At 39.7% G+C, this 72089-nt stretch overlaps 2 protein-coding genes across 2 annotated transcripts in view; one reads left to right on the top strand and one right to left on the bottom strand.

Annotated features, from left to right (window-relative positions):
- Nucleotides 1–12600, bottom strand: part of LOC136301953 (DGAT1/2-independent enzyme synthesizing storage lipids-like) — a 21162-nt gene extending 8562 nt beyond the window's left edge. Inside the window, exons 1-4 of the mRNA XM_066205214.1 lie at nt 12521–12600; nt 6412–6742; nt 5271–5435; nt 2569–2762 (exon numbers count right to left, since the gene is read on the bottom strand). Coding sequence (XP_066061311.1) covers nt 2569–2762; nt 5271–5435; nt 6412–6739 — 687 coding nt within the window. The 5' untranslated portion in view covers nt 6740–6742; nt 12521–12600. The remainder of the gene's footprint in view (nt 1–2568; nt 2763–5270; nt 5436–6411; nt 6743–12520) is intronic.
- A 32120-nt stretch (nt 12601–44720) lies between these two features.
- On the top strand, nt 44721–66618 carry TGS1 (trimethylguanosine synthase 1). The gene is made up of 13 exons (XM_066181200.1): nt 44721–44868; nt 45577–45641; nt 46996–47168; nt 49058–49916; nt 50704–50821; nt 51812–51898; nt 52766–52937; nt 54397–54745; nt 55479–55652; nt 56603–56746; nt 57738–57956; nt 58991–59067; nt 66338–66618. Exons 1-13 carry the CDS (start codon nt 44771–44773, stop codon nt 66452–66454), a joined length of 2652 nt encoding a protein of 883 aa, XP_066037297.1. The 5' UTR covers nt 44721–44770; the 3' UTR covers nt 66455–66618.
- The last annotated feature ends 5471 nt before the right edge of the window (nt 66619–72089 follow it).

Raw genomic sequence — 72089 nt, 5'->3', positions numbered from 1 at the left:
CTTTTTGTTTGTTTGGGGGTTTTTTTTAAGTGTTTAGTTATCTAGGGTTTGTTTGATTCTAGATTTCCAGAAAAATATCAATGATGCCCAAAGTTCAGTGAAGCTTGCAAGCTAATTACAGCAATGCCCACCATACTGGGATCCAGTCAGACTTTGTGATCATAAAAAACCCACAAAGCTGAATAAGGGTAATTATAAGAGATATAAGAACCAACAGAACTGTAAAGGTGAGCCCAGGCTAGTAGCTGTCAAAGGATAATGCACACTCTCTCCCCTCCTGGTAACAGTCCTACATAGTGCCTGTTTACCAAACATCAAAGGACCACAAGACCCTTTCACACTGCAAGAACCTTACCTCAAAGAATACTCAATTAATTAAATAAAATTTTAAAGATCCCCATCAAAAACCAAATACAAATTCTGTCAAGAAAAGGAGGTAACAATTTGAGGTACTACTATTCAGTTATTTCCATGTGCTTCTATATTATGGAAAACTGGTAGAATTAGAATTACTGGCAAGGATTCTTGTGATGTGTTTTGATCAGGGTGACAATCTATGTAAAGGCACTCAGAGTTTTTAATTCAATTTTTATTTAAAAACCCACAACCTGTTACATTGCAGTACTGTAAGGTTCCAGGTGAAGGAGAACATTTGGCAAAAGTTTGTCCAGATGTTTGAAGTAGCTTGAAAGACAGAGATGAAAACAAAATCAATAGAAATCTCTCAAGTTTTTAAAGTGACAACTCTTTCTAACTGTTTCAGCATATTATTCAATTAATACATAAGAAGACTATTAGGGTACTCAAAATGCCCATATGAATTTGACTGAGTTTATCCCATTCACATTCTGATACTTCCCCAGTAGTGGTGGGCAGCAGGCCCACACAATATGTGAAGTATTATGACTACCATTTACCCTTTTGTGAAAAAGGACAGGAAAATGAACAGAAGCCATAAAGAAGAACATAAAACCTGATTTTTAAAAGGCTTCGTAAGACAAGATGTGGAAACAGGATTCCAGGTCTAAAATTACTTTATCCATTGGGTAAATGCCCCTAAGTTTATTCTAGTGTTTATTATCTCCCCACAATAATTTAAAGATAGAGTTATGAAGAAATATTAACATGAAGCACACAATTTGCACCTTCAGATCCTTGGTACTAGGGAGCCACAGCACAAGAGTTTGAGAAAGCAAAAAAAAAACCAAAGTTTGAGAAGCAACAAATTGGATGAGGTGCAAAATAGATATAACTGTACAAAAATCTGAAAGGGATGTTAAGAAATTAAAGTTTCATGGGAAGAACTCAATTCCCTGTGCAGCTTCTCCTATATAGACAGAAAACTTTATGTGGAAGGTCAAAGAGCACTGCAATTGGTGAGATATTCCTAAGAATGAGAGGGAAAAGTGATGGTTGTGCAGTTCATGAAAAAGCACCAGAAAGTGCATGGAAGAACAGAGAAAGCCTGGATTTGCACCTGTATTGTCAGACACAAAAAGCACTAGGTATGCTAAGCCTAAATTAAGGCAGAAAACTTGTGTTTAGAGGTGGTGATGATGAGGAGAAGTGTCAGTTAGGAAAAAGACAGGGTTGCTGCTCTTTCAGCTGCATGCCATCCCACATAAAATAATTTCCCAGAGACTGTATCAGAAAAGCAGCCTCCCAAGTAGATTTAGATATAAGTAGTCAGAGCTAGTGGTAGAAGGTTGTGTTTGTAGATCATCATCCATATGGAAACTGAAACCTCGGCCATGAGTACATTGGTGGAGTGCAAATCAAGAGAAGCACGTGTCTAGAGCACGCTGAGAATCTGACATCTACACTTAACATATGCTTTGTTTTTATGTAGAACTAATTCTTGTTTGGCACTGAATGACCATTTGACGCTGGAGAGGATTAGGTTCCAATTATGGTTTAGTTTCAGCCAGAAGGAATGCAGCTCCTGTGTTCTAACATGTTCCTTGATGTGAATGAAAGCATGGTGAGGGAAATGCAAAAACTGCTTCAAAAATGCACACAGGATTCAAACTCAGACACTGATGTAGACACATCTTGAGTTAATTGATGCAATCTTTCACAAACATGAAGAAAAGTAAAGATAAAGACAAAATCCTAGACCCTCCCAGAATAAATGAGAAGAAACATAAGGATAACACATCAAAGAAACATAAGAAAATGACCGGCTATGTGGAAGTAAGAAAAAGATGTATGTCTATAAGGATAAGAAAAAAAGAACAAAACCTTAGGGCAGTATGGAGAAGTACCACAGTGCAGATTCCTGAAATACAGTCAAGATGAAACACTGGATGCCTGCATGATGGAACTGTAGACATGGAACCACAGAGATCAATGCCTTAAAACAGTCAAGAAAAAGTTTGACAGTTCCACAAAACTCTTGCTGCTTGTGAATGAATGTGCTCAAGGAAAGCAGTGGGAAAAGGAAATGAAATCTTTACTTCCCAACCATTTCTCTTGGAAGATTTCCCAACAAGTGCTCCTAAGCTGCATTTTATAAGGAAGCAGATATGCAGAAAGGATGAACTGGGATTGGTAAAGTATGGCACTCACCACTTTTGCTTCTAGAGCAACCTGAGCAAAGCCTTTTCGATTTCCCCACATGAGCTGGTAACTTTCGTCACTGAACAGCGCTTCCCGAACTCCACCTGGTGAGATGGACACCAAGTATCCATTCTTCAGTGCAACAAGACACTCCTCCCTCGTACCCGGTATAACACCCGTCACTGCCAATAGTAATTTAAGTCCTGAAATAAATAAGTAGCAAATGTACTTTTAATATAACAATGTATCTCCCAAATACTGTTTGCATGTAGGAGCCAGACTACAGCTAAATTAAAATCTAGTAGCTATATATTTAGGCTAAGACAAATTTTTATGAAGGAAGTAAGACACCTACAGAATAAATGCTGGCAAAATGACAAATACGTGACAATATTTTTGCCCAAATAGTATGAAGATGAACCATCTTGTCAGGAATATGTCAATTAAAAAATGCTTCCACATACAATCTTCCATAATTATCAGCCATATTATGTCAACAAAACTTGTGGGTCATAGCTACAAATCTGAAAATAAGCATCTATTCCTCTCTCCGTTTTTTTTACGTATTTTAATACAAAAAAAAAAAAAAAAAAAAAAAAAAAAAAAAAAAAAAAAGAATCAGTACAATAAAGATGACTACAATAATAGATACCTGACAAGAAGCTATTTTTGGTCTTCTTTTAAACTGTGATGTTTAACATTTTAAACATTGAGGTTTTGAGCTGTTTAATTGAGTATTTTGTGCTTAAATTGCAAACTATGTGGATCAAATTGAACTGCTCTAAGACTCTCAAGATGCATGAATGACAGAAGCTAGCAGGGCAATTTCAGCACCATATGAATGAATCATGAATGAATTCACCACAGCGAATTTCCTTCCTCTGTTTCCATGACTGGGATTCCTCTAAAAGACAGATTGAGAACCATAGACATACTCTATGCTTTCTAATATTACCTTCATATTTTAAATATATCACTTTGGAACTCTGATAGAAAGCATTTCCAGAATCTTCAAATTCCCTGTTCAAACAGCATAGTTTGAAAAAAAAAAATTTTATATTAATAAATGGAAGCACCAACTCTGGACTGACAGAGGTCTGCAACAAAAACTTTGGAAGACAGTGGGCAACACAGTGCTGAATCCTGTAATTTAATTGTATTTAATCTTATTCAAGGTATCATGCTTGATAGATCTTTCTGTTAAAGACAGATGTTGACCTTGTTTAATCCCTTTTTGAAATCAAGACACATTTCTGTTTCATCCTAAAGTCAGGAATGCCATATCATTATTAAGCAAAGAGGTTCTTCATTTGCTTGGCTTTAAAACTTTTGACAAAAAAGTATGTATGTATTACATGAAAATATTATCACTTCTTATTCCCCTTTTCCAGGTTTCACAGATTTTTTTATCCCTCAGCCACGCAAGGCTTCTGTCTGATATCCTAACTCTTCAAAGGAAGCCATGCCACACCTCTGAATCATCCTTCTCCTTTTTTGTAACTTTATTACTTAGCAGCTATTCTGAGATGGAGAGAACTATTAACTCACAAGAAGAATTCTCCTGTAACTGTAATTAATCCTGGAAATAAACAGAACTGAGGTCCAGCATATGGTCATGAGCATTCTTTAAAAAAACAATCTGTGAAGTGTAATATGTCTTTGCAAAAAGCAAGCAAAGTAGAGCGAAAGAAGGTTAGGGAGGAATTTCACTTTTAGACACATCTTCTGATGCAATGGGGAGGTCTAATTTTAATTATTTGTAGTCTTTCTTACCAGATGCCTTTTTATAGCCTTTTTGAAGGTTGATACAGCATTTGCCACCTTTTGTTGCACTAGCATGAACGTAATGCGATCAATACGTTGTGTACACACCAGTTGTCCAGGAACTGCACAGCTGAGTGTTGCTTAGTCCTAACAAATGTGTATTTTATATTTGTAATAAAAATCTGTGCTAGGGACACTTCAATTTCAACAGTACCCTTTTATTTATCCCTTAAAAAAGGAGTCTCCTTTGCAACATTTTGCTAAACTTTCTCTTTTTTTGAGGGTTCTCTTAAAAGCCAATCATCTTTTGATGACTTCCTACTTCTGATATGCTCAGTACTACCCAGTATTTGCTAAGTATGCCTTGAGAAAACTATTGTCATCTTTCTAGGAGTGCCTGAATGTAGTTTTAGCATCAAATTTACTTGAGTTTATAATACTTGTTTTTAGAAAAACTTTGTTTTCCAAAGAATGTCTTTCTACTTCTAAATAGCTTCCTCTATTCTCTATATTAAAACAGCTTTCAATATTAGTGGCATAAAGGTGCCCTTAAATAATTCCCCTGCTATTCCTTCTGGACACTCTTCTTTAGGCCTTGTTTTTCTAAAATTGAATTATCTTTGCTTCTCTGTATCTTCTCCTGACCAGTCAGCACTGGGTCAATAGTAGAGTCCTATCCAGCATTTTGTCCTGAGGAGTGACATTTCATCCCAAAAGGATTATATGTCTATTTGTTGGCTTTGGAGGGTTTACCAATGTTTTCACTGAAAAGACAGGATATGCTACCCTGTTTGTCCTGTTACATCTACCAACTTTTAGTTTAAAAATCTAAAAGCAGTCTTTTAGTTTAAAAGCTCTCTTTCAAGCATAGTAAACGTAAAGTTCACCAAAACCAGGAGAAGTTAGGTGAACCCAGAAAGCTTAAATACAAGAGGACATATTCTTACCTGGTAAACGAAACACAAAATGATCAGCTACTGACAGGCAAAGTCTTTTCTTCCACAGAAACAGCCTAGACAAAAAGTAAAGGTAGTCTATAGGAATAGCTCCATGGTAATACACTAGAATGCCTGGTCCTTCTGGGAGGTTTTCCACACCATGAAGCTCATAACCTGTTTGGGATGGAAAGCAATACACTGACAATGATATCTGTAAAGCATCTGGCAGTTTAAAGAAAACTTTTTACTGTCCTTTGTTAAATGACCTTCAGAGACTTGTGAAAGCCTCTGTAGTAGCTTTCAAAATAGTTACGTTCTGGATGGAACTTTTGGTCAAAAGCACAAAGAAAGTCCCTCAAATACCACAGCACATCACTAGACTGATTTGTTCATCAGTTTAATCATGAGATCAGACTTGAACCCCACATTTTCCCCAGTGCGGGAAGTAAAGTATTTATTTCCCATTAGGAACTTTTTTGTAAATAGTACAATAATAATATTTTTAAAGAAATTAGTAACTAGTGTGAAAATGCTTCATTTTCAGAAACAAAGGCAAACAGTTTGGATACTTTCCTGAAATCTGGAAGTATGAATCTCCATTCTGTGTCAATGAGAATGAGGAGTTTGGGATTTTCCATAATAAAGTGTTCCTCTTTTAGAGAAGGTGAGATGTTTAAATTGAAACCATAATCTGTAAGAATCCCAAAGAGAGGTTCTCGCTACAAGAGTTAAGTATACTCAAAGTGGAAGGGAATTTCCTCACAGATATGCACTTGTATGAATCCTTGTCATGACCCTTCCTACATTTAGTTTGTTTCAGGTGGAGCCAGACGAGAAGACTAATATACATATACAAAGACTTGAGAAAGACCCAGATTTTGCCAACTAAGAGCTCTGTTCCACCTTGTCTGCTTTCATTTCCATCCCTACTACAGCTCCTGCCATGAGCCATTTGGATGGGATTAGAATAGGCAGAGTACAAGGAGGATGTGGAGAAAGTTTTATATTACAAAATGTTCAAAGACACCATACAAAGTATAATAAATGTAACTTATTTTCATCTAGTGGAAGAAAAAAAATAAAATTAAAACTTCTGTATATTTACCACTTACTGTAAATCAAAGCTTCAGACAAGTCATATCATACTCACCATGCCATATTCTTGCATATATATCCCAAAAGCTTGCTATTGTTTTTCTTACACTATTCCAAACATCACTCAAGGGATCTGCTTTTAACTCATTGTTCCTCTGATATATTAAAAGCAAAATATTACTAAGGTAAATGAAAAAGACGATTGTTAAAGGAACTATAAAAAAAACTAATATTCCACTAATTGTCAGTGAGCCAATAATCACATGAAAAAGGTATTTCTTCAGGAACTCCACAACAGTCCATTCTTCCAGTGCATAGAAAAGGCAGCTGAGGTTGGTCATTGGTATCTGTCCTGAAGCACAAGATTCTTTTCTACCTATCATGTCCTGCATGGAAAAGAAAGAGAGAAAAAACAAACAAACCAGCTGTAGTTTCTCAATTTAGGAAAAAAGGTTTCTGTAAATCCACCTGATACTTATTTTGGTATAGCACATGTTCAAACATTTTGTGTCTCTCTGTTATGCTAACATAGCTGCTGGCTAGATTATCCATGTATTTATGGAATAGGGGCTGAAGGACTGGAGTTCAACAACGCCTCAGGATCCCTGCAATGTGGTTGATCAGATGATTTCTCTCAAAAGAGGGTAAGTGGATAGTATTTTTAGCAGCATTAGCCAAGAGTGCTGCCAGAGGTGTGGGCTCTCCCTGTCCTCGGCAGAGAGCCCAGGGCTTCTTCTTCCTCTCATGCTGGCAGCAAGGGGATGAGACAGTGGAGTGAGAAGCAGAAGGGCCACTGAGCAAAAGCAAGGCAGCCATGGCTTTTTCACAAGGCCTAGGGCTGTCTGGGACAGCACTTGGTACTGCTGTTAGCCCTGGGAAAAGCAGCTTTCTACCCCTCATCCATACAACACACCTTTCCTTCAGATCTTCCAGCCCTAGCAAAGGCCAGGAGAGCTCCATGGCCCTACTGATATGTTTTCCACATGCAGTTCCCTAGTTCATCCATTCCTACAGCTGACCTGGCCTGCCTGACAGCAGGTAGTGGTTACACTGGAATGCAAGAGCACTCCAGCATTGTTGGCTGCTTTTAAGATTCTTGAGCATTAGCTAGAGATTTAAACATTGCAATCCTGTTCAGTAATCCATAACTGAATACAGATTTTCTGTGCCTCAATCAGGTTGCTACTTGTTTAACGGGTGGATTTTTCCGCTCCAGTACTAGAGCAAGTACCTACAAGAAACAAATCTAAGTGCCAAAGTCAGTGCCAGGATCATAAAATACAGCAAGCTCAGACTTCTCTGACTTTACATCTTCAGCTGTGTACTTATATGAGTAAAGTTGCTGTACACTTCTGTTTTCCTTATTTGAAGCTTTGGGCAGAATATAGGGGTGGACTGGTGCAAAGCACAGCTCCCTTCAGAATTATGGATGACAAGGAGTACAGCAAACAGCAAGAGTGGAAAGCAGCCATATGAACAAGCACTAGAGCCTAAAATGCATCAAGACAAGCAAGCCCCATGGCAAGCCCTGCAGAATGAGTAGCTGCAGTAGCTATAAATTTGTTCTCACACATGCCAATGAAATGTGTCCTTATCTCAAACCCTTTGAACTCCACACTGGCCACCAAAAAGGACTACTTGGTTTAACCCTAGTAGGCAGCTGAGCACCACGCAGCCACTCACACAGTCCCCACTGCCACGAGATGGGTGAGATAATCAGAAGATTAAATGTGCGAAAACTCTTGGTTTCAGACAAAGGCAGCTTCATAGGTAGAGCACAAGCCAGGAGGATAGTAAACAAAAAGGAAGCAAGCACTGTGTTAAAAGATGCTCAACATGGTACAAACAAATGAAATCAGTATGACGAAAAGTAACAAGTATTTATATACAATCGTTTATATCCTGATGACTGCTGCCTCACTAAGATATAGGAAGATCTGGACATTTTCTCTGAAGAGACATTTTATCAATAATATGAAAGAAAAAAAGGAAAAGTCTGTATGATTCAGACATTAAAATATATCTGTTTAAGTAGTGTTTAAGAAGGACAAAACTGATGGTGCAGTGCTACTCTATAGTAAGTTATTGTTTTTAAGGTTCTGATAAAAGCAAGGACTATAAATCCTCAATGTGTGCAAAGCATGCTGTGCTGACAGAACCCAGGAGAAGGCTGCAATAAGGGGGCTTGCCTCAGGCTACTGAATCAGAAATACTGAGCAGTACTTAGAATAACTTGCTCAGCCTGCAACATAGGGTGAAGGAAGTGAATGGATTTTGTATTGTTATTGGGGATTCAGATCTGGAACACAGACTACTACAGCTGATAGCAAAAGTGTCTTAAAATCACAGATAAAATGTCCATATCCATAGCAAGTGCATCAATAATAACCCCTATATGATATGGGGATCAATTTGAATATACAGATCACTGATTAGTAAGAGAAGGTATAATCTACTAACAAGATTGAAGATGATTCCAAAGCCCCCAGCCATGAGTAATTGCATACTCAACAGCCAGATAAAATTCTGGCAAGAGAACTGAAAAGCTGGTAACTTATGCCACTCATTCTAATTTTGTGGGAAACGGACCTTGTAAACAAATTCACCTCCATTCTTTGAAGAAATGATAGGTTAATAGCTTGTACAGGTTTCAATTACATATATTTTTAACAGAAGCTTCTTAAAGAGTCACTTTAAGCTGCACATGAGCTGCTATTTGAAAGTCATCCTTCCACCAGTCCTACAGTCTATGTTCTTACCCCCAGGATCTCATGGCTCCCTGCTAAAGGGATGCCAGTGAAAATTCTGGCACCAGCAAAATTGCTCTTAGGAACAGCCCAAACTTGGCATATGGGTATTATGCAAGTATGTTACCAATGCCACTTGATATTTTTATTAAAAAATAAATCTCTTTTAAATGGAGCACATATGAAATTAATGGTGTCATTGACTAGCATGGCAACAAAATATCCATCAGTGGTGGAATCTCTACCAAATGAGAACTGAATCTATGTCCTACATTATTCAGCATTTTCAGAATTTTCCTCTAATATTAATAGAATATTTACATTGATCAGTTTTAACAATGTAACTTTCCACTGATTCCTCTTCCTCCAACCCAATTTTTATGTAGCAGAAAATTACTTGCTGGCTGGAAAACCACTACCCTTAACTTTGTTAGCTCACAGACTGCAGTATAAATTAACATCTCGATGTATTAATTTCTGATTTAAGTTCAATATAGACACCAGAAAAAAAGAAAAAAAAAGATTTAGAAAGAAATTTAAATACACCAATGTGCAAAATTGTATTTTTTTAAACCTACAAAACAGATTTAACAGTACAGATTTGACCAAAGACATCTGAAAGCAGTTGAGTAGACACAGAATGAGTTCACCTTCTGCCAGTCAGCTGGCTGAGTGGGATACAAGCTTATTCAACATCATTCCAGCTGAATCCAAGGGTAGGAAAAGAATAAATAATTGACTGATTGAGGAAAAACTAGAAGCACCATGGCTTTTTCTGGAAATTGGGTACTCAATCTTGTTTCAGTTTCTGCTCTCACAGTTCAGTTGCACACTACCTCCAGTATTTCATAGGAAAAGAATGCATTCCAATCACTGAAACCCAGACCCTGGTATTTGGACTATATGATGTGAGTCCGACATGGTAAATGCATCCCTCTACTCTCAGTGTAACATCAAAGGGCTACAACAGGATAGGGCTCCTATTTTTCCATGTTCTGCTGGCTATGTCTCACCAGTCCCCTGCTGAAACCACAAATACAATTTTGAAGCATTCTTTCTATCAAACACCATATATGAAATTATTACAACTATATGACTGCCCATTGCAAGTCTGTTACTAACAGCCTCCTTGATTATGCACTAGGAGACAATGCAGGAGTGTTACCACAAAGTAAACACATTTACTTGTAATGCCTTTGATTTGCCCCAAATGTCAAATTTAAGAGAGAAATTTCTCTTCTGCTTTTATCAAATCTGAGCCAGGAGCAAGTCCAATGTACTTCAATACTGAATATCCTCTAAAAGGTTAAGAAGTGGGTATAGTGTCATATTATTTACCAAATAACCCAAACAAACATTTTTTAAATTGTCTACATTTTTCTCATCTTATCTAGTGATGGACTTGAAGCTATTGTTGTGAGTGATTTCATTGTTCTTATAGACAACAACATGTGTGTTGACATGCAAGGTATTTGTTTGGGCTCCACCTATAAAGCTTATTGAATTCCAGAGTAATCACTTTATCTACAGTGTAACATTACAGGTGATGTCAGAGAAAGACAGAACTACTGTCTCCCTACTTAGAGAGGAGCTCCCCTTTCAACAAAATCTCCTGTGGTACAAGTCATTCAGATCCTTAGGTCTTGCTGAAGCATCATGTGCTGATAAGGATAATCTTACCAACACTGTAATCCCAGGGAAGAACAAAGCTGTCACAAGAGATATTACATTAGAATTAAAACCCTGTAGCTGGCTTTCAATCATGACTGAAGAGTCATAATCTTGGTCCTGCTGATCACTAGTTTGCTCTTGGCACTAAGTTTAGCAGAGCATAGTGAGAAAATGCTTTACACAGGAGCAAGTGTAAAGTAACTGCAGACTCTTGGAGAGAGAATTTTTTGACACTTGCTTTCTTGTGGCAGGCTCCTACTCTTTGCTCAAACTCGGTCTGTTTCATGGGAGGAGTCATCTAAATGTTACATTTCTGCCTCTTGCTTTTCAACATAAATAAAATTTCAGTTTCATATTTCTGGGATGTTTTGTGGCAGTTCCATGGAAAATAACTATCTTGCTGGTCTCACCCTGCCACCACCCACTTTATTTCTCTCCATAAATCCACCCATCTTGTACTCTCCTGTGTTTGTAGAGCTTCCTTCACCTTCAGCACATCCAAAGTGGATAGACTGTCCAAAAATGGACAGTCTATCTCCCTCAGATGGAAACTGTTAGCAATTACACTGCTCAGTCCTCCAGGTTTTTGCAGCCATTCTAGCTTTTTCACACACTAAACCCAGCACACTATTTCCCATTTACAGCCTCAGCAAATATGAATAACTGAATTCCAACTCGGTTTGGTTGAGCATATGGATATTAGGCACTACCCCTAGCTGAGCATCCTTGCTCAGCTTGGTTGCCAGAAATGTGGCAGGTAAGAGCTAGAAGAACAATAGAATCATAGAATGTTTGGGTTGGGAAGGGACCTTAAAAAGCATCTGGTTCCAACCCCCCCTGCCATGGGCAGCGACATCTTCTACTAGCCCAGGCTGCTCAAAGCCCAATCCAACCTGACCTTCAACACTGCCAATGATGGGGCATCCACAACTGCTCTGAGCAACCAGTATCTCATCATTCTTACGGTAAATTTCTTCCTGATATTTAATCTAAACTGCCCTCTTTCAGCTCAAAGCCATTCCCTCTTGCCCTGCTGGTTACGTGCCTGTGTAAAAAGCCCCTCTCCAGCCCTCTTGTAGGTCCTTTTCACACACTAAAACGCTGAAATGATATCTCCCTGGGGCTTTCTCTTCATCAGGCTGAACAATCTCAACCTGTCTTTGCAAGAGAGTACTCTGATCATCTTTGTGATGCTCCCTTATACCTGTTCCAACAGGTCCGTGTCTTTATGTCATTACTATGCTGAGAACTCCAGAGCTGGATCAGCACTTCAGGTGATGCCTCGCACCCGAAGCAGAGTAGAGGAGCAGAATCACCTCCCTCACCCTGCTGGCCACACTTCTTGAGATCTAGCTCACTAGCTTTCCTTTTCCTGAGCACACGTGGTCGGGTGTATGAAGAGGGTATACAAGGAGCAGCATCTGGGTTCAGATCGGGTACCTGACCTGCTCAGGCACAAGTAAAATACAGCAAGTGCCCAACACCTACATTTGTCCCTTTTCTTCACCTGGGAATGTCATGTAACGTCTCCAAACGTCAACACCGCGAAGACTCGGGAGATTCCTCAATGTCGTGAGCTGAGGACCCCTAAGAGCAGATCGTTGCTGAAGCACGGGAGTGCTGGAACGCGGCCGGACCCTCCCCCGGCGCCGGCTCCACTTAGGGCGGCACAGCCTCCTCCCGCCGCCCTCCGTCCCGTCCCGTCCCGTCCGGTCCCGTCCCGTCCCGGGTCCCCGCCCCGCTCACCTGCCCGCGGCGGCGGCGCCGTCCCGGACCCCGCGGGTCGCCCGTCCCGGGATAAGCGCTCCGCCACCCCCGCACCCGGGCCGAGGAGGAGGAGCTGCGCCTGGCAGACGCACCGGGCTCCGCGCCCAGATCTCCACGGAATTCTTCAATGATAAAAATCCTGGGACGGGCGCCGGGAGCCCCGCCTGGGCGCGCTGGGATGGAGGAGCCCCTTCCCATCGCAGGGGACGCCCAGAGCCTTCTGCGCCTTTTCCTTCTTGGAAGAAAGGCTCCCTGGGACGGGCTTCCAGTCAGTTCATGTCTACACTGATCAGGAAAACTTTCCGGCAGTGTCACGGACTGCTAAACTGACAAAATGCACTGGTTTTGCAAAGGAAATAACCTCATTAAAAAGATGAAGAGGCTTGGGTGTCACACAAACTCGGGATATAATTAAAGCAGAACACATATAGAACATGTTAATATGGCTAAAATCAGCAGAGGAAACCTGAAATGTAATAAATACCCTTACATTGTACTGTTGTTCACTCTCTTCCTTATATGATGGAGGTCTTATTTAGACTGATACAACCAGTAAGTATCAATTTTGAAGTTCAGGAAATGGTTAATCCAACCTGTTTAAGGCAGGTGATTGAATTTCATTGATTTGATTTGATGCAGAACAAGAAATTTGCTCCCATGAAGTAAAATGCATGACTGCAGTACACTGCCTCCCACACACGCACTGCTGTAGCTGTGGTCTAGGGGAAGGGGACACAAACCTGCAAAAAAAGCATCCACCACTGATGCTTTTCTGTTGACTTCTGATTTTCATGGCACAAGACAGATTTCTTCAATAACAGGTTTTCTTGTGAGAGAATAAAAAACTTGATATTCCTTGCCTAGCATGAAACAGAAAATCCTTGGAAAAGTGGTTTTGCTAGTAGAGAGTTTGATAGAATGCAGATAGAAAGTATTTAAGAGGCAAAAGTACATTTAGATGACCAGTGCAGAGAGAAAAAATGTTGTATATAATACTTACCTGCTAACACCAAATGTAGCTGAAATTATTTTGCTTTGTTCACATGTGTTTTGTTTCCTTGTGTTTGCATGATGGTGTACTATCATCCAAAGAGTCTGTATGGAAATGCAAGAACTAAAATTACTATTGAAGGACAGCTAGAATGAAACAGCAACATGATAATATGGATATTGAAAAATACATTGGAATAAAAAGTACTGAATAACATTGTGTGGAAAAAAAATGCATTACTATCTTTGCTTTTCCTTCTCATGTTTTTTCTTGAGAGTCATCTTGAAGAAAAATGGTATGAGGCTTTTTCAGAGTATTTTTAGGAATCTGATATGGGCTTCTATCAGCAGATTTGCATAGGAAGGGAGATTTCTAATGACAGACAAAACTACTCTGAGGAACCCATATGAAATCAAAATTTAAGTATTTGGATCTCAGGGAGTAGGAAAACAAAATAAAAAGACACAAAATTTCCACAGCCTGGAAATTTTAGGTGAAATAATGGTCAAACATTCTAGAAAGTTTCCAAAATTCCTACAGGTGCCTTGTGTACAATGTGTACTATCATGACTATAAAGATTCTACAAGAAATAGAGCAAAAGGAACTGATTGGTATAATAAACTATGCCATGTGAATCAGAAGCATATGTTAAACTTCAGCTAAAAATAAAAGTAGCAACCAAGGTGAGATAAATATAAAAAATTATTAGGGCTGAAAAGGTACTTTGTTCTAATTTTGAATTAAGGTAATGAGATAGAGAATTGGCAGATTGATCATAAAGATGAAGGAGAAAAAATAATAAAACTGGAATGAAAAAATCAAGGTTCAGACATGGTAAGAATAGAACCAGTTTGTTCTCTCATTCTATGCAAGAACAATGTCTATCAGATTAAATTCCAATCCCAGTAGTAAGGAGTTTCTAGTAGCTTTGTGGAGTTTAGAATACCATGTGACCAAGAACTGCAAATTTAACACTCATATTTGAGAAATTAAGAATAATTAGGTGTCTCCTGCCTTCTGCACTACCCAGTGTGTTCCAGACCAATAAGTGTTAAGAAAACAAGAGTTCAAGATGTGGAGAAATGGTAAACTCTTTACCTTTTCTAATTGGTAATGTTGCCAGGCGGTCCTGCCAATGGCATGAAGCTATGGGAAGGGTAAATATAACCTTAGGGCTTATCTCACAAAGTTCCGGGTAGGATTACTGAAGTGTTACAGCTAACATTGAAGGCACAGCTGAGATCTTCTCTGAAATATTTTATTTCATTCTATTCTTTGTTTACATAGATCAATTTAGATTGAAACAAGGACAGAAAACAGTCCAAAGAATGAGGCAGAGGCATGTGGCCTTTTGTAACCCATCAAAATGAAATTTAAAATGGGATGTACCTGTTGCTGTTAAATAATTTCGAGAGTAAGAAGGTCTTGGTAAAAAAAAAAAAAAAAAAAAAAAAAAAAAAAAAAAAGTAACTCAGTTAAAAATCAGTCAAAGCACAGAATAAATGAGAATTAATGGCAGTATAACTTGGGCACATTTTATACTCCAGTAAGTTTTCCAGCAAGAAAAACTGAAGTTATGAATCTGTTTACAAGAGAAGTAAGAGTTTCTACTGCTATTTGAAAGTCGAAAATAAATAGGTTACAGAATTTGGCAGTCCTGAACCAGTGTTGCTTGCATGACACTGCAGATGAGTTGTGCTGGGAGATGGCTCCCCTTCATCAAGGATGATTCCAGTAGAACACAGAATGATTAATCCTGTCAGAAGCTGATCATAAGTGGTGTTCCCCAGGACTCAGTGTTTGGGCCTTTTTAATATCTTCACGGATGACATGGATGAGGGGATTGAGTGCACCTCTAGTTAGTTCACAAACAACACTAAGTTGGGCAGGAGTGTTGATCTGCTGGATAGTTGGAAGGCTCTGTAGAGAGATCTAGACTGGCTGGATTGATGGGCCTAGGACAATTTTATAAGGTTTGAGAAAGCCAAATGCTGGGTCCTGCCTTTGCATCACAACAACCCCACTGCAGCTCTACAGGCTGGGGGCAGAGTGGCTGGAAAGATGCCCAGTGCTAAAGGACCTGGGGGTGCTGGTCAGCAGCAGCTCAACATGAGCCGGGAGTGTGCCCAGGTGGCCAAGAAGGCCAGTGGCATCCTGGCCTGCACCAGCAATAGTGTGGCCAGCAGGAGCAGGGCAGTGATTCTCCCCTGTACACAGCACTGGTGAGGCCATGCCTTGAGTCCTGTGATCCCTCTTCTCTAAAGCAACAAGCAAGACAAGATGGTGTCAAGTTGCACCAGGGGAGGTTTAGATTGGATATTAGGAAACATTTCTTCACTGAAAAGGCATCGGAACAGGCTGTCCAGGGCAGTGGTGGAGTCACCATCCCTGGAGCAATGCTGGAGGTATTTAAAAGGCAAGTAAACATGGTGCATAGAGACAGGGTTCAGTGGTGGACATGATGGTCTTGGGTTAATGCTTGGACAAGATCATAAAGGTCTTTTCTGCCCTAAATTATTGTGATTCTATGTTTAACATAAAATGACAACTTGTGTTTGGAGGCTATAAAGTTTCTTACTAAAAGAAACTGATTATTAAAAATTTACCTCAGTCTTGCCTCCTGTCTCTTAATATTTGCTTGAGCATATATGCCAGAACCTAGACAGGATTAGCAATTGCTATTAACCCCATTCTGGAGCAAAGGCAGTCTCTATGGGTTCTTAGGACTGGATCCATTTCAGGCAGTAATGTTGCAGAGTGATGGGAAGAGATGACTGTCTTGGAGGCCTCAATAAACTGAACTTGAACACTTTTTTTTTCTTTTTTTTTCTTTTTTTAGTGTAGATCTTCTAATCATATCACTAAACTGATGCTAAAATGTGGGAATCAGGATAGTATCACAGATGTGGGATCATTTGCAGGCAAGCATGAAAGCTTTAGAGGTGGCTGCCAAGACAAAGAATAGTTTTCATCTTCTTGGAGAGATGTTTCACTGATGATGAAGAAAGTGAGCTTTTCCTTTAGATCCTGAAGGAAACATTCCCCAATAACATTCTTGGAAAGCTGTTATATAGATGGAATTTGCTTACTGTAGATGGTATAGGAAAATGTATTGCTTAGGCAATGCAATCAGGGGGTATTCAGACATTAAGTGTGAAAACTTGTTCTGCTTTTTTCCTATTTAAAATCAGCAGAATCAAACCAAATTCTGCCAAGGCTCAACCTTATCCTGTGCTTGCAAATATTGGTGCTGTCCTGGAGGAAAACACAAAGTCACTTGACATTAAAATTTAGAGGTCTAAAAACTAACTCAGTTCATTTCCCTGGAAGCAGAAGATGATAATCTGAGGAACAACACAGAATGATTACTCCTAGCTCCAGGAAGAGCTCCTTCATCCAGGATCTGTTTGAGCCATCCTTCTTACATATGCAAGATGAGAGCCAAGGCTACTTTGCTGCACAAGGCTTCCCAATTTCTTTTTTATATCCTCAATTTCATTCTTCTCTTCTACAGCTGTCAGTGTCAGCTGGCTCTAGATTCAGCATCTAACTGCTGGCAGCGACAGTGGTGTCAGCATGCAGGGCTGGAGACTTCCTAACCACTGCAGCTGGAGGTTGCCACTTGGCAGAAGGGTATCCCTTCACTGTACCACACATTTGCATCCTGCCTTCTTGTCATCCATGGTTCGCAGCACATCCTTTGCTGATAGCAGAGATGTGACAAATCATCAGGAATTTTTGGGTCTCATCCAATTTATAAGAAAAAGTGGCCTCTAGAGATATTGTTATCTCTCTTTTCTATATACTTTAATATTTTGAAAGTGTCCTCATTCTTTTCCAATATATGTGGACTCTACTGACATTCACATCATTCTCCTGCCTTCCCTTTCTTTCTTACCTAATTTCAGTCTGCATTATTCTTACTCCCTATTTCTTTCCCAGCACCAGCTCTTAGGCTGAAATTTCCTCCCCTTCTGTGTCTATTTTTCTATTCTCAGCATTAATCCATCTCACTTGAATGAGCCCTGCCTTGTCTCCATCACCTTGGTTCTGAGTTTCTTGCCCAGTTTATCACAGTGTCACCTATGGTTTAGGTGCACCTTTCCCAGCATCCTTTCATTGACCCCAAACTATTGAATCTCCACAGCCCCATTATCTGGAAATGCCATTGTCATTCCCATCTCTTTTACACATCATAGTTTGTTTGAAAGAAAGGTTGCTCCCCAGCTTCTTTACCACTCTCGTATCTGTAAAACCTCACTGATGTTTCACAATTCCCACCTTCCTTCGCACAGTCTTCACTACTCCTTTGCACTTTTCTTTCCTTCCAGTCTGCTGGAAATCAACAGTTGCCATAAAATTTCATTGTCTGGACTGATAGTCTTGTGCTGTTTATGTGCCTAGAGGCAAGAGAAATAGGATGAGTTTTCCTATTTAATTATCATTTCAGTCTAATTTAGTCCGATTAATGCTATATATTTAGAAAAATATAGCATAGAGAGGACAGAGTCTTGCAAATCATAGAGTCAGAAAGTTTTGGGTTGGAAGGGACCTTAAAGATCATCTGGTTACACCACCTCTGCCATTGAGATATTTAGGTATTAAAAGGTGACACTTTTCTGAATATAAACACACTACATTTTTAACGGTTCATAGTAAGTCAGCCTTGATTCAGGTCAGAAATGTATGTGGTGATTTCCCTCCATTCAGTCCAGCGTCACAGTGGACTCTTTAGTCTTTGAGTAAATGGCTCAAAGGCTAAATAAGCAGTTGGTAATGTAACCAAAAGCAACACATGGTCAAAGGATAGAAATACTTAAAATTTGTCTCTAGACCATAACAATTGTATCACACACAACCTGCTGTCATTGAGACTAGAGAAGAGGGAGGAAGAAACAATTTAGCCCAAATACAAACAGAGGTTCAGAAATGTTTTCAGTAGTTGCACGCTATTTCCGGGGTTGCACCACCCACGGTACCTGAGTAAAACCACGCACACATAGTTTCTCTGATACATCAGTGTCATTCTGAGCAGAATGAACCAAGACCAGTGTGGTGTGAACAGTCGAAACACTAGTGATGGCCATAACTATACATCTTTTAGCAGGACTGAAGTGTATTTAATGTACCTGCCCTGTGTTGTTGTTACTAAAAGAAAAAAATGCAAATAATACGGCTATTAACTATTGCATTCACCTGAATACATGGTTATTTTCTAAACTCATGTGCATATAGATGCAGTAGAGTATGGTCTTATCTCATTAGAGATCTCATTTTCCATTAGGTAGGATTGTAAGGCTCATCCCATTGCTGGACTCAGGTCTTCCCTTCAAAACAGTCTGATGGTCCCATTTCTCCCAACTGATTGTGCACCACTTCAAGCATTATAAACATTCTCCATCAAATCCCAAAATAAACACTGTAATAGAACTTAGGTCCAGATTGTCAAGAGGTAGGATGACTTTGCTCTAGTTATTACTTCAGTTAAGTACTGTAATAATAGCATCCTTTCTATTGCAAGCAGTTGAGTGGGTGTATATGTAGCAATTATCTGAGGGAGTAGAATTTGCACAGATGAAAATGAAGTAGATGAGCTGTAATATCAAGTTTGGGTGACATGCCTCCCTTTATACACATCCTTTCACCTTGCCCACGCAGGAGGTACCAAACAGGGTGGCCTTCTGAAGGGCTGGAAGGTCATAAAGCCTTACTGGAGCAAGGGTTTTGCTGAATGGATCTGTCTAGGGTGCTTTATGCTTCAGAAATTTAAGAGAAAAGCACTTGTTTTGGACATTTATGAAACAGTCACTTCAAATATTCTGCCTGCAATGAAAACTTTAAGAATGTTTTCTTCTGCATAATTAAGAAAATGTTATGTGAATTATAATCTTGACTAAACCACAGCAGATAGAAAATGCTAAAACCTATTTAATTTTTTTTTTGTTTGTTTTGGAGTTTTTGGGGGGAGTTTGGGGGTTTATTTTGTTTGTTTGTTTTTGAGAGAAACCACAGTTCTTCTCATGGGGGAATATAGTTAAAGACAAACGAGAAAATATTGTAACATCATTTCAGATTGTGGGTGTGTTTCATTCTTAAATAAAACCAGAAAACTCAGCCTGAAATGTGACAAATGTCACCTGCAGGCTGACAACGAGTCAGAAGCTGTAGTCAAGTTTCCTACTGAGGAAGTTTCTCTTATGGTAGAAAGTACAACAGATTATTGCCTCAATAACATGCTTGGTCCAGTGTCACTAAGGCATTTAAACCATATCTTCAGTGAACTGGAAAGGACTAGGTCACCTCAAGAGGGGATCAGATCAATCCTCTCATATATGGCAGTGCTGCCTGTGTCCATATCTTCACAGATGTATCAGTCTAAAAAAAAATCTAGCAATAGTTATTACCCACAACCCTCCAACGTGATAATATTATTATTATTTTGTCAGGAGTCTTCTGTAAAGCAAACAGGCATTTCAGGAGATAGAGGATTATCTGCTGGAAAGGACTAAATAACAATAAATTATAGCACTTTAATATTCCATTAAAATTGGTGGTAATCAGAGATACACATTTTTTTGGTCGTAATTTTAAATGTTCATTGCGTGACACAAGAAAAAATTTAGGAGCTCTTCAGGAGCATGTGAAAAACAGTAATCTTCACAATTAAACAATAATAAATCATGATTTCAAGTAATTTTGCAACGGCAATGCTATTAGCCGAAAGGAACCTAAAAAACGGAGAAAAAACTAAAGTTTATATTTTAGTAATACAAAGTGAATCAAAAGCATCCTACTTTCTTAATTAGACTGGCTTAAACCTTTTATCTCCCCTGTATGTTTTTCAGTCCTCTTTTCCTTCTAGAAAAAGTACCAGTGTGCTTCTTGAACCTCTTTTTTTTTCTGGATTTTCAATTTCTAGGTTTTCAGTGACCAGCCACACTTCGTACCAAATCGAACAAGGATTTTTCAATATGTCTATGACTAGTAATGAATTAAATAGCTGATTTACAACACAGTGACTTCATTCTATCTTAGATTTACTGGTATCTAAGGTTATATTGTGTCATGTTTTAACCCCAGATGGGAAATAAGCACCATGCTGCTGCTGTTCTCTCCACTCCCCAGCCTACAGCTAGGATGTAGAGGAGAATCAGAAAACATTAAAACCTCTTGAGATAAGAATAGTTGAACAATTTAAATAAAGTAAATAATAACAACAATAACATCCATGAAACGGGAGTTAGCAAGAAGAGATAGAGGAATAAAACCCAAGACAGACAAGTGATGCTCACTACAGTTGCTCACCAGCTGCTGACCGACGCCCAGCCCATCCCTAAGCTGGGACTGGCCCCTTCCAGCCAACTCCCCCCAGTTCATACCCTGAGCATGACACTACGAAATGGAACATTCCTTGGGCCAGTTCAAGTCAGCTGTCCCAGCCATCCTCCCTCCTATCTTCTTATGCACCTATTCACCAACAGAGAATGGGAAACTGGAAAGTCCTTGACTTAGGGTAAGGCCTGCTTAGCAACAACTAAACCATCAGTGTGTTATCAGTATCATTTGCATACTAACCCCAAAATACAAAACTGTACCAGCTACTAGGAAGAAAATGAACTTTATCTGAGCCAAAACCAGGACACATTTGTAACTGCAGTGGCCACTAATAAAAACTTGCTAAAAACCCCAAGTTTTTAACTTTGTTAAAAAATAAATTCAACATGTTTGTGAAATAGAGTCATCCAAGGAAAAATGTACCATCTTTTACATGTTTCAGAATAAAATCTGAATTTATTAGACCCACTGCAATGTGTTAAACCACTTTCACTTTACTTCACTCACTGTACCACAGACATATTTAGGAAGTCTGCCAATTCAACAGAGCAGGATCCTTGGTCCTCATCCACATTTGAACTCTTTTTATACTGCTCTAGCAGACTGAGAACATCTGAAAAATCTTCTTATTATTCATATATCTCTAGGGCTTCTTTACAGTCTTAAAATCTATAATAAGGTTTCTCTAAAAATATGGAGTTTATATTTTAAATGCCCTTCACGTAATGAAAATATAATTCCTTTTAGATGCAGTCAATTCTGAAAATATGTATTGTATTTTCATATATATTAACTCCCATGCCCAACATGTGAATGGGCCTTTGCTTGGCCACCTCAGATCAAATAATCTGAACCACAAAAATCCTTCTCCTAATTTCTTCTGAGGGTATTTTGTAATAAGTCCTGCTTTTTGTTGTTTGAACTAGTTTTCTTTGTTCTCTCTGGATAACTAGAGGTTTTTTTCCAGAGTTCATTAAGTGCTTCCCTGGAAGATATTTCTGGATATAGATTCTGAGCCACAGAACAGTCTATTCAAGTCATTGACCAGCAGGAGATAAGATGATGTTTCCAGTAAAGGATGCTGGCCTTGATCTGGACAAATCACTTTGATGTAGTCGTTTCTTTTGCCCCTTGTTACAGTAATATTGAGAGAAGCTAAAAAGTACTGGCCAAAGACATCCTCATCACTGACTGCTGGGCTGTGCCTATGAGAAAATTATGGAATCTTGGTCAATCCAATATGTTCTTGCATGTTGTGATTAAAATGACACTTGATAATTTAGCATTCATCTGAATGAAAAAGAAGAAAGAAAGTGGTGTTTGTACAATTTTCCCTATCTTTTTCAGTGAGAAATCCCAAGACCTTACCTTTTTCTTCCCAGCTTAGCACAGAACTCTGTGGTGCTCCTCTATTCCAAACCAGGGATGCCTGACATAAGGATTCATCTGCATTTGCAGAATGCTTTTTCTTTCCTTGTGAAACGAAGTTTTCCTTGTTCTTGCTAACTATAAAAATGGATTATGATATGTATTTGACAAAATACATCACATTCTCAGTGTAATGTGTTCTTGCTCCTTTCTGCTTGCTAATTTTTAATCATTCTGAACTCTCAATTACAATTGAAGGAGTCTACAATATTTTTGGGTCAGTCAAGAGCTGTATCATTTGGTAGCTAATCTGGTAATTAATTTAGACCACTGGTTGGAATTTCTATATTTCAATATTTCCATATCAAATTACACACAACTGTTTAATGGAATTGGCCAACTTTTCCCCATCTGCAAAAGACAAATTGTCTTTTAGTAAAGGCCTGATGTTGGCATTTGCAGCCTTCCTGCATTCACCTACTGAGCCCCTGGAAACTTACTCATCATTACATCTACTCAGGAAGGTGTTTTTCCAATGATAACAGTTTTCATGAGGTTGGAAGACATCAAGACCAGTGTGGCTGCTTCTTCAAATGTAGTATTCTTTTTTTAGTTGGGTATCTCTAAGACAATTTTTTCCCAGATGTTAAAATTTTATCAGATAAATGACCTGTGCTCCTTCCTAAACCTTGCAACTCTGAGACTGAGGTTTATGCTGCAGATACCAAGAAGGCCATCCATCTCTTTTTTCCCTCTGCAACACTATTTTTTCCCAGGCAGACTCTGTAACTACAGAGTAGATTGCATCAAGGCTTGTTATGACACTGCTAAGGTGGACGGAAATGCACTCTGCCATCACAGCCCACACCAGCAGTGCTCAAGCTGTATCTGTGGCCTCAGTGTTCCGAGAATATACTGCCATTCTCACATGGCCTATGTCTCATCTGTAATTTTCTGTGACTGCATCCATACTGCTTCTCACTACCTTGCCACTACAGAACCCTCCAAAAGGACTTACTCTAGGGATAAAGCCTTCCACATTCCTTATTTGCCTCCAGGATTATGAAACACATAACTCAGTAACTGTGAACAACTCCTGAAATTCTCCCATGAAGTTTTAATATGAACATAAACAGCCACATGAAATTAAAAGAGAGAGTGACTACTCCCAGCTGCAGTCCTTTAAAGTGCATTACCTTTATGGATATTTGCCTCTTGCCATTCCTCCCTTCTCTTTCAGAATCTGCTAAGAATCTGGATTCTGGGATTTTGGCATCCGGAGAGAGTCTGGTTGATGCCAGACACTTTCCATCCCACAAACTCATGCAGCAGGCATGGTGGGAGCAGGGTAGATCACAACTGATACACTTAAAGAGTGAAAACTCTTCAAGCTCTGCAGACAGGGCATGCCAGTGTGCAAACCTGGATCACACACCTTCACACTTCAGTTGCCTTGCTGCTCAGAATACCTAAGAGTTGGCACAGTCAGGCTGTTTTTTAATGCAGCAGCAGCTTTGATACAAGACAGACTCAGGATTGTCTCACATCAGAAATCATCTTAGCCTACTGACCTTTCACAGCCAAGGAAGTTTGTTAATCCCTAAGGAGTCAAATAATTAATTCTGGTGGGAGATTATAAAAATATCTCTATGTTTTAAAATGCTCTGTTATTATCTCTGATTGTTAGGTAAAAGGCAAGTGCACTCCCTCAGAATTTGGCTGCAGTATTACAGATTTAATCTTGAATTAATGTCCTCTTTCATCTGCTACCCCAGGCTTTGTGACTGCCTGTGTGCTACATGACTCAGTCCCCCAGCTGAGATCATTCTTGTTTCCAGCCATCAGAAGTACTGGTTGTCCACATAACTTCAAACCTAAAAACTGAAATTGTAAACAAAATACATTGCTACTGGTAAGATGTTCTTACTCCTGTTGTCCTCTGGTAGGAAGCTACTGAAACTTTTACCATTTTTATTTGCAAATATGTGGTTGAATTAATGAGTTAAACAGTACCTGAAAAAAATACATCCTTGTAAAGGTCCTCTTTAAAATAGAGGATATTTACTGAGCAGTGTGTGCAGTTAAGTGCAGCTGTAATTACGCTGATGTTTTCTGTAACATCATAAGCTATAGGTAAATTGTTGGATAGCCTACTCAGTTAACAGGGCTTTCAGAAGTTCTGTCTTCTAACAAAAAAGTCCAAAGACCCCTAACAAAGCACTTGTCTCCTACACCCTGTAGAGCTTTCAGTACAGTGTCTTTGAATCATTCACCCAACAAGGCAGGTCTGCTAAATGCTCAGCTGAAAGTAGTCAATAAGAAAAAAAAAACCAATACCTGTGTAGATTTTTCTTTCCTTGGTTTTCTTGCCTCAGTGGTGTGCCTCCATGCAATGATGCCTCAGAGAAAAAGCAGCTCCTGACTTTCACAAATATGGTCAGTATGAGAAACTCCTTAAAGTCAGGGAGTTCTTCGAAATTCAAGATCCCTTTTTATCCTGCTCAGAACTGACCAGGCTCATTAGAGTAAAAGTGAAAGAACAAACCACCAATTGATTTCACATCTGAGTCAAGACCATTTTTAAAACCAATAAAAGTGCCATTTACCTACACAATATAAGTTATAGAGCAGACATTAAAGTCCAACTTCATAAACAGTTTAATCAAAGCTAGAACAAATAATTAACTCTTGCATTAACAACACCCAGATGTGGAAATAATATTATTAATCATCCTGAGTAAACAAGTGCTTGTAAATAATCTTGCATAACAATTGACATTGTATAGAGCCTTTCTGCATCAAAATTTTTCTTTATGTGTTTTATGTCTAGATACAGACTGAAGTTTTGGGGGTTGTTCCTTTTCTAAGAAGAGTTTCATAAAAATCCCTATTTAAAAACAAGTTTTTAGAATAACAACGATGTTAAAGGGATTTTTAGTTCCTTTAGTGTCTTGATGCATCAGCACCCACTTGCACCAACTAATATGTGAACTTTGCAAAAGGAAAATTATGCCTTGTTCATCTACAAATGAGATCAGCTAATGTTGTAGTATTGAGCCTGAGATTGGCAACTTGTGATATTACATTAGCAAATCTTAACATCCTTTCTCTTTATCCCTTGTTTGTATAAATTACTTGTGCTTGGCACTAGATGCAGCCAAGGTAGCCTGATTGACAACTAGGGCTGGAAAAATCTAGTAAGGGGGTTGCTCCCAGCATAGAGATTTTGAGGGAAGTTAGAGGCGGTTTGAATAAAATTCATTATCATACTGGACATCTACTAGGTTAGAAAATTGTGTTCTATTGACATGCCACTATTACTGTGTAGAGTTCACAGGAGTCCCTTAGGCATTTCCAAAAGTTATGCATATGATAACTGCCACTTTTCCCTAACAGTTAGGAAAACAAATCTTAATTTTGGAGGGTAAAATGTCTTTTTCATCTCTGAAAATGTATACCTCATGGCCACAAAAGGATCATCAAGATTTTAAAAAAAATTAGCCAGGTGGTCTGAAACTTTGAAAAAGCCCTGCTGAGACTCATAGCATCCTGATATCAGAATATCCACCCTATTATTGTCCTCCCAAGTTATCACATCATATCCAAATTATGATCAGGTTGACATAAAATCCAGTGGAATTCTTGTCAAAAAAAAAAAAAAAAACAAACACAACAACAAAAACCACACACAAAAACAAACAACCTGATATAAATTTATATAAATTATAAAAATTTAGTGCAGAGACCTGAGAGTCCTGTCTGTCCTTGCTCTAAAGGAAGTTCAGCCATCTCTCATTTCTCTGCAAGACAGTCATTTCACATGCAGTCCAGAGGGATCAGGATTCAATCCCATGACTTCCCCTGTAAGACCTAGGGTCTGCCAATAGAACCCATTAACTGAAAGTATTTCTCTGTATTACCTTGCTTGCAAGAAAGCTCTTGTAGCTCTTCAGTATCAGCATCTTGGTTGGCAAAATCTTACCTAAGTATTTCTGGCTTGAATTAGTAAAAGCGTATTTTAAAGTTGCTCTTTGACCACCAGTTCTGTGACGAGTTCACAGATTTTTTCTGGCAAGATTAGTAATTTCCTGACTAATTGCATAGCCATAACACAAAGTTGCTTTCTTTCCTTCTCTTCCCCAAAATGTGTATCACTGATTTCTAGTTTGGGGAACTTTTTCCCAGTCTTCTTTGTGACTTTAAGTGTTTTGTCTAAGGCATTTTGGATAGATAGTATTGACTTCTGAAGGTACATGTTCATGAAGCCTCCATGGATGCCTTCATTGACCTTCATGCAGCTCCACTAAGTGTCAAGATACTAATCTCAGACCTTGTGTTCCTAAAAAGTAAAAATTACCCCAAAAGGTAAGTGGCATCAGACTTTGCAAGAGGAACATATGCTAAGAGAACAGGTCTCCAAATATATTTTGTAGAAGGCTACAATATTACTTTTAATACACTATTGCTTAAATTATTTTTGAGACTATGAGATTTTTGAGATCATCCTGAGATCATGGCGGTTTCTCAAGCAAGGGTCGTGATAAAAAACAACTGATGGACTGACCTTACACTCCTCCTGACATGCCACTAGAAGAGAAACCAAGTGGACATTTGTTCTCCAACATGTAATTTCTTATCAGAAGTCTGAACAAAGTACCCTAGGTTTTCACAAACTAAATCTGGAAAGCATTGTTAACTGGTTTTAATGAAATTAATTCTAGAACATCTTTCTTTTTTTTTTTTTTAATCTTCTATAAATTCATATCTTCACTTCTCACACTATTATTTTTTCTTCAGCAGTTAAATGCAGGAATAAGATTAATTTCTACTGAAAATATTTTTAAGTTCTGTAATCATAATTTCTTATACTGATACAATGTGAGGTTTTCATATGCTGCTCCACCTTCTTTTGCTTTCCTGCTTCAAGAACATTGCTTCAATTTTGTTTCTCTCTTTCTTGTAACTTAGTGATAATGAATTTAATGCTAAGTACTTTTTGTCATTTTTTCTTCTCATTAAATAGCATTGAAGATTAATTGCTTAGTAAAAGCAAACACAGACAATTTAGGAATACAAAAAAGACTCACTTCATCTGTCATATGAAAAAACCACATCAGAGTTTTGAACAAATCAATGCAAACAGAAATAAAAGCTAGCGAGCAATTGTTTTCCTTTTTTAAAAAGTGACATTTTTAACCTTTGGCAAAAAAAAAATTGATGTGGCTGATTTTTTTTTTCCTTCTCAAAGAATATATGTAAGCTGGGTGGTTCTTCCTCAGTGGCTTTCTTTTTAGATTATTCCTTGATCTGTAGAGAAACTGCAAGAGACACGAGGCTGCCTGATTCCTCAGAACTGCTTCAAAGTCCAATGCCTCTTGTCCGCAGGGGACCTGTGGTCACTCCTGCCACAGAAAACAGAGATCCAGAACTTCAGCCAGTGATTTTCCTTACCCAGGCAAGGGCAGAAATGTCTCTGATAGAATACTTTCATCTCATCCAAACCCAGTCAGATGAGAAAAATATTTTACAGCTAGTCCAGAGTATGCATCTCTTTGACAGCCCCTTAGCACTGTAACATTCTCTATTCAAACGTAATTTTATTCAAATTTTAGCCAAATTGTGAACTTCATTGAAAAAACATCAGAATTTTATCTGTATTGAAGAGTTGAAAAGCTAGAGGGACAAGATATACAAACAGATATACACTGTAATTTTGTTTCTACTTCTCTTACTCAAAATATCAACTCCTTTAAAAATCCATCATCTTTTCCTGGCTAACCACTGAATTAACTACTTTTCTCCTAATTCTGTTTTCAAATGTCTCCCATCTGATTGTCCAAGTATTTTGAGGGATTCAGAATAGTAGTTCACAACTTTGTGGATACTGGTAGGTAATTCAAGCAGGAGGTGAGTCAGTAATCAAGCATGGTTGGTTCACTAGGTGACATCTTTCTTGAGAAATGCAAGATGTCCAAAAGGTATGCTGTATGTCCAAATCAAACTTGCTTTGTTGCAACATCTCTCCCCCAAGCCTTCCCAGTGATTAAGTTTTCTCGGTCTGTTTTGTCAGGGAGAGCGGGATCAAACAAATCTAAACACATAAAATTAGGTGGGAAAAATACTGCTCTCTTTCTGTTTCATTTCCATGGTGCTCAGTAGAGACAAAAGTTGTACTTTCCGGGGGGAAAAAAAAGAGCCATTAGTGTGCAGAATAACTCTAACAGGAAGAAGCTCCTCAACTCCCATTTGCAATATAAAAACACAGAACTGAAAATATCTGTATAAATCCAGTCTCAAGAAAACTCTGGATCAGGCAGACAGCTACTGAAGAAGTCCATAAAACATCTACTCTACTTGCAATGGCACATGATGCTTCCACATCAGCTAGCTCAAGAATTTTAATAAGAGGTCAAGAGTCATAGTAATTAAGTGTCACAGGATTAGAACAGGACAGGTTAAGGGAGTTGTCAATGACAGAGTTATCTGCAACAAGAAGGAATTTGTTGAAGAAAACTCACAAATGGTGGGGAAAACCTGTTGATCCTGCCAGACTGACTTAAGGAAAGATTCTCTGACGACTGTAATTCTGGCCAAAGGTGTTAATGCTGAACGTATAAGGAGTATACACTAGAAATACACCTGGCAGTTTTAATGTCAATAGAAACACAAAGACATTTTGTCCTGCACGCTCAGGGTTACGAATGAGGAGGAAAGATTAGGAGAGAGGCAGGAAGAGCCTTTTGTTCTACTCCAAAGACAAGAAGCAGAAATTGACACATAGATCAATATAATGTTTGAATTCTCTTACAGAAATGTAAATAAAAGACTCTTTTTCTTACTCCTTTAGAGGCAGTAATACACACAATATATAAGAACTCAATTTTCTCCCTGAGGCTTTTCTATAAAATCTTTCCCAATGTTTCAAACTCAGTTTTAAAACCCTTTAGGTTTTTCACATTCAGGACATTATTCCAGAACCATGTTTTCTGATACTATTTCCAGATTACATGTATTTATTACTAAGATAAACATTTTATCTTGTGACAACACTGCCCTTTAAATGAAACATATCTTCTTTATGCTTTCTATGAGATGGGGGTATTTTTCTTTAATTTTATCTAGGTCAAAGGGTCATACACTTTAAGCAGATGAAATTCAATTCCTCACCCTTCTTTCTGTTTTATCTCAGCATCTCCGGTGATAACCAATCTGGCTGCAACATTAATTTTGACCTGTATGTTGGTAGTTGATTTTTATTATCAATATGCCTGTTTATCTCAGGGCAGATTTTGGGGCAACTTGGTCTACATTTGCTCAGAACATTTTTCTTGAAAGCAAGATAAAATCTCACCTGATTCTTTCCCAGCAACTTTTCCATTCTTGCCTGATGCTACTCGCCAGTGGTGTGTTCTGTGCCCTCTCCCTGTTACCTTTCTTCTTCAGCGTATGTTTTACCTCAGGTGTAAGACCCAATAAGTATCTAAAAGCACAGAACTGTGTGAACCAGTTATGATAAGTACCAGATAATCTCAAAAAGGTCTTCACTTGATCTGGAGAGCAAGTAGAAGGCATTCTCAGAGAAAGCAGCAGGGCAAATAATAACAGACATTTTAGTAGGGCAAATTGCACTAGGTATTGTTTCTATCTAAGTTAAATCACAAGTTTAAAGTAGAGAAAATAAAGGAAATGGTTGTAACCAAGAAGTGTAGAAATGCTGGACTTCTTAGCTCTGGTAGAAGTGGCTACAGGGTGCAACATTAGGCTGGTTTAGGTAACCACAGCACAACAAAATTAAAAATCAATCTGATTATCAAGACAGGATGTGACCAGCTATGCATATCTACCTCCTCCCGTTTTAATGAGTTTCATTTTAATAATAAGATTATAAGGGAAAGGCTTCTCTTTGAGGCACAGCTCCCTGGCCCTGTGTTTATCCTGGTACTCCCACCTGGAGGTGCAATGAGACCTGCACCATATTATTTTGAAGTTTAGGCAATGTGTATCTTATCTCTTACCCCTAAGAGACCAGCCTCCTGCGTGTGTTTCTTAACAACTTAGAACACACACATTTCTAGTACCAAGATTCCTATCTGTCAATGATATTTTGAAATGTCATTAGGGAGGTACTTTTCCTTCTGGTAATTTTTGTCCTGTTTCATTTTATTCTCTGTACCAATTTCTCAAAATTTTGGAATAAAGAAGTTCTAAATTAGTTGCAGAGTCAATTCCTTGAATAATTCATAGAGATTAAGTAATGACACAGCTCATTTTACTGATAAATTAGAACAACTGAAAATTGCTTGTGATCAGTTGCAAAGTGCTTTTGAAGGAAGTCACATTTGACTCACAATTCCAAAAAGAGATCCTGGCATTATCATTGATGTTTTTTTTAAATCATTAACTGAATGTTTACTGACATTTAGACAACAAGAAGATACTGTCATTTTGTGCTGGTGCAAAAGTATGATGCACCCAAATCTTGAGTAATTTTTGCAGTTCAGGAAGTCATACTTCAGAAGGGCACAGTCAAGTTAGAAAGGGTACAGGGAAAGACAACTAAAATGATGGAGAGAATGAAGCATCCGTCTTTTGAGAAGGCATAAAACCTCTGAGAGTACTGCTTCAGGAAAGAAGGCAGAGAGGAATGTGGTTGGGGTTTATTGTGTCATAAAGGCAGCAGGAAAGGTGAACAGAGAATTCTTCATCAACCCCACAGCACTGGAACTAAGGTAAGCTCAGTGAAACTAGTGGGAGATTGGTTTAAACGAAGATAAAAGGAAATACTCAGTTACACAGCAGACACTGGACTTCTGGAATTCCCTACCAAAGAAGCTCATAAAGGCAGAGGTTATCAATGGGTTCAGAAAGGGTTTAGACAAGGTCATGAATAACTGGTCTTTAAACAGGACAGGCAGAAATGAACCCTGTAACACTCCTAATATTTCTACATGCTGCAGAAACACACAGGTAAAAGAGAAAATGGCCAGACTCACATGGTCTCCTTAATAGCATGTGCTATTACCTCTCTCAGAGCATATTGGGCTAACTGGAATTCCTGGTCTATCGTAGTATCTAATTGTAGTCTAATGCTCCGAAGGAAAAAACATTGCTTGTGCCCTCTTCTGGATGCACTTGCTAGATGTTAGCAAGTACAATTTCCCTTCCTGGTATTAAAGAAAATCCTTGCGTGTAAGATAACATAAATTGATTGGGGTATTTTTTAGAGATATTGACTGAAACTGAGTGAATCTATAATATAGTATTATATTATAAATGTAAATGAGCTATACTTGATAGCTGTATACTGTAAGTGTTAGATACCAAATTACTTGAGATATATTCATAGAAGAATGGATAAAGAAAGGATAAAAGCCCAAACAAAACCCAATTTTGGTCCTAGGGCAGAACTGTAGAAATGATGGACATATCAGTTGTAGCAATCCAAGATGTAGATACATATAAAATGAATTATTAGTAGATTATCTGTGCCTCATCCTGAATTAGCAGTCCAACCACATATCTGATGAGCAGGCTGATAAAGAATAGAACATACAAAATTGGCGCAGATTAGTGGCACAGTGCCAAAAATGTGCATTGTGAACCCAGTTCATTTGCAAAAATAAAAAAAGTCCCCTGTAATTCTACAGAAAAGCGGGCTCACAGGATCTTAAACCAACAGTTCATTTCTTGTAGAGGCATAGCATGGTTCTAAGATGACATCTGTTTGCAAAGGGCAAATACAGATGTCATGCAGACATATGCTCATGCTGTAAAAGTCTGTTTTGCTCCCTTGAGGAATCACAAGACAGAAGGCAGAATTCACACAGCTTTCCAACCAATCCAGCCGCTCAGATGGATGAGAGACTTTCTCACGTACATACAGCAGATTATAGGGAGACCCTCACTACCTCTCACCCTTTAGGTTTGATCATATTTCATCATTTACAGAGAGATTTTAGGAAAAGTATATATACAGCAATTATTTATTGTTTAACAAAAAGCATGAATAGCTGGGACTACCATACAACATTGTTGCTCACCATTTTCTTTCAATTCCCTAATTTTTTCTTGCTATTTTCTGTTGTGCAGTTACTAGCAATTACCACCTCAATAATTACACTTTACCTGTCTTATTACTTTTCTCACCTTACATGGCTATTGCTCATGTCTTGCAGCTCAAAAATAATCTTCTCAAAGCTCTGCATCACCAATGTAATGCACCAAACTGGACTCGAGGTCACAGACAGCCTGAACCTGAATCCTTGGGCTGAGTTACTTCTCCTGTCTGTGTCATTCATCAAGTAAGTTGTCTCTGAACTCCTCTTTCTTCTGCCAAGGCTACACTGTTCCCTGTTCCTTTGGAGTTCCTAAAACCTGTATTTGCTTTTTCTGCTTGTAAACAGCAGTGTATCATGATTTCATTACTGTATATGAAATCCATTTGTCATGCTGATGTAAAAGATTATTTAAAATGGTGCACACCTTTGCTTGCAAATCTGACATCAAATGAATTGTAAAAATAATTAAGTAATTAATTCTCCCAGCTGACAAGTCTGTGTCTAAATTAAACATAAATGAAATACCAAACAGAAAAAACAGGAAATCCATCCTGCACATTGTGGTATGAAGACTGGTGTCTGAAGTTAGATTACAAATTTAGGCTCTAAACATCTTATTTACCACAGAAGTATTTACCTAGTATCCTGTGGATAAAGTGATCAATTGCTGAGTGGCAGAGGCAGGCTGTGTAAATGCAGAAACCAACCATAATCTCTAAGAACAGCATCATGGTAATAAGCAATAGGCAAAGGTCCCTCCAGTGTGGTTTCTACACGGTGCTGTTAGTAAATGGTCAGGTGCTCAGAATGCAAAACTTCAAATCACAGCTTCTGGCAAGGCATCCTACAGTGTAACTCCTCTCAACATGCTGAGGACACAGTAACTGAAAATACACATTAGTCAAGATTCAGTGGGCAGTCAAGAATTAAATATTTTCGCAATTATCATTGAGCCTTGGCACTCAAATATTTTAGAATGCCAACATGGTCAAAATTCTGTGAAGAAAATCCAAGAGCACAGCATATGGCACGCTTTGCTTCTGTAGTGTTCATTTTATTACAAAGACCTAAAATTTGTTGATTATAGTGCTCCTGTGACACTTGTGTAGTTATTACAAGCCAATTCAATAACAGCTTTTTAGCACCAGTTTGTGTAACTTATGAATGCATGAATACATGCACCATGCTATCTGGAATTTAAATTCACACTTAAAAATAACACCAACATAAACAAGCACACGAAGCAAATAAGAATAATTCTGAAGTCAGAAAACTGAGAAGATGAATATGAAATTTTCAGAGGCTGAGCACAAGAAATTGTCCTAGTGACAGAGTTATCCATTCTTGTGATCAAAATTTTCATTACACTTTGCAAAGAAGCTGCTTAAGAATTCTACACCTGGGACTTTCTTTCTTTCTTGTTCTGTGCACAACATAGTATTTCTGCATATTCTGCATTCAAGTGCAGGAAGCTAGTTCCTATTAGAGGTATTAAAATTCATGGGTTTTTTCCTCTGGTCATCATTATTTTAAAAAATGATGCATTGCACATTCATATCCACAAAGGAAGGTGGCCAAAAAATTTACATTTAATTCAGAAATGGTGAAGGAAGACTCCTAATAAAGGAACAATTTTAAAAGCAAAACACAAACACAATTTGAAAATTCTTTAATAAGAAAAATGGCAAAAAAGACAGTATACTTATGGACAATCCTTTTGTTTGTTTTCTAGGTAGCACTGTGACCTAAAGCCTCAGGCAAGCTCGCATTTCCATTTTCAGCTCAAAAACTCAAGAATTCTCAGAGACTTCTACAGCATCTTCTGAAGCTTACAAAGAAGTCTGAACAGTTACAGACTGCCTTGGATTGTTAAATTGTCTTGTATTTGGAGACATTTTAGCAACATATCACAGGTGCAGAGGCTTTGGCTACCTCAAAGAAATACTTTTTCCAGAAAAATAACTAACATACAACACCCGTGGAAGAAGAATGATAACTAGATGATACCAGACCATCCCTTTCCTTTTCTATAAAAGATCTGTCACCAGATAACACCTCTTCATATTTAATTCCTAGTAAAAAACAACCATAAAGATCAGGAAATGTTTTTTATTCCTAAATAGCAAAGCTATTTTAAAACAAGTTGTAATCGTTCATTACATTTTGCTTAACAGTTTAAATAGCAGTGATTTGAAAGAACATTTCCACGGTTGTTCCTTCAAAAATGAAAGTATACTTTCTGACCTGCTGTCATTTAAAATAAGTATGAAAATATATATGTCACTATAAACCTGCACTAATATTAATTTGGAAATTTCAAACCAAAATTATTTTAAAGGCACTCTGCTAACATAACCAAAGGGAAGTCCTGAAGAAGTTTGTCATGCAGCAGGTTACAGCCCAGTGCACTGTAGGCTCTTTCTTTCCTTTTAACTTCTGAATACCAAGTTCAAAGCTGCACAGTTCTCCTGCAAGTGGTTTCTCAAAATGAATGAAGTCAAAAGTATCCTGGTAAGGAGGCCGGGACTGCTAACAGCAATTACAACTAAGACAGTCATTAATAAATAGCAGGATTTACCGTGCTAAGGCACAGGTATGAAAAAGTGTTAGGTGAAAAAAAAGGAAGTGAGAGGCAATAAAAGAACATGGCTAAGACTTTGACAGGTAAAAGGAGCTGAGGGAAATGAATCCTACTGGGAACAGATAAGCAGCAGAAACTATGATCATGTCCCTGCAGTCACTGTGGTAACACCCATTATTATTCCACTATCAGAAAAGACCTTTGAAAGTCATTGGCAAAACCCCTCCTGCTTGTTTGCAAAGACTCACAAGCTACCAGTGCCCTAGTAGAGACAGCCCTAATCCCATTGACAATTGCAAGGGACCTGAGTGAACTGCACAGTGAAAAATCACTTTCTAGGATTTTTCCTTAAGAGCAGAAAGTAAAGCACCTTTACGCACAGAAGTGCTATGAAAGGAAAAAAATCATGAACTGCTATGCTGTCTATCTGATGCCAGCTTTATATCTCTCTTATTCTGGTCTTAGCACTACAAGACTTGTTGCAAAATCTATTGAAGTGCTGCAAGGGTGGTGTATCCAGAATAGTCTGCTCATGTTTGATTTATTTTCATTTTAAAAATCAATTTGGTGGTCTAATCTCTCATCACTTACATAGGAATCCCTGAAGATAAGCAGGATGTCACCTGCAGGCTTTTATATCAACTATTGCACTTCCCTGAGTCATAAAGGTGTCACTTGCTTTACCTGATAACATAGATTCAAATGATGCCTTGCCCAGAGCATCCCATAGTACTTGCACATTGTGTGAAAGATCCTGCTTTTTGTCTCAGACCTTTCCTGTACTTTAGAGCCCCTTATTTATACATTTGAAGCTGTCTGTTGTGTGCCCAAGTGCCATGTCCCCTTGTTTTCCCCAGAAATCCTCCCATTCCCATCAGAGCCCTTTCATACCCTGAAGCTGAGCCTCAGAGGGGAGGGAGAGGCCAAGAGGCCAGGAAGGAGATGCTCCCCCTTCAAGGCTGGTAACACCCTGTCTTGAGGGTGTTTCTGCTCAGATCGTTCCATCCTCCCCTCTGGACTCCTTCATCATCTGCCACAAAGTTCAGGGGAGCAGCACTAGGGATCCTGATGAGACCTCTCTTCCCAGACAGCCTCCTTGGTGGTGGCCTGGTTTCAGAATACATATAATTCAAGTTCATCAGGAGACCTACAATAACACACATGGCTTAATCTTTTTTTATTTCCTCAGTCTTGGTTAGCTACAGTTGGTCATGGCTAAAGAGACTGAGACAACATCCCCTTTGGTTTGTTCCTTTACGTCACCTTTTTCTTACCAGAATTACTGTAGGTACCTATTCATCTGTGATTTTCATAAAAAAATATTTTAATCTAAAATACTTCTTACTTAGCAATGAGAATACTTCCCTGGAATTTTAACTGTGAGATGACCAGCTATGGAGTGACAGAGCCTGTGCTGCACACTAGGCAAACCAGCAATGAAGTAGAAGTCACCAAGGATGTCTTCATGGTGAGTCCATCTGGTGTTTCTTCCACCCCCACGAAGCTCCTCACCTCACAACCACAAAATGTTATAATAGTAATTTTATACCAGTTGAGTTTCAAGGTAACAAAACCTCCTGATGGACCTGTCTTGAAGAGTAACCCATTGCATGAAAGGAGAGTGGAAACAGCATGTAAAGACAGGACACCCAAACTGCGTGAGAGAAGGTTACATCAAAACAGGAACTGAATAATGACAACGTTTGCTTAAAATAGGGATCCACTGGATTAAGCAGAAACCAGGGGATTACCAACAGGCTTTTGAGAAAAGAATCAGCTTGAGAAGCATCAAAAATGGAAGGAAAATTGTGACTGCGGGGCCACATGTGGGAGTGGAAGGCACTCAGCACGGCAGTTTGATCCCTGGCTCAGACGCTGCCAGGAGTCACCCCGCTGCCATCATGTCCTGTATCCTCCCAGGATGGGGAGCAAGAGCAGAAGAACCCACAGCCTGGAGCCAATGGAGTTCCTTCTCACCAGCACATGGATTAGCAGGCAGCAGAGACCTGCACTGGCACACACATAGACACAGGAACTCCCTCTCCAGCAGGAGAATGCGCATGGCCACAAGAGAGGGGTGCACTTGTCACCCCCCGTCCTGTAAGAGACGGGAGTGCATACCTGACTATGCTCCTGTGGGACTATAAATGGTGGAGATTAGAGAGTTGAGCAATTTATAGGTGTGTTTTGTCATCCTGCAAATGTTTTGCACTCTGGTTTATCTGTCAGCCTGTGGATATTGATCCAAAAGGTGAAGTTCACAGTGTCAGCTAATTATGTGTCATTAATAAATCAGTAAACCACTTAGATCCTGATCTGAGTTAAACCACTTAAGTGAAACAAGTCTTGCCTGCCACAGTCCCTGGTGTTAAAAAAGTCATATGCTATTAAAAACACAATGAGCAATTAGCCTAAGTACCCCTGAATTGCACTCAAGTTACAATAGGTCTTTAACTCGGATGATTGACTATTTCATTTCCTAGCAGAAATGTAGTTAGAAATTAACATGCTTCTTCTTGATGATCTAATTATCTCAAAGACAGTTGCTGGCTACAGTCCTGTGCATTCCTGTGCCATCCCTCTCTTTATGTTGTCATCCTAATACGAGCTTGTATTACAGAAAGGAAATTTCTTGTTTCCAAATTATGTCTCAGTAGGTAGTCTCTTTTCACATGCATGGGTGTCATTTCCAGCCCAGATGCTGAACCTGGGAAAATACCTCCTAGATGAACAGTCTCTAATTTCTCATAGTTGTCATGCTATAACTAAAGAAATTAAAAATAACTGATGAGCTGAGAGAGTACAGAAAGAGCAAAATTAAATAAAAGTTTTCCTGTTCAACAAAAGCATTGAAAAATAAAATGTAGCTAAAACTTTTGGATCCTCAAGTATGAGCTGAAAAGCAAGAGGCTTCAATGATCAGTTCCAGAGAAACAACACATCCCCTAGAATTATATTGAAAATATTAATCATGAAACATGGCAAATGAATTTAAAACACATAATTCAAATGTCCCATAACAAAAATACACATGTAATTGTTATTAATTTAACAGAAAGAAAATAATAAAGCTGCTGGTCATCTACAGTTTTTAACCTAAAAAGAAGCTCTAGTAAGGGGCCAGCCCACCAAGGACATCCTGGCATCTGCAGATCAGGACCTCAGCAGGAACAAGCTGTTTCAGAGTGAGATCCCTGTATGGAAGGCCTCCTTCCTCTTATGGAAGGACTAACATTAAACTGTTTTACTGCAGATAGGCAAGGGCACATCCCTAATTTGCCACCCTGTTTCTTGGGAGGTTAGATCCATTGCATTTGTTTTGTTACCCTGCAGTTCCTTAAACCAGCAGGATCTTGGTTTGTGGTTTGTGGTGGCTGTTGAGGTGAAAACGAATGGTTTCTCAAAACACTTGCCTATGGCCATATCCTTTGAATTGTCCTTCTTTGACACCACTTTTTGGCCTGAAAGCATGAAAAGTCTTGCATTCTTCATGCAAAGTTGCTACTCACTCTTGAGATTAGAAAAAATCTTTTCAGTAGATGTTAGATGTAGATGTCATTAAGTATAATTGGCTTATGATTAGGGCTCTCACACAATGCCAAAAAATCCACAAATCCACTAGTAAAAGTTAACAACCAACAAGAGAAACATGAAGTTGTAATTTTCAGAGCTATATTGGAAAACAGAGCTCCAATAAAGCACTATAAAACTTACTTATAGGAATATATATAAAAACCCAATTACATGATCAATATGTTTTATGATGAAGAAGAATAAAAGCTACACATCTTCATACTAATTTTTAAGATGCCCCTGATGGATTCACAGTCCTGTTATGTGGCCTTCTTTGGCTCAAACTACATCAGCAGCACTTCCAAAGGTGCAAATGAATAGTGGCCATTTGTAAAATAAATGATCTGGCCCATTATCTAGCTAGAGCTATGGAACTGGATATGATTTAACTGTATTAACTACCATTAGTAGTTTAAAAAAAAAAAAAAAGGAATAAAAAAAGTTAAACCCAAGACTCACTGGGCAGAAACAGAAGTATTAGATTAACAGCATCTGATAACTGGTAACTGGCAAGACCAAATTGGTCCTGTTCCAATTAATTACAGTTCCCACATGATTCAAAGGTGCTTTGACAGCAGCAGGCACCATCAACTGTTCATTTGGGCTATGAAGACATATGGAACCAGGGACAATCAAATCCACAGTAAAAGCATTAAAAAATCATCTGTTAGCTTTGAGATCTTTCTGGCTTTTGCCTCCAAGTGTGAGCTAGATGATTCTTTATCTAGGAATTAAATATGCCAGCAACAACCAGTGGAAATCCCCAGTGCTGCATCAAACCAGTAATCTATTCTGTGGCAATTTCTCCACTCTGGTAAAATATCACATGTGCTTATTTGACCTGGTTTGTGCAGAAAAAGAAACAGATAAGACATCGCTAAAACAAACAAACAAAAAAAACCCCAAAACCAAACCCAAACCCACAAAAATGCATACACATTTAAAAAAAGCAAACCAAAACAAAAGCAAACAAGCCAACAACTAAGAAACCCAGAGCCCTTCACTATGTGAGAGCAATTAAAATTCATATTCTGTCCTAGAAACACAGAATGTGGAGCTGTGGCTAAAGTACCCTCTATTATTGTTTTCCAATAGTTTTTCTCTTAAACACTTCTATTTCACTCTGTGAAAATGAGGTAATTACTATTTAACAATATTGTTGTTTTACTGTAATTGCAAATACTTAACAACCCATCATAGCTAAGGCAACCACAATGATTACAAGAACCTTCAGCTCCCACAGATTTGGCTAATGACACAAACTCAGTACAGCTACAACATAATTAGAGGATTCTGCCCATTACTAGAAGGCTGAGACTTCAGGTGTCTTTAAGAAGGCAATTAGGAGATCAAAAATGCACTGTGTGGTAAGAAACAGACTTAAATAACCTGTCTGGATAACATGTTTTCTCTGTGCCTTTTTAAACATTTGTTTGGCTCATCCACCATTTAAAAATAATACCCAATCTATCTGGGATGGCTTCATGTTCAAGCTGGGATTTCCTTCATGAGGAAATGGCCTCATGTTGCACCAGGGGAGGTCTAGGTTGCATATTAGGAAAAAATTCTTCATGGAAAGAGTTGCCAAACATTGGAACAGACTTCCCAGAGAAGTGGTTGAGTCACCATACCTGGAGGTATTTCAGACTTGCAGATGTGGCACGTAGGACATGGTTTAGTGGTGGGCTTGGCAGTGTAACGTTAATAGCTGGGCTCAGTGATCTTTTCCAACCTAAATGATTCTATGTATTTTGAAATAAAAGCAAAAGCTGAAAAAAATTAGAAGCATGCAGTTTTCAGGAGGATCACAGTTCAATTCCCACTGAGATAATATTGCCACATAAAATTATTCTCATGTGCCAGATCAGTCATATCTAAGTGTCTCAAAGGTCTCTCACAGATGGTCACAAAATCATTTGTCAAACAATCCTGACCTTGTGACTTGCACTTGCTTAGTGGACTCTCATCTTTACCAAAAAAAGTGTAAAGGAGATATTACTGTGAGATCTCTAATTCTGCAAGTGATGAATAGTATTTGAGTATTAGGTTATTTGTACATTGGCCAATACCTTTTGAGAGGACTGGAGTGTGTCTGAGGCTTAATTCAATTGTATGTCCTTCTCTGTATATCTGCAACTGGTGAAGTGACATGTCCTCTATCTTCTCCTCTTTATTAGACACTATTTTTAGTGTCAAAAAGTTTTTCAAAAGAAAAAACCTCACTTAGCTTGCTATAATTTTCAATACAAGTCCCACGTGTCACCATTTGCCACCTACTAGTCATTGGAATAATGCCCCTTCAAGCCATCCTTTCTCTTATAAGTGTGAAGCTAAAGACTGAAAAGGTACAGAGCACCAGGAAGAAAAAATTCAAGTAAAAAGACCATTATAACAGGCATTTTGACCAGCCAGAACCAGGGCACAAATTGCAGAAAGCTGTCCAGATACTTCAGCTGAATCAATTCTTTCAATATATGAATTACAGAGATTAGAGACTCTCGTGTAGGGAATTCAGGTTTACCTATCCCTTCCTGCTCAGAGACAATGCAATGCATTGACTTAAACATTCTCAGACATTTCTCTCAGCTTATCCACCACATAAAGGTGATAGAATTACTTGTCTTTAGAAACATGTAAATTAGAAAATTTTACTCTGTTTAAATACCGTTCTTAATTTCTTAATCTTATCATCTGCTTATAAAGGGAGATGTTGATAAACTATTTGATTTTTTATTATATTCAGATACATATCTAATCCAATAATTTTCTTCAAGGAAAACAGCGAACACCCTTTTCTGAGAGTTCATACATAAACATATAAAAAGCTTGATCTTGTCTTAGAAATATTACCTTATTTTTTTAACACTCTTCTTACATGGTAAGAGAGATGTGAATGTAAGGGTGAAGCTCAGAATTACTTGAACAGGTAAGAGTTACTGCAAGAGTATGTTCCATTTTGTAAACATTGCTTGTATTTGCTCTTATTTTCAATAGCTAAGGATGTTATTCCCAGAATCCTTCATATTATCATTATTTGGTCAGCATTGGTCATGGAAGTTAGCTTTGAAAAGGGATTTAAAAAGGAAATAATGAAAAGCTTTAAAGCCAGTTGGGAGGCAAGGTCACCGTCTGAGAAGCACTGATAAAAGCAGCAAATCCAGGATCACTGCAAAGGGGAGATCTTCACTATCACCTAAGATTAAAAAAAAATAATAATAGAAAATAAAAATAAAAACCACAGATAGGTCCAAGAAGGGCTTTGAAGCTAAGCCCCATGACTGCGTGTGAGAGCAAGGAGGAAGAAACAGAAAGAGGTGGGGAGCAGAGAAGCAGTTCAGAACAGGATGTACCAGAGGAAAGCAAGGGTGGGCAGGGAAGGGCAGGCGGCCTGGGGAACAGGCTGCAGAATGCAGACTGATTTGGTGTCATCCATGTGATCAGGTAAATCATGTCTGGTTCCAGTGGAAGGACATACCAACCCTATACCAGCTCAGTGTGAAGCAGTCCATTATCTTCCTATAAAACAGGCTCCTTGTCAATAGCAAACTTTTACTAATTTCATTACATAGGACTCTTTAAATCAGTAGAATCTCATTAGTGGAAATTTTTTAAGGATGGCTTATTTTACTTTAATTTAAACAATATAAATTTAGGTTGCGAGTGCAACCTAAAGTGAAACAGGTGTTGTCACAAGCATCTTTCTGCTAGTTTAGGTGTCACATTTTAAGGCCATTTGTGCTAGAAATCACAGCCCAAGTGCATTGCCCTGCCTAGGTCAGCCCTATCAGAGCGAGGGGTATCTCTAGTAGGGTGTAGTACAACAAGAAAAGGGAGTAAGAAAACCAGAGGTATAGACCAGCTCCCACAGAAGGAACATTGGATATGCCAGGGTTCATCATCTTGGAAGAGATTTTAAGGAATATGACTGATATCTATAAAATCCACCAGCACAGCAGCTGAGTATGGATCAACTGCTCACTTATTCTTCTTCTGAGAGAAGCATCATTTGAAGCTGAGAGAAGCCATGTCCAAAATGGAAAAGGTTCCTTCTTACGCAACAGTTGTGGGGTAAACTGGACCAGTATTGTGAGAAGAAATCCACTATCTTACTAAACAGGCAGAAAACATGCTATCAGCTGCAGGTGGCTGGGGAATGGGAGAGTATTAGGAGGTACTCCCACATAGGTTTAGCCTTACCTGATGGTGGCTGCTCCTGCAGGCTGCAGGATATTGGGCTGCAATATTATAAAAGAAGAGGCATCTTATTCTTATACAACAGTGCAATTCTCTGCATTTCACTAAAAATGTAGCATTGTTTCCTTAAGGAGTATCATAATTCTCAAAATATTTTGCAATTCACAATTCAACTTTTATGCACAGCATTTGGCTGTTGCTAAACAGTTTGTGTTGAAAGGTTTTCATTTTACTGCATCTTCACTCTTGAAATATGAAGATGATATATCATCCTAATTGCAGATGCAGTTATACCCACATGGATGCCAGAATTGGTGCAATCTTTCCCTGTGTTTCTAAAGTATTTAATTGCTGTAGTGATAGACATATTCAAGCCCTGACTAATGCTGGCGTTTAATATTTTTGTTTTTATCAGATGTAAGATGGTGGGTGATTCAGGATACAATTAAGATTTTTTTTCTTCTGTAAATAGATGGAATTTGTTGTTGCAGTTGTGCTCCAGTCACCTGAACATCCCCCTGCCTCCAAATTCCTCTTTGCATATTTTCTATATGAAATGTCTTATAAATCCTGAGGACATCTTGCACGCTCATGAGGCTGTATAGCCTTGTTACCTAAAATACACTGAGGCAAACAGAATGAGACAGCACAGCAGACAAACTGCACAGCTTATCATGCATTGAATGCAGGTAACAGAAAGCCCAGTATCCCAGCTTGTGAAAAACACATGCATTCCAGAGGGCCTGTTGTGGTTTAGGAATGGTATCCCCCATTTTAGCACTACTGCAAAAAATTTATCCTGTCCTGGCTGGAACCAGGATGGGGCTTAAAAGTAGGGCAGATATGAAGGCTGCATTTCTTTCTCATACTCTTTCACTGTCCATTATGCAGGCTAGCAGGTAGGAAGAGAACCCGAAATCCGTAATTTTTATCTGAGAAAGCCTGTCCCAGTGATGTCAAGGCAGGCTTTGCAAGGGTCTTTAGAGACATGAATTTCATGCATCTTATAGATAAACTCTGAGTAATCTAAGTAGAACTGAAGAGTCCATCACCCCATGTTTCATGCAGGATATCTCTCAAACCTAGTGCACCATTATACGAATTCTCTACCGGAGATAAAAGGATAGAATCTGACTCTACAGGGCAGGATCCAGTTGTGTGCTCATCACTGCACCTTCCCTTGTCTCCAACCGACCTCTTATTCTAAACACCCTCCAACTCTCTCAAGTTGTCGGATCTCTCAATGGCATTTTCCCAGTGGCGTTACATCCGGAGCTATTGCCCGAAGCAAGACCCCACAGTAAAGAAATATCCGAGCAAAACAAGCAAAACACGGTTATCTGTATCGCTGCACCCTATCACACATGGCAGCTTCCCAATGGTTTCCTCCCTCCCTACCCAACCTCCGGAGCCTCATTTCAACCTTCCTGCCTCACCATGCCTCCTCCCAAGCCCCTTTTCTCACCGGGCTTTGTTTTCATTCTGACTCCCCCTGCCCATCCTGTCCCCACTCTCTCACCGTTTTAAGCTCCCCTGTTAATTCTTTACTGGGAGAGTGGTGAAGCGGAGAGTGGTGAAGTTCGTTCAATTCTTGACGAACTTCCCTTTAGGATTTTATAGCGTTTCTCGCTGATGAATCTCCTGAATCTTTGAGCTACTAATAACTTCCAGAGTTGTGGAAGCCCCACCCCTGGAAGTGTTCCAGGTCAGGCTGGATGGAGTTTTGAACAACCTGGTTTAGTGAAAAGTGTTCCTGCCCACGGCAGAAGGGCTGGTACAAAGTGATTTTAAGGTCCCCTCCAACCCAAACCGTTATGTGATACTATGATTCTTCTGCAGTCACTACTCCAAAAATGCCTCGCTCACTTCTGTTTCCCACATCCCATTTTACCAGATTTCGGCTGCTGCGTCTTTTACTGCAGACTTTTGCTGCGATGCCCTTTCCCCCGCTCCTTTTTTACCCACTCTGAACCCCACCAACACGCCCGTACTCCTCGCGGGGCGCCCCTGCAAGCGCCGGCAGCCGCCTGGCCCCGGGCCGCCCTCCGGCCGCAGCGGGGCGGGCGCGGGCGCCAGTTCCGGCGGAAGGCGGTGAGGCCGGGCCCGGCGTGGGGAGCTTCCCGCAACGATGGTGGAGGACCCGGGCCCCAGGCTGGTGGCCGAGCTGCTGCTGCGGGCGGGGGCGGCCGGCGGCATCCTCTGCCTCTGCTCCCGCGCCTTCGTCGAGTGAGTAGCGCCGGAGCGCGCCCCGCGGATCCTCGTCCCCGCGGCCGGGGGAGCGTCCCGCTGGGCGCGGGCGGGAAGGGCCGCGCTGCTGCGGCCACGGGATGCCAGCGGAGCAGGGTTTTGCGGGGCTGTGCACAAAAGCACCCCGATATGTTTATCATGTTTATCACTGGTGGGGGGGAGCGGAGAAGAGTGAGAGGAGCCTCCAGGCGCCGATCCCGCTGCCGGAGCCTGCGCCCTCCCTGAGCCGAGGCTCGGCGCGCCCTCCCCCCGCTTCGCGCTCCCCGTCCGCAGGGGAGCAGCCGGTTCCTCAACCAGAGGAGCACCAGAAAATTTAATTCCGGAGTGTACTGCGTAGATGTGGCGTTTCCTGAACGTCGCTCCTATGGGCTTTCCCGTCAGGCTTTAATTAAAGTGTTGCCTTTTCCAGATGTTGTTTCTTTTTGTTTGTTTCGCGTGTCTGGAGTCACAGGGCAGCCCGCGTGGGAAGGGACCTGGAGAGGTCGCTTGGTCCAGCCTTTCATGGGAGCGGAGCCTAGAAAAGCCTAGTGCCCCATCCAGTATCATCTTGAAACGTCCCGTGGTGGGGATTTTATTGCATCCCTGGGGAGTTTTTTTCCACTGAATGATTGTTTTTACTGTAAAAAAAAAAAAAAAAATTGTTTCAATGGTGGCTTTCTCCATCTGTATCTGTCTTTATTTTTACAGAGATCGAAAATTATATAAACTGGGATTAAAAGGATTTTATGTCAAAGATGACAATGACAGTACAGGTAAGGTAATACAATGTACTGTGCAATGTGATGTGCGGTCTTAAAGTGAGTTATGTGTGGTTATTTAAATTGTTCCTATTTCTGTGTTGTGTTTCAGTACTTTTGCTATGGGGACAGAAGTGAATAGTAACTTAGGACTTACATAGCTTTCAGTTTACCATAATCTTGGTGTAGAAGTTCATGTCAAACCTGGTGCATGGAACAGATTACATCACACATCCCTGACCTTAAATCATAATTTCGACTTAATTCAAAATTGATTGCATAATGGAGGGTCTGTGGATCTTAGATGTTTGTCTCCTGCTGTGTCTACCCCAGCCTAGGACATTAGCTGTTGCTAGTTAATCTGCTGAGCCAGAAGTAGAGAAGAAACAATAGCACTGATGAGGAAAATTATGATTCACATATATACAATGAATCATATAAGGAGGACCAGAAAAGTACTTCTCTCACTTGGCATGGTTGTAATCTAGGAACTATCAGGGTGTATAGTCTAACAAATTCAACACCATTCCCTTACTCCATCTCCTGAATTCCTCATGGTTGCCTACCTGAACATAATTCTTTTGGTATCTCTTTTTATCATTGCTGTGTTGTTAGATCTAGCAGCATAGTAGCTTGATTTGAAAGGAAGTCTGAGCAGAAATAGAAGCTGATAATTAATAGCACAGATTAGATTGAGGCAATATGTGAGACGAGAGAAAGAAGAAGATTGTAAACTGTTTTTGTACAAATGAGTGATTTGTGGTGAGAATAATCAGTTAAAAATGGAAAGGTCTCATGTGATAATTTGGCAGTAAATATATCCTGAACAACAAACCAAAAAACTTGATTGTTTCAAGGAAAAATTTACATGAGCTTTTTTCTCTTTATCAGCTGAGCCAAAAGCTTTTGATTTCATAATTTCCATCCATATACAGCTCCTATTTTCTCAATAGTATTTGTAATTTTATATAAATATGTTTTTGCTTAACAATTTGATTAAAGTTCAGGCTTGCTGTGGAAGGCACAATCAGGCAAAGAGAACGTTATGAGGCTGTGTGAGTACTGCTCAGCAGCAGCCAAAACATCTGTGTGCTATTCACACTGTTTCAGCCACAAATCCCAAACACAATGCCATAGAGGCTGCTGTGGAGAATTTTAACTCCTTTCCAGACAGACCCAGTCCAGTGCTTTGGCTGTTGAAGTTACATTTTGATTCCTACCGATAGTTAAGCAGAAATTGAGCCGTTTATGAAGAAGATTTTTAAATGAGAAGGAAATCATAAGAGGCAGTTCTGCTATTTTTTGTATGCTATGCTGTGGCATTGAGGTGTCAGAACCAGATTATATTCATGAATATAACTTGTTACAGCGGAAGAACAAGCGTCTGAGGAGGAGAACCGTTGTCCCAGTGTGAGATTAAAGGTGGATACTAATCATGCCCTGGACCTGGAAGAAGTTGAATTAGACTCAGAAGCTGAGCTTATGAAGAGCATGGGATTGCCTCTTCAGTTTGGTGGGCAGTCAGCCCACAGGGACTTTGTGGTAAATCCTTTTTTTTTTTGCTTTATTTATTCTGTTTGTGTTGTGTTTCCAGACCTTAGGGATGTGCCTCCTCTCAGTTATTTCTGAGATGGCAGTTTGTGGAAATGTATCTGAGCTGCCTTTAAGCTGCCTGCATTGCAGCCTGGTAACAGCATACAGCGCCTTGGTCTGTCCAGGTTGTAAAACCCCCCTGCCAGCTGGACTAAACAGGGTCAAGGCTGTGCTTTATGCTTCCATGTCTATACTGCTCTCATGACTAGAGAAACCTGATTTTAAACAGCTATGGTAAAGCTGATGCTGCACATCAGGACAGCTAGTACACTCCAGTCTGAGCATGTATTTTCACACTATCTGCTTTAGCGTTTTAGCTTTTGATAGTAATGTAAACAGCTAGTTTTTCAAATCCTCCTTGCAGCTGATAAAGCCAGGCCGTTCCAAAAGGCAGGAGTGAGGCTTTGGTTCTCTGCTTCCCATGGGGAGCATTTGGGCTTTAGAAGGGGCCTGAAGTTTTCACAGATGAGAAAAAGACCGTGCAATATTCGCAGTGTCCACTTTATGGAATACAGACCAACCTGACAGTGAGACAGTACTTTTGTGCTAAGCACTGCATGATTCCAACCTGATTAATTTGTAAATAAATAGGAGAAACTTGTATGTGATTTTAATTGATAACTTGTAAATAGACCATACAGGAAATCCAACTTCAAGCCCCAAGTAAATGTAAAGTTTTTGTTGCTACGTAGTAACATGCAAATAAGTTGAATAGGAAAATTATACATTTTCTTATTAGATTACTGCTAGGCATTGTGCTTTGGACTGTGTGTACTAACATAAGGGATGTGGGTGAAAGATCAATGCCAGTTCTTCAGTTTTGACTTCTTTATAGTCCACCTTACGCTTTTGTCACTGTAACAAAACTAAAGATTGCAGCTGGTGGGGCATACATTTGCAGTCCTTTGTCCATGTGAGTTTTGTCATCACAGGATGCCCCTCTGAAACAAGTAGAACTGTAATTGATGAAACCAGCAAGTTGCCTTAGAGCTCCTTTCAGGAACAGGTTTCTGTCTTCTGTTCCAGCAGATAACTGTAGTAGCGGAGTTTGTTGTAACAAGTGAAATGATTGTATTGCATATACGAAAGGGCCAGCCACCTGTTTGGGTGAGGGGTTGTTGTTTCCTTGTATTTCTGTTAGACAACTTGGAGATTATTATGGGATGGAAAAGATATTGCTCCCCTCTTTTTGGTCACTCTCTTCAAGATGTACAGAGATTCAGCTCTAGGATTTATAAAGTTTTTGAGTACAAAATGTTGGGTTTTTTGTGTACAGCATCCAAAGATAGCAAGGATTTAACATTCTATGAGGTTGAGCTTTATATTTGCTATCCTAATAAGACACTGAACAGTGTTTGCTGGTCAGGCAGATACCAGGTAAAAGTAAGGGTCAGCCACCACAGCCCCAAAAAACACATCCTTGATGTTACCAAGATACTGTTTTGTTGTTGAGCTCAGCCTTGTCACCATTCAATTCCTGACCAACTTCCCTTTAGGATTTTATAGCATTTCTTGTTGATGAATCTCTTTCTGAATCTTTGAGCTACTAATGACTTACAAATCAGCAGTCCCACTTCTGTCTATCATTCTGCTTTTGTGTGTATGTGTGTTTCTACAGACTTCTCTTACAGCTCTTCCTCACAGCTTCCTAGGAAGTGTCAAATGAGGTTCTGAAGCAGGGTTCTATCGGACCCAGAAAATCTGCAGCCTTTTTGGGGAGAAGGCTAACAGCAGGGTTGCACTGAGAGGGAGGGTTCCAATGGAAACAGAAATGTGATTGGAGAGAGGACAAGACTTTATTTATGTTGTAGACTTCTAACTTTTCCGTTATCTTTTAGGCAACAGAAAATTACAGAAATAAAAATAACGTGAAGATTACAAAAAAGAAAAAGAAGAAGAAAAAAGAGTTGCAGCAAAAGCACAAGGATAAAATGGGACAGGAATGCCAGGACGAAGCTTGCGGGAAATGCCAGGACGAGGCTCCCATTTCTGGGGAGCTGGCCCTAGCTACAGAGCAATGTGAGATGAGCAGCAAACCTCAGACTGTAGTTGAAGGGAACTGTGAAAATTCAGAAAGCCTTGCAAGTGAGGCTTTACCCAGTGAACTTAAGGAAAAATGGGAGAAGTACTGGAGTGAGTACGGAGAGGGCCTTCTTTGGCAAAGTTGGTTGGAAAAGCACCAAGAGGTCTCATCATCTGAGGGCACCACAGGCTCTGAGCCTTGGAATAGTCCAGATACTAAGGAAGAATGGGAGCAACATTATAGTGAACTGTACTGGTATTACTGGGAGCAGTTTCAGTACTGGACCAGTCAAGGATGGACTACTGAGACCTCACATGGGGACAAGGTGGAAATTAATGGAGTTACACAGGAGACTGGTTTTTCGGGAGAAATGGGCTTGGTTAGCCCAGGACCTGAGCACAGTGAAGTGCTGAGCTTGGAGCTGTCTCCCTCTAACACCAGAAGTGAGGAAACACTCCCTTCAAGTGCTGAGCCCCACAGTGAAATAATCTCTGGTATTTGTAATTTAAATCTGAATGTGGAGGAAGTGGAGCAGAGCAGTGCTGCTCTAACAGTAGCCCACAAAGATCCTGATGAACAGAGTTCGACTGACAATGGAAGCCAGAAGGAGCCCTGTGATGGAGGAAGCAGGAAAAGGAGAGCATCTTGTGAATATAAAAGTGTTAACCAGTCAGGTAGTACAAAATCAGATAAAGCTGATAATCAGAATTCTTTAGGTGGTTTTATGTAAGAAACAAGGGTATATCTGTATTATGCCATTTTTAAAAAGTCAATTAGGTATTTTGTGGAATGATTACATACTTGATTTCTTTTTCTTTCCTCTGCTTCTTTGAATGATTTCTCATCTCTAACTTGTAAATTAAATGTGTTCTTTAGCCAGAAATGGTTTTAAGAGAACATGTACTTCATGAATCTTCAAATGCACTACAGAAATTGGTGAGAGATCACTGTTAGTGCATATTTAATTCTTTTTCTTAGTTTTGATATTGCAGCTGAGACTTGAGTCTGCTGCTAGTGACTGTCTAAGAGAGGAAGAAGCAAATGTGGTCTTATCTTTATCCTACAGTAGAGCTGGAATGGGAGAGGTGAAGAGAAAATCTCCTTTCCAAAAAGAAATGAGAGAAGGGTTTAAATCTCCTCTTATTAAATCTGTGTGAATATCTTTGCATAGCTAATGAGATGGAAACAACATTTTACATACAAGGAGGAAACTGTTTCAAATTTTGTATCTTGTAGGCATTTTATTTTTCTTGGAGATATGAGGTAATTTGAGATTGGTCCTGGGTTGTTACCACTACACTGTAATACTGGAAGCTTTATTAGTATGTTGTCCCCCAAACAAAGACAGGTAAAGATGTGTGTTTGGCACCCTAATCAGCTGTAGCTGCAGGAGTGCTTTGAGGACAGGAAGATAAGGAGTTGATTTATGCAGAAGGAAAAAAAAGATGTATCTTTTTTTAGGTGTGCAGGAGTCATGTAGCTCGAATTCAAATGAAAAAAAGCAGTTGCTGCTTCATGGCCAAGATGAAGATGAGGATGAAGAACCTCCTGAATACAGACATGTCAAAGTCAAGAGAAGGCAAGTCATGAAATTTACATGAGCTTTTTTCTCATGAAGTCCAGGTCCAGGAGCCTTCTGATTTATACTAACTATACCTTTGATTGAGGATAGGAGTTAAAATGTCAGTACAAAGCCACGTAGTCTTCCATCACTGCTTATTGCTTTGCCTCACAACAAGCAGTGGATATTTCCTCTTTTCCAGTGCTTTATGAAAACAGTGTATTGCTTTGATGACTGTAGAAAGTCACTCTTCTTGTGCCACTGAAGTGTAGGAGATTGTTAAATTGCATAGGGCAGCTTGCTTATTTAGGTCTAATTAGTATAGACAATACCAGAACAGCAGTAAATAATCTTGTGTAACTGCACTGAATGCTGCCAGTAAAATGCTTGGAGCTACAGCAGTCATAAAATAGACAATACCTGCCTTGTTGCAGTTTTTTTTCTTTCTTCTCTAAAAATGTAATCTCAAAGACAGAGAGATGGTTCTCCCTCTCTAATAAATTTGCAGACTCAAATGTGAAGCTGTGGGTGGAATTGTTACCTGCTAATCATGTAGCTGTGGTTTTTTTCTAGTATTTTGCTGTTGCCGCAGCATTAGTAACAGATAATAGTATAGATAGATTGTGATAGATGATTAGGGTAATTTGGAAATAGGGTGAGCAAACGCTGTCTTCATCATGTAGGGCTTGCCATTAAGTATTTTAAGAGGTCATTCAGAATAGCTGGAATATTATAACCCCAGTAGAAGGGCATTTGTCCATAGAATTGGGTAAACCAAACCAACCCAAAAACTGATGCACAAGAATGGAGTGGTGTTATTTGCTTGGTTCGGTTTCAGCAGTGTGTGGAGGAGCTTACTTGAAGCCCATATTTAAATGTTTTCAACCCATATTTAAATGTTTTCAATTGGCAAGATTTTTAGTGGTATAGCTAATATATATATATAGCTATAGTAAAATGATTGGTTTCTTCACAGTAAGTAACTTTTTCATCTGTGTTTTTCCCTAGCCATGAGCTGGATGTGGATGAAAACCCAGTGGAAGATCCCGAGGAAGCCTGCTCTGTGTTGGGTTTCAAGTGTGGCACAGGACAAAAGTAATTAATCATGAGGAAGTGTGGGGCTTTTCATAGCAAGTCAGCTCTCTTGTTATTATGGAAATTGACCATTCATCTCCATTTCCTTTTTGTTAAACTTTTGAAGCTGATTCCCAGAGTTAGTCTCTGCTCTTAATAAAACTGTCATCATTGGACTAGAGAGAGAGATGCAGAGTTAAAGAGAATAATTAAAGAAAAGTGATTTGAAGAAGTGTAACACGTAAGGTACTTTCAGTTGTAAAAATGTTTAATGGCTGGTCAGCTACTTGAATTAGAGCTTAAAGGCTCTGACAATGAATGGTCCTCTCCATTTGGAGTCCTGTGAGCTGAGATCATGATTTTTAACTGTTTCATATTGGAGTGAAAAGTTCCTTTATACTACTGAAATGTTGTCATAATAGCAAAGTGTTGCCACAGGTTGGCCCATTAAATTTTTTTGGGTTGCATTTGCCAGAAGGTAAAAGTAGCTGTTTTGGAGGTTCTTGACAGCCACCAAAAAGATCCTTTATTCTGCTAATCAAGATATTTTTTTCATTTCCTATTGTTAGGCTGGCCTGGGAAATTGTTTTCATGTAAAGTTATACAACTATTAGGGAAAAAATCTAAAACTAATCAGGTTAAACATTTTCGAATAAAAGTTTTTAACATGTTTGTGAAGATACGTTGTTTTGCAGCTACACCCAGTGACGTATTTTAAATGGAGCAGTAAGAAAAATACTTAAGTCTAAATCCTTTTTTTTAGACATCAGCATTCATGTTAAAGCTTCTAAACTGGAAATTAACCACTAAGTCCTTATGTATGTATGTATGTATGTATATATCTATCTATTTATCTATTTATCTATCTGTCTATCTCTCTGTTTTCAGGTATGGTGGAATTCCAGATTTCACCCACCGGAGTGTGCAGTACTTGGAGAAAAAAGCAAAACTCAAGTCCAAATTCTTGGATATGCGTAAACCAAGGAAGAGCAAAAACACGCACATCTTCTTTACAGAGGAATCTGAAATGAAATGCAAAAAAAGCAAAACTTTGAAGAAGGTATGTTTAGTTGTTAACACTGTTATAATTAATAGATTTATCTGTATTATGAAAATGAAAAAACATCAATTGCCCAGAGTAGGTGGCATTTTTAAATGTCAGTCCACTGCTCCTATTTTTTTTTTCTTGTTTTCTCCCCCTCCTCCCTGCCTTCCACCAATGTAAGAGTATTTAGATTAGGGTGGCTATGGAAAGGCATTGGTGGACCCTGTCAAGAGGAATGTAAATTTAAATGGCCAAGTTATGTGAAAGTCATTCCTGACATTTGGGTGCACATAGCTTTACAGGTGTGTGTAGGTTTCTGTTGTTACTAAAAGTATCTTCGATTGTAAATTGGATGTGAGGCCAGTAGTTAGTGCTGGCATTTCAACAATTACAGAAGATCTTTGTGTAGATTAGGGTATTTCATTTAACTTCATGTTTTTACTAACTTTGAAAGGGTTTTGCTTATACCTCTACCTGCATTTATTTTCATCTGTAACTTCATGCCTTTTTTTTTTTTTGACTCACGAATTGCTAAGAAGTAGAAACACTTGTTCACTGGAGATTTTACTTAGTTAAGTCTTTTTGAAAATCTGAGGGGGCAGATTTTAATGTTATTTCATTCTTCATACCTTCTTCTGGGATGCTGCGTATTCCTAAAACCCAAGTGCAAAGCATTGTTTTCTGGTGGTGGCGGCCATACATGTTTTATTGAACTCCAGTCACACTGCTATAATTTCTGATTCATTTTTGATTTTGTGCCTTGGGCCAGTATAGTTTGATGGCAACTTTAATTATGTAAAGGAAAAAAAAGTTATACATTTCCTCAGACTTTCAGGTAAGGAACTGCTCCAGGTCTAGAGCTACTCAGAGCAACAATAATGTAAAAGGGAGCATCTGCATGTGCCTTTGTGGAGTTTGGAGTGGTGTCTGTGCGTTGGTTAGGAGCTTATGTCGAGCTCTCTGCTGTGCAGCAGAACCCTTTACCACCTGCACCATTTGGTACATCTTGAAGGTGAGGCAACTAATGTGTGAAGGTAACTTTACCTGTTTATGCTAAAAAAATTCTTCCTCCAGAGGCAGAGTACATCTCTGAATGCAGATTACAGAAGGATAGTCATGAAGTAGTAGACTTGGTCACCTGGGCTGTGGCAAGTGTGACTATTTAGATTCTACATGAGAATTCTTTACTATATTTACCTGTTGTTCTTTCTGTTGGTTGGTTGGTTGGTTTTTTGTTTCTCTTTTGGAGGTAGCTGGCATCTAGTTCCTGAAGACAATTTGTTTCCAAATATTTTTAAAAGGGGGCATGGTTAAGTACTTCTTCAATGTTTTGAGTCTAGATATTTTACTGTTTTCAAAATACACGTGGTAGAGAGTACCTGCCGTGGCAAGTGCTTTTCAACGGTAAGGCTTTTAAGCTGTTCTCTGGATAACAGATTGTCATCTGATCATCTGTGATACTTGGCAATTGCAGGTGGAAATGTTCCTGAAGCAGGTTAGCAAACCTGAGGAGGAAGACACGTCCCAGACAGCCGCCCTTGAGGGTAAAGCAGAGGTGTTGTCTGCGAGCAGCAACGACTCAGAGGGTCAGGAAGGTGTTACTGCCACACAGAGTGCAACACTGGATGCTGAAATCCAGGACTCTTCCAGTGCAGCCTGCACAGAGCCTGGAGGGAGTCAGCTTGAGGGGGAGGCACAGGATGCTGCTGCAAGTGGCTGCGATGAGCAGGGGACAGAGAGGCCCGAGCATGGCGGTGGGCGGCAGCTTGTCCCTCTGGATATTCCTGATTATCTCCAGCCGGAGACAGAGGGCATCAGCCAAGGTAAATCAGTGTCCAGCAAACTGATGAAATGAGTTGGCAGTGGGCTTAATGCTGCCTTCTCAAGTTACTGTGTCATGCACTACTTATTTTGTTGATTCAATGAGACTCATTCGGTCTAAGGGGTAACAAAAGCAATTCAGAGCTAAGCTAGTGGAATTAGCTTATTTATGGAATGCCAGAATCCCAGGTCTTGTCTTTAATGGTAACAGTATTTCTTTATAGATGAACAGTCACTGTTTATCCTTGAAATGGTCTAACAGGTTTGCAATTCATGTCTTTTTCTTCCTCTGCGAGGATGAGGATGATTAAACATCAGGTAGCTACACAGACCATCAAATTTTGGGTTCAAATGCACAAATTTAATCCTTCCTACAGTAGTTTGATTATGTTAGATCCCTACTGTAAAACTGTTGTCTAGATTGGGTTTTATTCTTAACTGATAAACGGGCATTAAATTGGTCTCTGATCCACTTGTTTGCTCATTACATAGAGTTTATTGTCTCCAGATGAAGATTAAGACTCTTAAATAATGGGTGAACAGTGACAATTTTTAGGACTGTGGCTAATCCCTTGAAATACAGGGTGCTATTTTTTAATTTAAAGCCTCTAATCTTTATAATCTGGCAAACAATAAAGAACATTTAGGAGTGTTTTTAAACCTTAACACTCACCTACCAATTACATTTCCTAGCCTACAAGAACAGTGACTGTTAACCTTTGCAGTGTCTTCCAGCTGTAGATGAAAAAATTACTATGAAGAAGAAGGACACGAAAAGAAGAAGGAGGAATAAAAATGCACTGAGAACTATACCTCCTGAGATTGCTGCTGATCCAGAGCTCATCAAGTACTGGGCACAGCGCTACCGGCTCTTTTCTCGGTTTGATGAAGGAATTAAACTAGACAGAGGTATGTTCAGTACTAAGTGTGCTAGTTTGGTGGTATATCCAAGGATGTATTAAAATCTGTGGTCCTTCTTGCAGTTTATTACTAATTTTCTTAAAGGAGGGACACTGCTGAGTGTGTGTTTGCACCCATGGATAAATTTCTTCCCCTCCCAGCAGACAGTGAATAGAAGTCTTGGACTTCAGAAGTGCTTTTAGTGTGGGACCTCCCTGTCTGCATTAGTCCTTATATTTGCTGAAGATCTTGCTCGACCAAAATTATTCTTTGCCAGGACTTGTTCAGAAACTCATTGATATTTTTCTATTTCTGTATTTTATAAAATAATTTCATGAAACTTCCAAGGATGCTGATGGATCTAGTTTCATTCTGTTTTGTTCTGACTTGCAGCATTCACTTGCAAAGTGATTTTTTTTTCCGTGTTTACTTGCAAACCATCATAAATTTATAGGTAAAAGAGGAATTAGGATTACCAGACTTTTTTTTTTTTGGTTGGGTTTGTAAGCCTTCCATATCTAATACTTTCCCTCATAAACTTGTGGATTAATTGGCAGACCAGACATCGTGGTGAAGAAAATAAAATGTTGGATAAGACAGAATATATTTCTGGTTTTATTTGCTACAGAGCTTAATCTTGATGTATAAAATATTTCATAGCTGTGCCCATGGACTTCTCCTTGATGAACCAGAATCCTCAGCACCAAGGTCAACAAAATATGTACTGAGATCGAGGCATATCAGTTTGCTTTAGTGAGACTTTGTTTACTTAGTAAATCTCTGGACTTGAGCAGAATTTATCGACATCAAAGCTGGTATTTCCTGGCGGAATGCACTAAGCCAAAATTCTTGGGATTAACGCTAAACCTTCAGTTTTATATGGGGCTTGGTTGGTTGTTTTTAAATTAGATGACCTTGAAACAAGAGGTGAAAATACATTTCTTCCCCTTTCTTTGCAGAGGGCTGGTTTTCTGTTACTCCTGAGAAAATAGCTGAGCATATTGCCATCCGTGTCAGTCAGTCGTTCAACTGCGACATCATAGTGGATGCATTCTGCGGGGTCGGAGGAAACGCTATTCAGTTTGCATTGACCTCAAAAAGAGGTAAGTACGTGTTATACAGGTTGTATGCAGTGCATTAGTTTTGTTTCTTCAATCTTTCTCCGGACACTATTTGGGTATGTGCTCTGTTTTGTTGATTTATTTTCTTTCTCGGTGCTTCTGTAGCAACAGCAGCTGTTTTACTTCATCTGACTCACAATGTGACCTCTCTGTTTTCAAAAAGGACCAATAAAACTGCTTTTCTATTTTAAGTCAGAGTTGGATTTGTGTTGTACTAATCTGCGCTATTTTTGTGTGGCATAATATCTGATCCATCATATACTCTGGAGATCACTGGTAATAGTGGACTTCCGTCAAAGCTGCTTCTTTTCACAGTTGTTACTTGAAGTCTGTGTACTCAAAAACAGGTTCCATGTGAATACTACTTAAAGCACTTGAATGGAATCACCTGCAGATTCTGCAGAACCAAGTACAGAAAAAGTCTTGATAGCTTCATGTTAATCTAATGCCTGCTGATGAAATGGTAGTGGAATATTGAGAGTACTTCCTGTAAAAACATTTCCTGCTAGATACTCATATCAGTTCATTTGACTCTTCTTACTAATGTTTGAGCAAGATAAATGATAGTTTGTACTGCGCTAAATTTGGTAGGCTGTGATCCAATTTATACATCTCACTTGGCTTTTTATATTTCCTGGCTAAATTTTAATTTCTGTTATTATGTACTATTCATGTGTCATCCATCTCTCTTGGGCTGTGTTGGTTGGGGCTTTTTAAATTCAATTTTCAAAACTATGTGGCTAGTCACAGATAAATGTTTCTCTTAAACAAAGGAGAAGAGTCAGTTTCTAATGGACATCCTTGAGGTTGTCCCGCCAAACCTGAGGCAAGAAGGACTTCCTCTCTTAGGCAGACAGTGCCATGTCCAGTCCTTGAGCTGAGGTGCGGGGTTGTCACAGCAGCACCGTGGTAACCTGCCCATGCTCATGTGGCATTCCTGTTAATCCCTGCATTCGCCATCTCTCGTGGGCAGTGATCGCCATCGACATCGACCCCGAGAAGCTGCGGCTGGCACGGCACAACGCCGAGGTGTACGGCGTGGCTGAGCACATCGACTTCCTGTGCGGGGACTTCATGGCGCTGGCGGCCGGCCTGCGCGCCGACGTTGTCTTCCTCAGCCCACCCTGGGGCGGGCCTGACTACGCCACGGCCGAGATCTTCGACATCCAAACTATGATCTGCCCAGATGGATATCCTTTACAAGTTACACCTTATGGTGGGCTCCTCCCCTCCCCTCCCGTCCTCTCCCCTCCCCTCCCCTGTTGGCTTACTGTGGATGATGTGGTCAGCAGCTGGAATTCCAGATGCAAACCATTTGTTTAGTCCTCTTCCCCACCTAAATCTAGATTTTTTTTTATTACCAAAAACAACAGTGATGAGGTTATCCTGAAAGCAAAAAATCTGTCAGTGAATTGAGTAGCTTGCAACTAGAAACATTCATTCAACAGTTTTTACTTCTTTAAATTATTTTATTAAAATATCCCAAAGTAATCAAATAGCCGTGTGGCGTATATGTGTGTGTATATATATATATGTATAAAAAATAACTAGTTGTGTGAGCTATGACCTTGTCATTAATTCCACTTTTTAATTTATTCATAAGGGGAATATCGTACTTAAAATATCTTAATAAAACTGTTCTCAGTCATAGCGCCTGCTTGTGACTTGGGAAATCACAGAAAAGTGCAAGCAAAATATTAACTCTTTTAATTAATTTATAGAATTTCATACTAGCTTATTAACAATGATACTGAGCACTCATTCATTTGGGAAGGTATTAACATAATAGTTTCATTTTATATGAAGTGTGGGGTTTCTTTTGTCACAGAGTAATCTTAATTTATTCCCTTTTTTTGATAAAATGTAGCCATATTTGTATGAGTAAGAAAATCTTTGTATGCATGTGTGAGAGATTCCACAAAATGAATTGAAAAAGAAATGTAGACCAAATATACTAGCTACAAACTACATTCAAATTTCTCAAATACTTCTCTGTATTTAGTTAAATTTTCATAAAAAGTGAGTGTTAGGGTTTTTTCTACCTTTAGGGCACTAATGGTGAAATAGAGTTTCTGCATTACAGAGAAGAATCCTACTCACACACTCAAAAGAATTAACTACAATTAATTGCATAATAGCTGAAATTGAGACATACTTTCAAAATGAATTAATGCAAAGAAACTTTTCCTTCCCCAGTCTTGTTTTTTCCTTTACTGGCTTCTACATTTGAAATTTTCAGGCTCTCCAAGAAGATCACTAACAATATTGTGTATTTTCTGCCTCGGAATGCTGATATTAACCAGGTGTGTTACTGGATGAGGTCTTTGTAGTGAATAAAATGCTCAGCTCACTTAAAACAAATATTATAAGCACATACATAAAACTTTTAAGTCTGTTCAGCTGAACGTGGGGTATTTGGGGTTTTTAAAGTTGACCCTTGTGTTAAGTGATTTCTTAGTTAATGTGTTAGTGTTTAGTTAACTAACAGTTAAGTGTTAAGTGTTAGCAGTACTTTTGATATATTTAGAAATGGGACTGTAAGATTGTTTCCATGGTTTTGACAGTTTTTTCTTAAAACAACAGAATGGCGTTTCTTGTAGAAGTGTCAAAGCCAATTGCAAGGCCTACACGTCATTATAAAAATACCTGACCCCAATATTTTTTAAGCAGCTCTCACTATCTGATAAGTTGGTGAGCCCCAGGCTTTCGTGGCTGTCAGTTTAAGAAGGAGTGGCAGGAAATTTCAGCCTGCTGTCACTGCCCTCACTGATGAGTAGATTAGACACAAATATCCTGGTGGTACTGTTGGTGTCCACACAGGTGTGTGGTTCCATAGAGGCTGGTTGCATTGAAGTGATTTGTATAAACACAGAATCTGTGGCACTGGTGTGGGGTTTTCTGTATTAAGTATTTTTGGTAGAAGGGTTTTTTTCAAGCAGTTACATGACTAACAATTCCCTTGAGTGTCTGGTTTAGTTTCCTCTGTGTATTTTCTGTTATTTATGTCTTGTAGCTTTTTGCAAAGAAGGGAGCAGTTCTCACCTGCAAGATACCACAGGACTTTTCCTGCTTTTCCAAAAACTGTGCCTGATTTAGAGCAGGCAGGACATCAAGCCATATGGTGGCTTGTGGAATTGTTGGTGGCAAGCAGCTGGCTTGAGAAAAAGGCTGAAATTCGCATGGCCTGAGTATTAGCAGACTCTAAGCCCATGCTGTGCACAGCACCATTGCTTTGGCAGGTGATCATTCAATTCCTTTTTGCATTTCAGGCTGGTGAAATGTCAAAGTGGCTTGTGAATCTTCAAACAGGGACCTTAATTTTAGGTAGAGTTTCTCTAATTACGTCTTACCACTGCATTTTATCAAATATTTCATTCCCGTGGTGAAGAGTGACCTTAGAGAGTTTTCTCCTCTACTCATGAACACTTTTTACTGGATTTCTAAATGGCCAAAGACATCTACATTTCACTTGTGTTTCCACAAAAGCATCCAGGAGTACTCCCCACAGGCCTTCATCTTTCCCTACAGAAGAGCTGAGCCCTTCTGGGTGATTGGGCTGGGTGTCCTGGCACCTTTACATTTTGGTGCAGTTGGCTCTGGATGATGTTGATGACATCCACGGGTTTGGCTTAACACAGATGGCTGCACAGTAACAACTGTTGCTCAAAACCGTGGTTCAGTTGTTAAAAGTTCATGGCTGAGGTCCTGAGTTCAGGTCAGTTCAGTGTTCCAGGCTATGGGCTACTCTCAGGAAGAGAAATCAGATCCTTATGCCTTTCTTTAGAAATAGTGGCAGTATAAGAACAAAAAAAAAAGCAAAAAAACCCCCAAAACTAACTAATTAACAAACAAACAAGATTGATGATCTGAGAGGGGGAAAGGGAATTTAATCAAGTCCACTGTTTGAAGAAGTGTCTTCATCCTGTGTGGACCAAGGTGTGTCAAACATGACTGTTCCAAACCTGACCTTGGTGAATACTCTGGTCCACAGAAGACTGTTACGGGTTTGACTAGCAAAATCTCTGGCTGTATTTAAGAATGAAGTTTCTGGATTTACTGCCACTACACTTCCACGGCTGTGAATCTCCAGCAAAATTTAAAAAAAAAAAAAAAAATTAAAAATAAAATATAAAAAAAAAAGCCCAGCAGTTAGAAACAACCTTGCAGTAAAAATACTGTTGAACCATTAGTTAAGGTGGAAAATATATAATTTTAGTGGAAAATATATAATTTTTATGGAAGATAGCTATCAGATCACTGTTAGATAGCAAACATAAAATAGGGATATTGGAATCCTGCTGCTGAAGTGAAAGCAGGGTGGTAGCTGACCTTGACCTAGCTGTGTCAGAGGACTTGCTGTTCGTTGCCTTAGTGGTGGACAAGATATCCAGCCTTGTTCCACATGATTTTATTGCAAGAACAGCACTTACTACTTCTGCAGGCACGGCCACTTCTGTTTAGAGTTGGTCTTGTAGAGAGAAATGGGATTCTTTGAATTCCCTTAAAATAATCAACAGTGTTTATTTAGGTTGAAGAGAAGTGAACTTTTGTAGTTCTGCCTCAAGAGGGAGCAGCGAACCAGTGCAAGATGGTCGGTTCCTTTACAAGAAATTTAAAAGCATTTCCCTGAATTACATCAAATCTCCTTGTTTACAAACATGTGAGATTATTTCTAATGTATGCACGTCTGTTTTTAGGTTGAATTGGTCTTTAACAATATTCTTTCTAGCTAGGAATAATGAAGAATAATCATTATGTGTGTGCACATACGTGGAAAAATATGTATGTTTATTGCTGCCTGTTATATAGTGGATAAGTGTAATTTATGAATTGTTTATTTAGTGTAGAGGAGTGTGTACTCACCTCTGGGAAATGGAGTTATCCCTGGTAGTCCAATCTCTTTCGTAGACTCTTTTCTGTACCAGATAATACTTCTGCATGTTAATATTTGCAGCAAAGAAGGAGGAACCTGCAATTTGTTGCTGTAGGACCTTCTTGCTAATGGTGGGATCTGTTCTTTTCATCCCATTGTAGAAGTTGTACTCAGTTACTGTTGGTCTCTCATGGGTGATCAGAATGTTGTCAGGATGCATGATGGCTCCCCCCAATAAACTGGTGAGCCTGATATGTTGGTGACCTGGTCTGTTGTGAGACAGATAATCACATCAGCATCTTTATCAGCCTAGGCAGGTTTGGGAGATGGAGTAATGAAGTATTGGGAGTTTATTACTTACCCTGCTGTGTTAGCAGCTCACATACTGGATTGTGCCTTAGTGATTGTTTAAAATGTCACCATTCTTTGAAGGCAGGCATACTGTTGTTTGTGGTAACTATGTCTCATTTTGTTAAATTGTTCCGTTGTTGGAGCTTTTGCTGTCTTAAATACTGGTGTCTCATACATGGCTTATATTTCAAGTACTGCCACAATACAGGAATGGCTTTTTGTTTCTTGTCTAGTGGAGAGTGGTTCTATGAGCCTAGAATTAAGCAGTGTTCTGAACCTTGATAGTCCGACAAAACATTCACGTTATGCTGGTACTTTGCTTTTTTCTTGTCTTTGTTCCCACCTCATCTGCATCAATCATTTTGAGAAGATTGGGGAATAGACACAGAGGGCTTGTACTGTCTGCAATATTATTTCCTGGATGGCAGTGGTATTGCAGTTTTCTGTTTGTGAAGGTCCAGTTGTTAAAAATGACTGCTCAATGAAGGTAGTGTAAAGATGTGTAAAACCCATTTATTTATTTGAATTCTCTCTTTTAGCTTTGATTTTAAAATGGAGACCTAGCCAAATAGGACTTGCCAAGCAGAGTCATCTTTATTTAGGAGTAAATAGAACAATGAGCAAAGGAGGGAGTGAGAGGCCAGGAAATGAACAGAGCTTGATTTGATAGTATTTTTAAGATGCTTGGGTCTTAGGGGAGTTGGCAGGTAAAAGACTGTGGGTTGATGTATTTTGCAGGCTGATAATTTTTAAGTGAATATAATTGCATACACTTTAGCTGTGACTGTTGTGTTAATAACAGCTTTTAAGCAGCCCTCTTCTAAACTCACATGTGTTCTCTGTCTTCGATAAAAGAGAAAGCCAAAAGTTACCCACAGCATACACGAAGCCAGAGAGATACTTCTGGACTTCAGTCTTCCTAAAGCTCATTGTGCTTGCAGACTGAATTGTAGTTTGCCTGTGCGAAGTAAGAAAAAAATAAATAAATGTCTGACCTATGAAAGGGTGACAGCACCACTGTGATGGTGTCGTAATTCACATGCATACCTGTACATTTTCAAAAATGCTGCCTGAGAGCATTTTATTTTATTATGTTTAGTGTGAAGAATACCATTGCCTTCTTTTTCAAGTGGGTTGGGTTTTGTTCCCCTTAGCTTTTAGGTTAGATGCAAGGGGAGGGGATTCTTCATTTTAGTAGTATTCTATAAAATTAAATGATTCACAGTGTCCTTGTTTGACTGCCAATCAAGTCAAAAAGCTTGTATTTCTCATACCTCAGAAAAGTTTCTAGTAGTGGAGAAAAAATATGAAAAGTTTTTTGTTCATGGTTATGTTAGTTGGTGGCTGGAACAGATAAGAAGTTACTTTACTAAAAGAGTTTCAGTATGATTAAAAAAATGTAAAAAACCCCCAAAGACCAGTAGGAAAACCTTCAAGTTCAAACGTACACCTGAAGAATGTAAGAAGTTTACACCTCAAGCAACTTGTGCTCCTGAAGTAATCTGCTATGTTTGTTTCCCCTTTCATATTTACATCTTTTCTGATGTCTCCTTTTCGAACCTATTGGCTACTTTTTGATGTGTTGTGGCTGTGGCCATAGCTATGGACTCCTTTTAGTGGTAGTCACTGAACAGAAGGATGGAGGTGAGAAGGATGCAGGCAGGTGTTAACTGAAGCTACAACCTTTATCTAGGCCTAGGGACAGCAGCACAGCAAAGGAGGCAATATCTGTCCACCCAAGTAATGTGGGTTTGGGCTAAAGAATACACCAGGGTAAGGAGAATTGCCAGCAGGGAATCGTTGAATGTACACAGGAAAGTTCAAAACAAAGAAAATTTGAACTAATCAAGTTTTTAAAAGAAATTAAGAAGCCTTTCTGTATTCGCCGTTGTAGTGCACTGCAAAAACAGGACATGTTTGTCAGTATCTCTAAAAATAGCTGAGCACCTTTGTTTTTCTCAAAGCATCGTTCCTCAATCTGCTGTTATTTTTAGAGGGTGTCCCTCTGCCAGGCCAGCACCCTTCTGAAGCTTGGTGTGTGGCAGCCCTCCCTCACTACACTTGTCAGGCTTGACTGAACCCTGCCGAGGAAAACTTGGCAGCTCCTATGTAATTAAACTTGTAACCTCCAGCAATCTGCAGCTAAGCATTGTCACAGAGGATTTGCATTTCTCTCCTCTGAATATCTGGTGGGTTAAAAAGCTTACAGTACCAGATCTGTCACAGCAGGGTTTATTCCCATGTGTTTATTTACATTTTTTTTCACCTTTGGGTTTATTAAATACCTTTAGTTTGTTGTTTGAAACAAATCGTAGTTATCCTGGATTTAACACTTGGAGACCAGACACAGCATATGTAAATTTTCAGCTGTCCCTTGGTGGACACCACCAGTCAGTGTAGGGGCATCTTGTTTTACTTGGTCTTCTAAGAGAAATGTTTAGTAAACACTAGTGTTTAATATCAATGCATTAGTCATACTTAGATATGCTAGTGACACAAACCGTGTCCAGAAAGCAGGAGTGCATATCCCCAAGACACTAATTTCAGTATTCTTATATTAAGTTGACTAATCCAATTAATATTTTAGAATACTTAAGTGATATCAGCTATAAAGTGCAAAGCCTCTTAATGCGTTTCGGAAGGGATATTCCAGCTTCTGTTTGTAAAAAATTAAAAGTTAACATCTTCCTAGAAAAGCTTTGGATCACCCCACAATGCTTTGTGGATTTCAAGTAAGAACAGATAAGTCGTAAAATTAGCATACCTGATCACTTGCCAGTTTCAGATTCTTGTGCTATTTATAAGTCAGCCAGCCTCTGTTTTTTTACTTAAGTGGCAGGTTCCTCTCTTACAAGAACTCGGAGCGTTTTTTCCTATCACCAGAAGTTAAAGGATGAAGAAAGTGCTCACACTTTTTTGTCTGCAAAAACAAAAAAATTAAAAGGGAGAAAATCAAAACAGAAAAGTAAATGCTTGATTTAGATAAGTGTGGCAGTTTTCTGGACAAGTTAATAAAGGTTCAAAGTGTAATTTAAATTAATCTGTTCTTTTCTCTTGATAGTAGGCTGATTTTTTACTCGCAATAAAATAGAGGAAGTTCAGCATGTTATATTTAAACCTGCATGATAGAGTCAAGTCTCAAGAGGCTTTAGAAGTGTTAATAACACAACCTGAACCTAAAGTTTCAGCTGCTAACGTCATCTTGGCTTAAAGATCAGTTAAAATCTACTGCAGGCTTGTAGACCCTGATAACTTTATGTCTGCCTGGGAAGTTCCCCTGCATGGGGAACTATAGAAACTATTTTCCTGCTGCAGCCTGGGAGAATGGCAGCACAGAGCAGAACTGGCTGTGGAGCATGGACCCCCCCCCTGCCCAGGGCAGGTCCTCAGGGTCCCAAGTGGTGGGGAAAAAACAGACAATGTTCAGTTTTGGTGTTTGTCCTTCTGACTGTGCAGTCTCTCCTGATGAGAAATTGATGGCCTGTAAGCTGTTATCCCTCAGAGGCATCCTGAGTAGGAACAGGAGAGGGGACAGTATTGCATGCTCCAGTCCAAAATGCAAAGTCCACTGTGAAATGTTGTCTGTCTGTAACCATTAAGCGTTAAAGGTGTGCACCGGGCTCAGTCCAGTGGGGCATGAATGGTGAAAGTCTCACTCTGGTGATCATAAACACAAAGCTGGGACCAGTGCTGCCTGACAGGCTCCCCCAGCCCGCAGAGTCACTGCTGCCCCAGCCTTGCCCTCAGCACTGCCTGTAACTCCAGTGCATACAACAGCTTTTTTTTTTGGTTGCAATAGCACCAACAATTAACTGTGACCTTTTTTTTTGTGAGTTTCTCTGCATGTTTGCAGCTTGGTTTTGTTTGGGTAGTTCCGCTCCACGCTGCCACTCTTCACTGCAACCTTTAAGCTTCCTAATTCTAATTACTAAAATTGGTTTAATCTTCCGCCAAAATTTGGGATGTGACATCTTTCAAGCACAGCTTACAGCTTGCTTTTTGCTACACCTGGGTGTCTCAAATGCCAAGTACCCTGCAAACCAGAGTTTAGCATCTCTTGCCTCTCAGCACAGCATGTCAAGTTCTGAGTATTTCTCTTTGTTTCTGAAATCCTCATGTTTTCCTCATTTGGGTGAGGAGGGTTTTTCAGTCACAAACCACAAACGGCTTCTGTGAGTAAAAGAAGATATAAAAAGAGGATCAGAAGCATTAGCTGCCAAGGAACGTTTTCCTCCAGTGTTAACAGAGCAGAGATATTTTTTTCTTATTGTTTGTGCATTAGAAGGTTTGGGGATTTTGCCTCTTTTCCTGTGCATTGATTGGTTTACTTTTTGTTCTTTGTTTTTCAGGTGGCTTCCTTAGCAGGGCCAGGAGGGAAAGTTGAAATAGAGCAAAATTTTCTCAATAACAAACTGAAGACAATAACAGCTTATTTTGGTGATCTAATAAGGCATGACATCTCCTGAACTCCGTGTGGATTCTTCCACACCCAGCCTCCCTGACTGCTGCTTTGCTTAAGCTTTTGTACAGCTGGCTGGTCAAAAATGACTTAAAGCCATTTTCCGCTTTAATTTCTGTTTACAGAAATTTGTTCTGTTCATTACTACTGTCAATAAATGTTTTATAATAATTTTGACAAAACTATAAATATAGAAAAGCTGTGAATGTGTAAAGAAAGATCATTATAAAATGCAGTCTTGCAAGGTTCGAGTCCAGCCCATGGAAGTGGGGTTCAGGATTTCTTTGTAACTCTCACACGTGCCACTTCTGTGCTTGCTCTGGTTTTGAGCACCCAGAGGGTCAAGAAAAGTAATCTTAAAGCCATAGGAGCTGCTGTCTGTGCTTGTGAAGAAAAAGCATCTGAACATCAGGTGGAACTAGAGGGTCAGGTGCACCACGAGAGGTTATCCCCAGTCCACCTCTCTTGCTCACTGAGAAACTTTTCAGGTTTTCTTTGCAGGATAAAGGTTCACACGTTAATTCTAGTGAGGGCTCTGGCTTGTTGCAGCTCAAAGAGAGAGCTGGATGTGTTTGTGTCTGGAGGTGGGACTCTGCTCTCTGGGTATTGTCATTTTATTTTATTTTTTATCTCCCTGCCATTGCTCTTCATTGCAAAGGTATTTTGAGGAAACCTTCTGCCTGGAGGTTTGTAACAGTAAGCAGAGGAGTTTCTGTCCCCCCTCTTTTCTAGGCATTTGGAATCCTCACACAGGCTTCAGGGAGGGCAGAAATAAGCCAGCTTTTCCTGGTGAGGGCTCTCTGCTCCCACTTGTAGTTTGGAGGGGAAGAGTGGCCTTTGTGCAGTTCTCCAAGCAGAAGAGGAGGCAGGTGAGAAATTACTAGGACATAGCTATGGTGCTCTAACTGATAATACTTGTACATTAAGTCCCCAAGATCAATGTTGAGCTTGTTTTCGAGGTAAGAGTGTAGGAATAATAATTTCTGAGATAAATTAATGCTGCTTCTCCTCTGCTTTGAGTGCAGCAGGATGCTGAAGGCAGCAGAAACTAAGCACTAAACCACACATGCGTGCTATCCAAGAAAACTAGAAATACTGTAGAATAATCAAATAAGAGGATCTATTTTCCCCATTAAGGAATGAAATCTAACTCTTCAAAACAACTCAAGAGACCAAAGTGTTGTTGTGTGCATGGGTTGTTATGACTCTGTGAGTTTGCAGTGCAGTAAAACAGCCCTTGGGAAATAGCTGTTTTCTAGCTCTGCTGTCTTTCCAGAACCAGACAAGTGCTGAGCTGTTACTGTTACATTCGTGCTTCATGCCAGGTGTTTTATGAAGATACTTTGGCTAATTTGGATCACTGCACTTTGCCACAGTGCTACAGCAAGGAAGAAGTTTTGTGCTGGCTCTGCATCAGTATTCAAAGGGAATTATTAAGGGAATAATATTTCTTAGAAGTTTCCTATTAGGCCGTAGGGGAGTTTGGCAAGAGTGCTAGTGCTACAGGAGCTCTAAACCTACTGTGGCAGTGGCATGTGAATGCAATAATGCTGTTAGATTTTCACTACAAGCAACAAACAAAAATCCAAGTCTATGAGCAGATTCATTATACTGTGTATGTCACAGTACTCTGTACACTAAAATTTTACTGTATTTGGCTTATTTCTGCTTGTACAAATACCCTTGTCTTATTACTTGGTCCTTTTTTCCTCCTTAAGGAGATGCTTTAGAAACACTTTGAGATCTTGCTGATGCTACTCCTATAAAAGGAAGCTCTGATGGTGAAATGCCTGTGAATTTACTTTTACCCCCTGCAAAGTAGGGAGTGCCGTTTATTCAGTGCCCAGTATACCAAGTGTGGAAGTTAAATATAAAAGGTACAACATTAACCCATTTGAATTTTTATTTCCACCATAATGAACTTAATGGTGAAATGGAACAATTTCTCAAAGGTCTCTGCTGAGCTTTGCAAGCACATGGAGATGTGTATCAGATGTGTATTTTGATGCAGTATCAAAAGCAGAAGAATATCTTTGTTCATAGCTGTTCCTCTCTATAACCAAGAAGGACAAAAGGGGTTGTTGTTTTGTTTTGTTTTGTTTTGTTTGGGTTTTTTTTGTTTTGGGTTGTTTTTGTTTTTTAATTACAACTTGAAGTCAGAATACACTCTGCTGGGCTGTGATAAATGTTTGCTCTTTCTTCCCACTTGCACAGAACTGGTGAAGTTCCCCAGGGCTTTGAATCTACCAGTCTGTTAAGCCTCAAATACATCTGTGAGTACTTTTAGTTTTTTGTTAATAATTTCAACCAACAAATCCTTCATGGAGGAGAGCTTCAGTCATGACTTGCTATAAAATGTTGTTTTGCTTTATACTGAAGAAAAAAGTTGTCATGGGCTGAGACACTGTTAAATTTCTGGACGGCTCATGGCCACTGTTTCAATGCCCTTTCTGAATTTAAGTAGTATTTTGTAAATGATACATTTAGCAACAAAGAAGTTACATTGCTACTCTAAATGCTCAGAGGAGTCTGATCTTTTACCCATTTTAAGACACAAAATAAGCTATGGGAAAAAAAATTCCTGTTTTCTAAGGACTAAGTTCAGTAAAAATATACTGAGTTCTACTTTCCGGTACACTGTTGAGCCCCCTTAGGTTTATCTTAATTAAATCCAACATTAAATCAAGCCCGTTCATTTCTTTTTCTGGTGCATGGCATGAAGAGAAGTGATGGAAGATGAAGTTAGATGCATTGCAAGGCTGAAGCTTAATTGCAGATTCAGGGGGTCCAAAGCAGAGCATCAGCAGGGCTGAGCAGCTCTCTCTTCATGGTAGGACATCACTGTGCCCTTCTCTGAATGAGGGCCCATTAGTGTTAAGAGAAAAAATTAACTGTTCCATGAAGTTTTCCTGTACAGGTTTTAGAAAACCTTTCCCAAGTGTAATGTTGCTGAAATAACATCTCGGTCTATATGTGCAACTCAGAGGTTATATAAGCAAATTAATGTTACACCACAGTGACCATGGTAGCATTTAGCAGAGGGAAACCCCGTAAATAGCAGAAGGAAAAAATTACTTGCAATAACTCATTGAACACATCAGTAGAAAATTGGGTTATTTTCACTTGGTTTGCTCTCTCAGCTTTCATATGCCTCATAGCCACTGTTTGCTTTAAATGTCTTCCCCTTGTACACAAACCTTTCCATCTCCAAATACCAAGAAAGGGGCGTAATCCTATCACTTAGTGTACAGTGATTTACTATTGCTGGTGTAGCCTTTCTAACACAGGCATCTTAGTATTCTTGCCACTTGAATATCTTTGTGAGGTCCAGAATGCTTCTAAAAAGTTGATTTTCAGTGGTGAAGAAGTTTCAGATTTTTTATGAAGGCAGTAGAGATATCTTTGAAAGTGTGTGTTGCATCAGCAGAAGGGTAAATGCTCTAAAACCAGGCTTGAAATCAATTCAGACCCTGTCCTGTTTCAGCTGTCAGATGAAGCTGTGGAGTGGTTCAGCCTGGTCAGTCTGGATGGAGTATTGGGAATATGCACACTCCAGTGAAGTACATGTAAGAGTGATGCTGTGTTGATTCAGTTAAATGAAATCCCCCAAACACCAAAATAATTCCTACCCAAAAAAAACCCCACTCAAAACAAAAAAACAAACAAACAAAAGCCAAAAACATTTTATTGCTTGGGAGGCTTCAGTAGCTGAAAGGAAGCAGCAGGAGTGGCTAAAGCCAGCTGAAGTGACTGAACCTAGTAAGTCTGGAGATTCACCCAGGCTCTGAAGATCTGAGCTGCACACATGTGGAGAGGAGCAGGAGTCTACAAACAGGACTTGTGCCCTGCAGGATTTGGTTTCTACCTCTACTCAGCATGGTCCTGTGGTGTCTCTCAAGGTTTTGATGGTGCCTGTTGATGCTGAGAGCAGGGCTACTGCCCAGGATGGAGGTGGGGAGAGCAGCAGCCCACCTGGGAGCCCTGGCAGCACTGGGCTCTGCTCAAGGGTTTCCTCACCAAGGGGAATTCCCAGTCAAGCTGTGCACACAGCTCTGCAAAACACTCCCTGCAACATCCCTGCAGCCTAAGGGCTCAGCCCTGGATTTCTCCATATACAGACCCAAGGATCAGTGTCTTTTTACATGTGTCACAGCAGAGTGTCAGGGAGTGTGGTTTTGCTGCCAGCCCCTTGTGGACCCTTCTTCAAGTCTCATGCAAATGTATTTTCTGAGCTCTTGCTTTCCACACATCTCTGAGGTCTTGATCTGCCACCTTACAAAGCTCCAAAACCAGGGCAAGTTCCAAGATGCTTCCCCACAGGCTTTACTGGAAACCCAAAACATTGCTCTGAGGAAAAATTATGCTGTTGGAGGCAGTCTGGGTTGATGACAGCGCAATTCTTCCTGTGTTTCTGTTTGCCTTTGCTCATTCTCTTCCTTTTTCCCAAGGTTGTGCTTCAACCTCTTGTGAGACTGCTGTGGTTTATTAGAGGAGTGCAATGGCAGCAGCAGAGCTTTAGCACTGTATAAATATGAGTACAGGGGCTCACAGAGCACCTTCAGTGTTTTGGAACTAATGAAATGCCTTTCCCCAGGATTCTATCCTAAAAATACGGCCAAAGAATGGACATCGGAGAGGATATGCCTCTGCATGGTCATCACAAGTTGCTGCAGGTTGAACAAACACTTTTGTCACACCAGTGCACTACTACGTAGACCTCTGGGGGGTCTTTCACATTGTCACAGTGTTGGATACAGTGATGGTAACAGTGGCAAGAGCTTTTGTGAAAGGCAGTATTGTGATCTGACAGCAAAACCTGTCCTAAGGTATTCATTAAATTGTTCCAGGCAGCGGGGCAGCCTATGATTATGTCAAACAGGGGAGCGAATTGTATGCTCTGCTTTCCCGGTATGCACGAACTTAATCTGCAAGTCTGCCTGGGAAGGTTAAACACAGACAGCTTTGTTTAGGGGAACTCCAAAGTGGCAGAGCCCATCGCCCCAGCGGGTCACCTGTGGGGCAGTGCCTGTGCCAGACGTCTGTGCTGGTGTGGGAATGCTTTCCGTGGGTGCAGGCTGCAGCTGAGCTTGTCCAAGGGGTTCCCTCAGATGTCAGAACAATTGGATGTTCCCAGCAGATGCAATGCTATCTGGAGCTCAAGCTCACATCTCTACTTCTGGAAAGTGCTCCCCAAAACAGAAGCTGGAGTTCCCCAGGAAGCAGCTGCATGGGGAACTCTGGGCTCCTCCTGCAGGAGAAACCAAGCTCCAGGAAGTGTTTGGGGGGGGGGGGGGGGGGGGGGGGGGTTGACACGGGAAGGACAGGTTTTACAAGAATAATGAGCCTTGTGGGAGTTCTACACCTTACACAGAAATTACCCACCAGGGTATTCCTTAACCCTGCCAGAAAGAGTTGCTGGTAGAGTCAGGTTTGAGAATAACCCTTGTGGTCATGTAATGCAGAGTGGGACACCAACATGCAGGGCTCCTGATGGCTCAAAGAGTGAGCCAGGTACTGGGAGCAGGACAGAGCAAAGGGCCCACAGGGCTCCACAGAGCTGAACACCATAATGCCTGGGTTGTGGCTTCTACAAGACACACTGCTTGTGAGCACTTTTGCTTCTTACTGCTAGATTTTGTGAC

This window comes from Chamaea fasciata, unplaced genomic scaffold, assembly GCF_029207755.1.
Source record: "Chamaea fasciata isolate MVZ Bird 193981 ecotype frontalis unplaced genomic scaffold, bChaFas1.0.hap1 SCAF_1, whole genome shotgun sequence".
Classification (NCBI taxonomy): Eukaryota; Metazoa; Chordata; class Aves; order Passeriformes; family Sylviidae; genus Chamaea; species Chamaea fasciata.
Note: the sequence above shows the minus strand (reverse complement) of the source record. Positions and strands in the feature narration are given on the sequence as shown.

Excerpts from the sequence above, each read along its gene's own strand:
- TGS1 (XM_066181200.1), top strand. The coding sequence starts at position 44,771 with ATGGTGGAGGACCCGGGCCCCAGGCTGGTGGCCGAGCTGCTGCTGCGG. Across the intron at positions 50,822-51,811 it reads CATGTCAAAGTCAAGAGAAG|CCATGAGCTGGATGTGGATG; the intron begins GCAAGTCATGAA and ends GTTTTTCCCTAG. Across the intron at positions 57,957-58,990 it reads TATGATCTGCCCAGATGGAT|TTGAAATTTTCAGGCTCTCC; the intron begins ATCCTTTACAAG and ends TGGCTTCTACAT.